Source organism: Leptosomus discolor, unplaced genomic scaffold (genome assembly GCF_034619465.1).
Source record: "Leptosomus discolor isolate bLepDis1 unplaced genomic scaffold, bLepDis1.hap2 HAP2_SCAFFOLD_35, whole genome shotgun sequence".
NCBI lineage: Eukaryota > Metazoa > Chordata > Aves > Leptosomiformes > Leptosomidae > Leptosomus > Leptosomus discolor.
In genome coordinates, this window is record NW_028237764.1 from 2,993,299 (window position 1) to 3,063,365 (window position 70,067).

At 51.9% G+C, this 70,067-nt stretch overlaps 3 protein-coding genes across 3 annotated transcripts; 2 read left to right on the forward strand and 1 right to left on the reverse strand.

The window, feature by feature from the left end:
• Positions 1-4,492: 4,492 nt before the first annotated feature.
• Positions 4,493-28,392, forward strand: LOC147413043 (olfactory receptor 6E1-like). The gene is made up of 5 exons (XM_086480914.1): positions 4,493-4,589; positions 19,402-19,588; positions 24,672-24,721; positions 25,236-25,356; positions 27,405-28,392. Exons 1-5 carry the CDS (start codon positions 4,493-4,495, stop codon positions 28,390-28,392), a joined length of 1,443 nt encoding a protein of 480 aa, XP_086337040.1.
• Positions 28,393-41,898: 13,506 nt separating this feature from the next.
• Positions 41,899-42,825, forward strand: LOC147413044 (olfactory receptor 14C36-like). Its single transcript, XM_086480915.1, has one exon. The coding sequence runs from the start codon at positions 41,899-41,901 to the stop codon at positions 42,823-42,825; it is 927 nt and encodes a 308-aa protein (XP_086337041.1).
• Positions 42,826-57,539: 14,714 nt separating this feature from the next.
• LOC147413045 (olfactory receptor 14J1-like) lies at positions 57,540-58,466 on the reverse strand. The gene has a single exon (XM_086480922.1). It carries the CDS (start codon positions 58,464-58,466, stop codon positions 57,540-57,542), a length of 927 nt encoding a protein of 308 aa, XP_086337048.1.
• Positions 58,467-70,067: the final 11,601 nt, after the last annotated feature.

Sequence of the window (70,067 nt, forward strand, 5' to 3'; positions counted from 1 at the left end):
CGACATCTGCTGTGTCTCAGATGCAGTTTGAGACACTGACCATGGGAGGCTGTGGGCAATGTAGAGTGCGGTACTTGTAAACGAGCTGAGTCTCTCTTCAGGAGATTCCGGTCACTGTCTTTCATGCACCTGAGTATCTCCCTGGGGTGAAGAGTTTGAAGTGCCCTTCCACCCTGCTGGGGGCACTTCAGCAGGGGAGGATGGGAACCTAGTGACAGCCCCATTCTCCCCCACAGGCACGCTGCTGGATTCATGTCTGGAGAGAGCCTGGAGATGGAAAATGGGGGTGAGAAAGGTTCTGTGTCGGCTGTGAGTGATTCCGATGCAGACTTTGCTGTTCAGGAGAGCAGAGTTGGAAGGGCTGGGTCCCTCCCTGGGCTCTTCCCTCTCAGACACAGCCGGTCTGGGTGCTGACTCCATCGCACTGCAAGAAATAGGGACAATTGTCACACGGTCACTGAGGCAAATACCTCTCACAGGACTGAAGGCTCCCATTGCCAGGAACACCTACCGAATGCACGGGCTGTTTGACACCACTGCAATAGCACAGGTCTGACTTCTCTGGAGCCCATGGGCAGAGCCCCTGCTCCTCAATCCTAAACTCAAAAGACGAACTGACTGAAGTCCCCCCTCAAAAAGAAAGCCATCTTTGGGGTTATCTAGGACAAATGGCGTAAGATTGATTCAGAGAATTCTGTCCTAGTTTGTCAAAGTCTTCTTTTTCAACAGTCCCCCGTTCCTGCAGTGAAACAATGCCCAATGCCAGCTCCATCACTGAATTCCTACTCTTGGCATTTGCAGACACACATGAGCTGCAGCTCTTGACCTTCGGGCTCTTCCTGAGCATCTACCTGGCTGCCCTCCTGGGCAACGGACTCATCATCACCACCATAGCCTGTGACCCCCAACTCCACACCCCCATGTACTTCTTCCTCTTCAACCTCTCTGTTCTAGACCTTAGCTCCCTCTCCACCACTCTTCCCAAAGCCATGGCCAATGCCCTCTGGAACACCAGGGCCATCTCCTACACGGGATGTGCTGCACAGGTGTTTCTATTTCTCTTTTTTATAGTAGCAGAGTATTGTCTTCTCACCGTCATGGCCTATGACCGCTACGTTGTCATCTGCAAACCCCTGCACTACGGGACCCTCCTGGGCAGCAGAGCTTGTGTCCATATGGCAGCAGCTGCCTGGGGCACTGCTTTTCCCTATGCTGTGCTGCACACGGCCAACACATTTTCACTGCCCCTCTGCCAAGGCAATGCTGTGGACCAGTTCTTCTGTGAAATCCCCCAGATCCTCAAGCTCTCCTGCTCAGACACCTACCTCAGGGAGGCTGGGCTACTTGTGGTTAGTAGTTGTTTATCCTTTGATTGTTTTGTGTTCATTGTGGTGTCCTACGTGCAGATCTTCAGGGCCGTGCTGAGGATCCCCTCGGAGCAGGGACGCCACAAAGCCTTTTCCACCTGCCTCCCTCACCTGGCCGTGGTCTCCCTGTTTGTCAGCACTGGCGTGTTTGCCTACCTGAAGCCCCCCTCCATCTTCTCCCCATCCCTGAACCTGCTGATGGCGGTTCTGTACTCAGTGATGCCTCCAGCAGTGAACCCCCTCATCTACAGCATGAGGAACCAGAATCTCAAGGATGCCCTGAGCAAACTGATGACTGGTTTTTGTTCAGAAGTAGCAATGAACTGCCCATCTTCTTCCGCATATCACTAGTAATGAAACTCATTAAAGGCTCAGCCTGTCTTTGGTGAGTGGTTTGCTTTGGTTTCTCTTGGGTTTAGCTCTTCTTGGTTGTATAAATGCTGTCCAAAAAAATGTTGTCATTCTTCATCCTATTTCCACGTCAGTCTCTGCCTGCCTTGTGTGCCCCACAGACTTTGTGTAAATAAGGAACTGTGCTCTCTCTGTGTTTAAACCAAATAAAGGACCCTGCACTGACTTGTTTGCCTGAGTTCCTTCTTCCCAGATCTTCTGTGGATTTGCAGGGGCAGCGTCTGTGTGCTGGGGTGGAGGGGACAGCAGCCACTCTGAGCTGGGTCTACCTCCCAACCTCACCAGCATGGCCCTGGCCACCACAACCCACTTGCTTTGCAGAGGAGCACCACCAGTTCAGGGTCTGTGGGGAGCCTGGGGAGGGGCTGCAGGAATGGCCATCCAGGTCAGCAGAGATGAGCTCTGTAAGGAAAAGTCTCTGTGGGGAGATGGGATGTCACAGGAGAAGAGCAGGGCACTGTGTGTGTGTGCAGGGGGGACATGGAAAGAGAAACCCTTTGGTGTGTGTGTCAGCTTGGGTCAGGCTGCCCTTTCCCTGGGGCAAAAAGACCTTCCTGAGGATCCCCTAGGCCAGTTGTCTCCTGCTGTCCTGGGGAGGAAGTTTAGCACGTGGGGCTGCAAGGTGCCTGAGGTGGGGATCTCCTCAGCATGCCGGCTGGATGAATGTTCTCAGTGGCCTGTTTCTTGCTCTGGGACATTAAAGACATGCAGAGGAGTGTCTGGTCTGAGCCTGTGCTCCCTGGAGACCCCAGGGGTGCTGCCCTAGGGCCATCCTCACAGAGTAGCCAGTAACAACCACCATTTCCAGCACTGGCCTCTCACCCCAGCACGCAGAGTTTGCTTGTCCTTTCTCAGAGGGCCAACAAAATGTTGCCAGAAGCTGGGTCCAGTGTCCAATGTGCAACAAGCCAACTGTACACACAGAGATGACATATTTATTTATAAATCTGGGCAGAAAATGCTGCTAGGTCAAAATTCCACAAAGCTAGCACACCTTGTTGCTTCACTTAGTAGTTTTTATGCAATTTAAAGCTACATAACTCAATTACTACGAAAGCTCAGAAAGTATTTTCTGTTATACTCTCTATGCCAAAATGAAATATATAAACTGAATTCATTTGCTTACAGATTTTCAAGGATATTTTTTCTCAAAAAAAGTGTTTTTTACTGATGGATTTTAGTTGCCTAGATCGCATAAATCAGTACAAACAAGCAAGACTATCTGGTGGGACTCTCCCTGGTAGGATGTTTCTCTTTTATCAGTCTGTCCCTGTTCCTCTCATTCAGCAGAACAGACATAAGTCAGTCACGCATTGCTCATAGACCACCTGGTCCAGCATACAAAACCACTGGCCCGGAGTCTTGTGAAAAACAGGACCGAGCTGGAAAAACAGGACCAAATTTGGGAAAAGAGCTCTTGCTGATAGACCACCTGGTCTATTGGAGTAAACAATAGGCCCCACGTCTTGTGAAAACAAGAGCAGAATCTTGCGAAAAAGGAGGCAGAAAAACAGGGCCAAAATTGGGAAAGAAAAGGAAGGTAAAATTCCATTGCTAAAAAGAGAGAAAAAGAAGGAAAAAAGACATTTTCAGTGCCGCTGTACAAGAAAAGGACTAGGTCAGCAGTCCATGTTTGCACTGTACAGATGAGAGGTAAGCATGCATCTGGTAGGCATGTGGGGAGGTGAACCCAAGCGAGCACAAGTGCCATCAGCTGCTCCTGGGGGTGCCATGAAGGCCTATGAGACAGACAGTGTCTGGAGGTCACTTCCCGTGGAGAGCAACATGCCCTGGGAAACCACCGGAATGCAGTCCTGGGATGCGCTTCCTTGAACCCCGGTCCCCGTGTCCGTTCCTCACGTCGTGGGGCTTTTCAGGCGAGTGCAGAGCAGGGCGATACCCCCCAGGGCCGAGGGGCCTCCCAGCCTCTGGGAGTGGCAGCAGAAGGTCGGAGAGACACTGACTGCTGCAGCGCACTGCCTCTGCGTGTGCAAGGGAAGGACTCGTGTCTCTGATCACCCACGGGTGTAGGAGGAATGCACGAGGCCAGAGGAGATGTGGGAACCTGGCAGAGCTCTGACATTTCTGTGTGTGACTCCAGAACAAGCCCCACCGTCCCAGTGATGTTCATCTCACCTGCCTTGGACAGGATCCTTGCAAGTGCTCTTGTCTGCTACGTCCCCCTTGCCTATGATTCTGGATTGTGCCCTCCCAAGTGCCAGAGCAGGCAGAAACATTCTGGGGTTCTTGGAAAAGGCAGACGTCCATCCACCTTCAAGAAGGGCAGGGATGAGGATTGCTAGAATTAAAGCCGGTCAGCCTACCTCAGTGCCTGGGAAGGGGATGGGGCCCGTGCTCCTGCAGCCATCTCCGGGCACCTGAAGGCGAAGAAAGGCACTGCTGAACCAGAACAGTTCGGGGAAACAAGGACACGGTGTGTGCCTGGCCTTTCACACGGCCTTTGACATCATCTCCCACAGTCTCCTTAGAGCCTACTGACGCTCTCAGGGCTGACAGAGCGGATGGTACAGCGAGGGTGGGAAGCTGGCTGGATGACCAGGTCCAAACATGACCAGTGATACAAAGCTCTCCTAGAAGCCAGTCGTAACCGGAATCCCTCAGTGTTCAGCATTCGGGCCAACACTATTGAAAGTCCTTCCTTTCCCCTGTACAGGGGAGCCCCATGCAGGGAGAGGGCCTGGGTATGGATTGTCATGTGCCTTCTGCCCGAGTACCTGATGGGACAGCAGCAGGCGTGTGGCTTGTTTGTGCCTCTCCAGGAAGCTGAAAGAGCAGGTTCAGAAGATCACGGTGAGGTTACTTCTTTCTGGTCAGGTGAAAGGCCGCAAGAAGGATGATGAGTTAGGCTGGCTGCTTGAAGGGGGCTTTCTGAGGTTTTTAATCTTTCCTTGGAAGCAGGAAAAAACAGGAGAGAGAAAAACTGCTCCAAAGTGCAGCTTGGAAAGTGGAGACTGGACATGAGGAAGAAGAAAACTCCAGAAGAGCTGAGAGAGTTGTCATCAGTGCTGCTGAGCCTAGTTGGAGGCCTGTAACTAGTGGTGTTCCCAGGAGTCAGTACTAGGTCGAATCTTATTCACTTTATTTATCAGCCACTGGATGAAGGGACAGAGTGCACCCTCAGCCAGTTTGGTTATGATACTAAACTGGGAGGAGTGGCTGACATCAGAAGGCTGTGCTACCATTCAGCGAGACACGGACAGGCTGGAGAGGTGGGCGGGGGGGAACATAATGAGGTTGAATAACGGCAAGTGTAGCGTCCTGCACTTGGGGAGGAATAACCCCATATACCTGTACAGGCTGGGGGTCGATCTGCTGGAGAGCAGCTCTGCGGAGCAGGACCTGGGAGCTGTAGTGGACAGCAAGTTAACCATGAGCCAGCCATGTGCCCTTGTGGCCAAAAAGGCCAGTGGTATCCTGGGGTGGGTGAAGAAGAGTGTAGCCAGCAGGTGGAGGGAGGTTGTCCCCCCGCCCCTACTCTGCTCTTGTAAGGCCACATCTGCAGTGCTGTATCCAGGTCTTGGCCAGCTAGTTCGAGAGAGACAGGGAACTACTGGAGAGAGTCCAGTGGAGGGCTACAAAGATGATGAGGGAACTAGAGCATCTCTCTTGTGAGGAAAGGCTGAGAGACCTGGGGCTCTTTAGCCTCGAGAAGACTGAGAGGAGATCTTATCAATGCTTATAAATATCTAAAGGGTGGAAGTTGAGAGGATGTGGCCAGGCTTTTTTTCGTTGTGTTCAGTGGCAGGACAAGGGGCAACAGGCATATACTGGAGCACAGGGAGTTCTGCCTCTACATAAGGAAAAGCTTTCACTGTGAGGGTGACAAAGCACTGGAACAGGCTGCCCAGGGAGGTTGTGCAGTCTCCTTCCCTGGAGATATTCAAAACCCACCCGGACACAGTCCTGTGAGACCTGCTCTAGGTGAACTTGCTTTAGCAGGGGGGTTGGACTAGATGATCTCCAGAGGGCCCTTCCAACCGCCACTATTCTCTGATTCTGTGATTCTGTGAAAGGCTGGCACCCATCCATTGCAGCACTCCAGGCTATGTGACTTGTCCCACCACGCCTTGGCTGTTACTCCATCCATCTCAAAAAGCACAGGCTCTCTCTCAACTTGTCTGCACCCCAGGTTGGGGGCAGTGGTGCACATGTGGGCTGTGGCACCTCTGGTGTGGCTGCAGGCCAAGCCCTGACTTGTCTTTGGGAAACCTGGTGCAGAGGGTCCAAGTCCCCATGTGTGCAAAGGCTTTGCTTCAGAGCACAGACACGGCCGAGTGGGCAGCAGATGGACAAAGAAAGCTGCAACAGGATGCCAAGGGAGGGAGCAAATCCCGCTGTCCCCAGGGACAGAGAGGAAGAGGGCTGGGAAGTGCAGCCCTGGCAAGAAATGGATTTGCTGTCAGTGGGGTCTCTGCTGCCCCTGAGGGCCTTTGTTGGAGGTGAAGGGGATCTGCAGGAAGGAGAAGGTGCTGCTGCCAGGCCCCCTGGGAAAAGTGTTTCTCTGTTCCTCGACTGTATCATCACGGGGGTGAGGAAAGGTTGGTGGAGCTTAAAAAGAGAAGTTTGAGAGTGTGGGGACACGAGTGGAGACCTGGGTGTGATTCGCCGTGTGTTCCTGGACTGCTCTGCATCTCCTGGCTAGAGAAGAGCCAGACCTTGCCACACTGCCAAACAACGTTTTACATTGGATTCTTATACAGTTCAGGCATTAAGGTAAAACATGTCTTGATTAATCACTAATTACACACACCACTGATTATTAATCCTATTAAAACTTCACAAGCAGCTCTATTTCTGCAGTGCCCCCATCCATCAGCATTCCCCTGCTTGCCTATGGATGCAGCGATTCCTGGAGTTGGTCTTCTGATAGTATTTAATTATGATGGCAGATGCTGGGAGGGGTTCAAAGATGCGTTAGAGCGGCTGGGATGCTAGCATTATCTGTGTTCTCCAGGAGTATACTTTATCCTTCATGGACAGCTCTAAGATTCCATGGCAGGGCTGTTCTTCTGGTGCTTATGATGGGCTGGTGTCCTTAATTTGTTTCAGCAAATCATTATACAATGTGAGATACAGATATCTTTATTAAGAAAGGTAATAAAACTTCATAATGTAAAGAGTAATTCATATAACAGTTTAGGAGGGAAATTTTCATAGCCTTGGACAAGGGGATGCCTGTGGGCAGGTGGATTCTTCAGAGGACTCTCTGATGGTCAAGGATCACCTCTTCATGACCCAGAACGGTCCAACCCAACATACAAGAAATCACGCCAAGGTGGGAGGAGGCTGGAGTGGATGAGAAAGGGGCTCCTGTCTTATATGGAGCACGAAGAAGAATCACACAGAAGGTGAAGGTTGGCTGTCTTCCAGCCTCAACACTTCTGTGATTCTGCGCTGGAGAGACATTTGCTTGTGTGTTTGGCAGTGCACGGGGGAACTGAGGGAATGAGGGACTCCTGGGACCAGCTCCTAAACAGACAGAGGGTCTAAGACCAGCAGCTGGAGGGATCCAATGTCCCTTCCAGGATGCATGAATGACGCACCATGGGTCTTCCCTTGATGACAACAGGGAGAGCTCTCAGTGCCCCATGACCACAGAAGGAAGCAGACACAGGTTTGGTGCACTCAGCTGTGGCTTTTTTGTCCCCCTCAGTCATTGACTCAAGGCTGCCAGGCAGGTAACCCCAAACAGGCCTCATCACATCCTGAGCTGAACCTTCGCGTTTCCTTTTCCCTCTTTCCCACTCCCAGGTTCTTCCCTTTCATCATCCTCCTACAGATTCCTCTACAAACAGCCCAGCTCTGCTCTTTCCCCACTGGCCATGGTTTGCTGACTTTGTGCCCTCACACAGTGTTCCTCAGATCATTGCCGTGCTGATTCTGACCTTGCCCAGCACAAACTAGTAGCTCCTGTTCTTGTCTGTAGTGCCCTGCAACTCCTCATGCTGTCACCTTGTGGTGATGGCTCTCCACAACCAGGGTGAGCCGCCTGCACACAAACACTAAGAGCTGACCAAATGGAGCTTCAGCGCAGGCAGACCTTGAGGAACTCTGGGATTCAGCCAACAGGAACCTCTGCAGTTTTACAAGGAGAAGTAGCATCGGGGGGAACAAATAAGCCCATAAGTCAGGGCCAGCTGGGACGTGACTGGCTGAGCAGGAGAATGGCCTGGGCACCACGAGGGACATCGTACAAGCCAGCGGAGAGCACTCACCATGAACAAGGCCAGCTGCACAGGGGGCTGCATGAGGAGGAGCGTGGCCACCCAGACATCTTGAGTTTTCATCCCCCTCCAGTGAGCTCTGTGGTGGTCACACCTGGTCTGGTGTGTCCCTCTGTGGGAATTCCTGCTGTAGACAGGTGGGGAGGAACTGAAGAGTGCCCAGAGGAGGTCTGCACATGCCCTGGACTCTCAGCCCCAAACCCCATCTTTGCAGCCCTCTTCCATCTCCACACATCCCCAGGAACATGCTGTCCCTGCAGAACTGCCCAGCTCTCCCAACAGCTCCATGTTCCCCTCCTAGAGAATGGGGGTATTTAGTGTCACCTGTGGAAAAGCCCTGGGTACATCCCTCAATATACTTATCAACGTACCCGATACCTGAAACCCTCTGGTGATTCTTAAATCCAGCCCTATGTCTCAAATAGGCTACAAAATTGAGCTTTTTACTCTTAAAAACATGGGGAAAGAGGAACTTAAGAGCTGAAGTTCCTCAGGTTTCCTTGGAGAAAGAGCTCAGCCTGAAAGCACTGCAGCAGGGAATCCCATTTCATTTCAGAGCGGCTGTGAAGGAAATTAACTCTGAGCCAGGGTCAAACACGCTTTTATAAGGGCAATAGGCATCCCAAATTTGGTCCATGCCTCAGGTAAGTGATGCAAATAAAAACATTTGTCTACTAACACAAGAACCATGAATGACAACACAGCAATTATAATAATATAAAAGATATTAAGAACAAAATAAAACATCTCCCCAAAAAAGTGAAGAAAAAAATCCAACCTCTAAAAACCATACGACATAAAAAAATGCCAAAGAAGTATGGAATCAGATAATCTGTGAATCATTTGTGCAGAGAGGAAATAACTTTTTCACTATTGAACAATGTGGAAGGAATGAGTTTCTTAACAGCATCCTTGAGCTCCTGGTTCCTCATGCTGTAGATGAGGGGGTTCACTGCTGGAGGCACCACCGAGTACAGAACTGCCAGTAGCAGGTCCAGAGACGGAGAGGAGGTGGAGGGGAGCTTCAGGTAGGCAAACATGGCAGTGCTGACTAACAGGGAGACCACGGCCAGGTGAGGGAGGCAGGTGGAAAAGGCTTTGTGGTGTCCCTGCTCCGAGGGGATCCTCAGCACGGCCCTGAAGATCTGCACGTAGGACACCACAATGAACACAAAACACCCAAAGCCTAAACAGACACTGACCACAAGTAGCCCAGCCTCCCTGAGGTAGGTGTCTGAGCAGGAGAGCTTGAGGATCTGGGGGATTTCACAGAAGAACTGGTCCACAGCATTGCCTTGGCAGAGGGGCAGTGAAAATGTATTGGCCGTGTGCAGCAGAGCATAGGGAAAAGCAGTGCCCCAGGCAGCTGCTGCCATGTGGACACAAGCTCTGCTGCCCAGGAGGGTCCCGTAGTGCAGGGGTTTGCAGATGGCCACGTAACGGTCGTAGGCCATGACGGTGAGAAGACAAAACTCTGCTGTGATCAAGAAGACAAAGAGAAAAACCTGGGCAACACATCCCGAATAAGAGATGGCCCTGGTGTTCCAGAGGGCATTGGCCATGGCTTTGGGGAGAGTGGTGGAGAGGAAGCCCAGGTCAAGCAGTGAGAGGTTGAGGAGGAAGAAGTACATGGGGGTGTGGAGGCAGTGGTCACAGGCTACAGTGGTGATGATGAGTCCGTTGCCCAGGAGGGCAGCCAGGTAGATGCCCAGGAAGAGCCAGAAGTGTAAGAGCTGCAGCTCCCGCCTCTCTGCAAATGCCAGGAGGAGGAACTCTGCGATGAAGCTGCCATTGGACATTATTTCGCTTCAGGAATAAGGGACTGTTGAAAGAGAAGAAGATATTGACAGTTTTGTCTGAGCCTGTTTTATGCCATTTCTCAGAGAAAACACACAAAATTACTTCTTTTTTCAGAGGAACTTCGGTCAGTTCCTTTTTGTAGGTGCAGGATTGACGAGCAGGGGCTCTGCCCATGGGCTCCAGAGAAGTCAGATCTGTGCTATTGCAGTGGTGTCAAACAGCCCCTGCATTCCGTAGGTGTTCCTGGCAGTGGGCGCCTTCAGTCGAGTGACACGCGTTTGCCTGAGTGACTGTGTGACAATTGTCCCTATTTATTACAGTGCGATGGAGTCAGCACCCAGACCTGCTGTGTCTGAGAGGGAAGAGCCCAGGGAGGGACCCAGCCCTTCCAACTCTGCTCTCCTGAACAGCAAAGTCTGGATTGCAATAACTCACGGCCAACACAGAACATTTCTCACCCCCATTTTCCTTCTCCAGGCTCTCTCCAGACATGATAACAGCAGCGTGCCTGTGGGGGAGAATGGGGCTGTCACTGAGTTCCCACCCTCCCCTGCTGAATTGCCCTGAGCACAGGGGAAGTACACTTCAAGCTCTTCACCTCAAGGAGGTTCTCATGTGCCTGAAAGACAGTGACCAGCACCTCCTGTAGGGAGGATCAACTTGTTTCCAAGTCCCACACACTGCATTGCCCACAGCCCCCCAGGATCAGTGACTCAAATGCATCTGAGATGCCTAACACTCCCCCCACAACCCAGACCTTCCAGAAGCAAGAAAAGGAGCAGCAGGAATTGGAGAAAAAACTGCAGAGCAATACCCTGATCCTTCTGCAAATGGGGAACAGGAGAGGAAGACAGCTGGCACTCGGGAAAGCCTTCTCCTTACACAGCACACACAGCACCTCCACTTTGGTGACATCCCAGGCCGGTTGCTCTCAGTCCCTTTTCTCTGCACAAGGAAGAGGTTTATATGTCAGAAGAGATCAATCTTTGCTGGGGATCTGTCCTTCCACTCACAGCTTCTCCCCACAGCTCCATGAGGAGCTCCCAGGGGCAGGATGAGTACTGATGTAGGCTGGTGACAGAGTCCATGCCCAAGGTCACAGAGCCCCATGGTGAAGATACCCTGCTTGGAAGGACAGCTCTGGGCTCCCCCAGGTGCACACCCACCTTCACACCCTCACGCCATCCCCACCAGAAGGCAGCCGTCATGCCCTGTCCCTCTCACATGGCACTAGGGAAGCCCTGCTCTGCAGTCCGGCTTCCTCTTCTGCATCACAGACAGATCCCAGAGGTTGGACACATTCAGGAGATCCTGCAAGGAGCCACCGACACATCACCCTGCACCCAGAGACTTACTGTGTCAGAGGCTGGGAAGAGTTCTCCTCCAGTGAGCTCTCAGCCATCCTCCCCCTCTCCCCTGCCTTCAACCTCTCTCTGCCCCGCTCCTTTCTCCTTGGTGCCCACAGGCAGCCCCCTCAGCCCTGCTGCGCTTGGCAGAGCAGCTGCTGCTGGGCAGAGCTGTCTCCCTGCAGCTCTGCCTGCTTGCTAGGAGCTCTCTCTGTCCCAGGAGCCAGGCCGAGCTCAGCAGCACAGCAACAGCCCAACAACTTTTTAATGATCTCTCTGGTGGTTTTGGTGCCACATCCGTGAAACCCAGGCACTGAGGGGAAGTTCAGGAAACCTCTTGAAGAGTCAAAGTCAGATGCAAACTCCAAAGTTTCTTGGAGCACTCATGGGTTCCACTGAGGGACGTTACTGACAAAGCCTCTCTGGGGGCTGGTTGAAGGAGAAACCTGGATTCAGTGATGACAGGTAGGCAAAGGCAAGGTGAAGGGGCCTCTGATGCTGAGTAAACCTTGGAGTGCTTTGTCCAGCTAAAAGACCAAGCCCTGACTCGCCAGCCCCTGCAAGGCAGACCCTGTCCCTCACCCATTCCTCAGGGTTCTTCCTGGGGAAGCGTGATGTGGGGATGTGCAGTGCCAAGGGCAGGGCCAAGGTCCTCTGCTTCTGGGTTTGTGCTGGGTGGGATGAGGAGGCACTGAGGTGCTAGTGACAGAAGTTGGAGGAGTCTTCTGGTAGGCCTTGGGGGTTGAGACAACAGCCCTAGCCAAGGGCAGAAAGACCTCAGCTCTCTTGGGGGCTTTTTGTCTTGCCAGAGCCCTTGAGTGTCTCCACCACAGGATGTCCTACAGTGTCCCACACCTGTGCTTGCCATTGCACCGTGCAGATCAGACTGTCCCCAGGAGACGCCTGAGCAACGCCTGTGGGACATGTTCTCCCTTCCCAGAGGCTGGAGGTCAGGACCTGTAGCCTTCATGGAACACCCCCAGGTCTCCTCAGCATCAGAGCGAACTTGCCCTTGCCTTTGCCTGCCTGGGATGAAGGGAGCTCCTGGCAAGAGGGCAGTGCTGCCAAGAGCTCTGCAGTGTCCCTCTCCTCGCACAATCACAGAACCAAGGAGGCTGGAAGGCAGCCAGTCCCCACCTTTTCTGGGCTTCCCCTTCATGCTTGGTTTTAGCCAGGAGTCCTTTCTCAGCCATGCTAGCCTCCTGCCACCTTTATGTGACTTCCAGCATGTCAAGGTGGAACATTCTGGGTCATGAAGAGGAGATCCTTGAGCATCAAACAGCTCTCTGCACCCGTCTTCTCTTCAGGGCTGTAGGCCGTGGGTTCTTCTAGGGATGTCCCTCAGCAGACCCTCCAGAAGCCCTGTTCTTTACTTTCTTCCCATTTTCTCAGGATCCTCAACTCTGCCTTCTCACCCCTGACATTGCCGTTCCTAGCCAGCTCTTCCTTGTTTTCTATATGTTGTGGATTAACAACCCCAAGAAATTAGGCACCACCCTGCGGCTTGCTCACATCCCTCATCAACCTCCGTGGGACAGGGGAAGACTAAAGGGTAGTAAAAGCAAGAATACTTGTGGGTTAAGGTGACCATTTGCAGTCAATGGCCTTCTTGTTTCTTCTCCCAACCTCTTGCACCGTCACCCCTTTATTCACTGGCGTGGCACAGTCAGAAGCAGAGCAGGCCTTGAGTCTTTTCAAACACTTTTCAGAAACAGCTTCTACATTCGTGTATTCTCAGCATGGTTTTAGTCACGAAACTGAGACATAGCACCACGGGAGCTTTCATGAAGAGAAGTAAGTCCAGCCCAGCCAGGCCCAGTCCAATCTCCATCCGTTATTCCATCCCATTTCTGTCATAATCAGGTCCCACACTATCCAGAAGACCTTCATATGCAAACACCCCCTTCCAATCGTACTGTTTACAGACAGCTATCACTGCTTTAACTGTGGGCCACCCCTCTCAAATGTCCATGAAATTGTCCGTGAAGTGTTGACTGAGTTCGTCAATAACTTCTTTTCCATTTGGTATGGTGGTTACACAGGACAGGAAAGGTGTGTTGTGTGGAGTTACTGATCACGACAAGTAGCTCAGGTTGGGTGAGGTTACCGGCTGGACGGTCAAGCACAGGGTGATGGTGAACAGAGTTCAATCCAGATGGTGACTGGTCACAAGCAGTGACCCCCAGGGCTCAGTTTTGGGGCTGGTCTTGTTTAACATCTTTATCGACGATCTGGATGAGGGGATTGAGTGCTCCCTCAGTGAGTTTGCTGATGACATTAAATTGGGTGGGAGTGTTGTTCTACTCGAGGGTAGAGAGGCTCCACAGAGGGACCTGGATTGGCTGGATCGATGGGCTGAGGACAATTGCATGAGGTTCAACAAGTCCAACAGCCGAGTCCTGTACTTGGGTCACAAAAACACCACACACTGCTAGAGGCTGGGGATGAGTGGCTGGAAAGCTGCCCGGCAGAAAAGAACCTGGGTGTGCTGCTCGACAGGCGGCTGAACGTGAGCCAGCAGTGTGCCCAGGTGGCCAAGAAGGCCAACAGCATCCTGGCCTGTATCAGCAATGGTGTGGCCAGCAGGAGCAGGGAGGTGATTGTGTTCCTGTACTTGGCACTGGTGAGGCCGCGCCTCAACTTCTGTGTGCAGTTTTGTGCCCCTCACTCCAAGAAAGACACTGAGGTGCTGGAGCGTGTCCAGAAAAGGGCAACAAAGGTGGTGAAGGGTCTGGAGAACAGGTCTTGTGAGGAGCAGCTGAGGGAACTGGGATTGTTTAGTCCGGAGAAGAGGAGGCTGAGGGGAGACCTCATCGCTCTCTACAACTACCTGAGAGGAGGTTGTAGTGAGGTGGGGGTCAGTCTCTTCTCCCAAGTAACAAGTCATAGGACAAGAGGAAATGGCCTCAGGTTGCACCAGGGGAAGATTAGAATGGACATTAGGAAATTTTTCTTTACTGAAAGAGCTCTCAAACACTGGAACAGGCTGCCCAGGGAAGTGGTGGAGTCACCATCCCTGGAGGTTCTCAAAAAACACGATTCCATGATTCTACGATTGTTGCACTTGCCTAGATTTTTGAAACTCGCATTTAGGTGCTACCTGCTGCAGTACTTGCTAAAATATACAACTAAAACATGCTGTTGGTACTAAACTGGGAGGAGTGGCTGACACACCCGAAGGCTGTGCTGATAGTCAGCAAGACCTGGACAGGCTGGAGAGCTGGGCAGGGAGGAACTTCATGAGGTTCAATAATGGCAAGAGTGGGGTCCTGCACATGGGGAGGAATAACCCCCTGCACCAGTAGAGGCTGGGGGTTGACCTTCTGGAGAGCAGCTCTGCAGAGAAGGACCCGGGAACTGTAGTAGACAGCAAGTTCACCATGAGCCAGACGTGCCCTTGTGTTAAAAAAGACCAGTGATATCCTGGGGTGTGTGAAGAAGAGTGCGGCCAGGGCCTCCAGAGGGCTCTTCCAACTCCCACCATTCTGTGATTCTATGACCTTGAGGAGAGGAGCCTGGGCATGATGAGGGATGCCGCATTAGCCAGTGGCATGTGCTGACCAGGAATAAGGCCTGCTGCACACAGGGCTGGATTAGGGGCATCATGGCCAGCCAGACAGGAATTATGATGGCCCTTGTCTGAGCACTGGTGTGGCCACATCTGGACTAGTGTGTCTCCATGTGGGACGCTCTATCTTGGAGGAATGGGCAGGAGCTGGAGAAGCTCTAGATAGGATCTTCCAGGATGGGGTTTGGGGCCTGTGTGGAGGGCTGAGGGATCTGGGCTTCTTTAGGCTGATGAAATGCACACCCAAGGCTCTATAATAACTGCTTGAATGGTGGTTCCAGAGATGATGGAGCTTTTCTGGGAAGTGGGAAGAGAAGGAAAGAAGGAAACCTCCACAAAGTGCCGCTTGGAAGGTTCAGACTGCATGTGAGGAAAAAGAAATCTCCCTCAAAGGGTAGCCTTGTGGTGCAAGAGGTCCCCCAGAGGGTGTCAGGATCTGCCCACGACTTTGTGTTTCAAGGAACAGGCAGTGAGGGTGGAGAGACATCAGTAAAGGTCTAGAAATGCTGAGGGCAGAGCTGTGTGGGAAAGCAAGATGGGTGTGTGCAGCCTGCAAGGGAAGAGGTGCAGGCGTGGCAGAGTGCAGGACAGCCTGCAGCAGAGATGGCCGAGGGCTCTGGCAAGGCTCAAAGGCCCAACAGGAGCAAGGCCTTGGGCCCTTGGCTATGGCAGTGGCCTCTGCCACCAAGGCCTCCCAGGCAGAACTTTCCGTTTCTCCTTCCCCGTTGCTTGGGGAAGCCGGGAGGGCTTGTCCAGTTTCCCTGCCTTTGGCACCGCTCCCCCTCACACCCCACTGCCCCCGGGAAGAGACCTGAGCCCCACACGAGGGGCAGGATCTGCCTGCCCAGGGCCTGAGGGTCAGGGTTTGGACTTTCTGCTGGGTGAAACCAAGCCAGGGTTTTCTCAGCACTCCAGCCCCCTGCACAGGGCCTTTGCCTACCTGCAAGCACAGCCTCCAGTTCTCTGCTCTAAGGAGTCCCTGGGGAGGCTTTGTCAGCAGTGGCCCTCAGTGGGGCCAATCAGTCCTTCAAGGAACTTTGGGGTTTGCTTCTGACTTTAACGACTTAGCAGTTTGTTCAGTTTCCTCTCAGTAGCTGAGATTCCTTTTCTTAAGGCCAAATACCCCATGGGGCTCATTAAAAGACAGAAAGCCCTAAGGAGATATTTGTCTGTCTTTAATTTTTTTCAAGTCTTTAAGATTTTTGTAGCTAATTGGAATCCTTTCAGAACGTACATACAGACGAAAATTGAAAAGTGCACCTAATTAAAATTAATTTTAATGAGTATTTTTATTTAATTTTCAGTTTAGGGAAGAGATGATAGAAGCATTCTGCAATTGACAGTGATGCAGAGTGTCTCCTCAGGAGGTCTGGACAGCTAGGAACAGCAGTCCCTTGAGGTCTGACACTGTACGGACAGCTTTGCTCCTCACCTCCTCTACCTCTCCATTGCTGTCTTTGCCAACGGGGATTTACCTCCTGTCTTGCCTCAGACTTCTCCACTCAAGTTTGCAGAAAAATGTTACATCTCCATTGCACCATCTCCCACCTGCTTTCCTTAGAGAACTGCCTGCACACAGGCACAGAAGGACTTCCCCCATGGGCAAGACAAGGAAAGTAAAGCGTGACCATGTCTCATCAACAATAAAACACACTCCTCAACTGTGTGCTAAGTACAAGGTGTCTCTAATGAGGTCACCTTTCGACAGGGCATAATCCTGTGAGAAATGTCTTAGATCGATACATACACAAAGGTAGGTATAAACCTAATGTAAGAGCTGGTGAGAGAAAACTAGACTACTGAAATCTTTTAGTCCCTGAATCTCAAAGCAGCTGCATAGGTGAGAGGTGTCTGAATGAACAAAGTGTAAAGGAAGGAAAAAAACTGGAGGATGATGGAAAAGGCCTTTGCCTGGGCGGTTGGCATCTGAAAAGATGACTTTAGAAATGGTCGTTTTATCAGGACAGGTGAAAATCCATGAAAAGGCAGAGAAATCAAATACAGCGTGTGACAGGCAGAGTAGTGGTAATGCAGGTACAGAGGAAGATCACCATGGCTTTGGCAAAGACCCAGCTGGCCCCTGGCCTCACACCTCCTCAGCCACCATGGCCATCCCAAGCCCCTGCACAACCCAGCTCCAAGCTCTTGCTCTCCCAACTCCCCAGGCACCTGGGACCTCAGCAGCAGCTGCAAACCCAGGGGCTGCCTCCTGGCCTCCCATTTCCTCATCCCCCTGGACATCACAGGCACCTCCACCTGCCAGGACCTTGCTTCTGCCCTATATCCTGCTCAGGCACAGGGGACATCACCAACACCAGCACAAGCCAACTGCCTGCTCCTGCTGGGACTGACACAAAGCCTCCAGTGACATCCCCAGCAGCGGCACAAGCCTGCTGCACACTCCTGCCCTAGCAGCTCCTGAGCCATCAGGGACAGCAGGAGGAGCTGCACAAGGCAGGGGCTGCTCTTCACCTGTCACCTGTGCAGCCACCTATGATGTCACCCAGCACGACCCATTTAGCTTAGTGTCCTGTTTTAATGTGAAGCAAGAACAGCAGGGGTAGCACTGACCCAAATATTCTTCATTTTCCTACCACAAAGGAACCTCAGAGCACTCCAGAGAGTCTGGCGGCTTTCAGCGACCCATGCAGTACTTTAGCCCTCCGGCAGCCTGTTCCAGGCAATAAAAGCCTTCATGTCTGAGCTGCGAGTGTAGTTTACTCACACGCACCTCACTCAAAAAACCAGAGGTGGGGAATGCTCCACTTGCACTTTTGACACTGACACTTCCTTACGGAGCCCGTTACCACGTCTGCCCCAGCCAACCGCAGCTTCTTCAGAGCAGTCATGGGGGTGAGTTTTCCCCCAGAGAAGTTCTTCAGGCAGCTCAAGGGATGTTTTACTTCATTGCTGTGTGTCACATGTCAGTGATTCACTCCAAAGGTTACGAGCTGACCACTGTTACACGCCCCACAAACGCAGACACTCCACAAGAAGCGGACAGCTGACTAGGATGAAAGATTCCACAGTGAGGAATGATTAAGGCCCTGCCTGTAACCTCCTCTATTACTCCTGAATTTGACACCTTCTGGATGCAAGAACTAAGGCTAAAAACGCGCTCTACTACCAGTCGGAACACGCACAGAGTTTCAATATTATAAAAAGCATTACAAAAGAAAGCTGACAAATCCTTCATGCAATTGGGATATGAGAAGCAAGCTGACACTGAACAAGGCAGAGCTTTCCTTCACGTTTTCTGATTCATGAGATCCATTTCTTCCCAACAAATGCGTGAAGAAAGTGTAAAAAAGTAGCCATCTCACTTTAATTGAAATACTAAATTAGCCTTAAAAAATCATAACCAAAAAAACCTGACACTCAAGGATTTCAGGAAAGACATACTGTCAGCAACAGCTCCAGTCCCTACAAAGAGGAATGCAGATACAGAAATCCACACTCTGGTTACACAGAAAATGACATGACATTTTCTCAAGAAGAAACTTAAACATATTATACATCAGTCTCTAAGATCAGCTGCTTCAAGTCGGGAGCAGCCAGCAGCAGATCTCAGTGTTCAGGAGCTTTCCTGAGGTTTTCCCGCTATAAGGAAAGAGAGGTCAACAAGGCTTGGTGGGGGAGAGCAACTAGAATGTATGGGGTTCTGGCCAGGAGTGGATGAGGAGATAGCTGAGTTTTTGGGTGAGACTCAAGGGGCAGGCTAGCATGGGAGATACTGTTGTGGGTGTCTGTTACAGGCCACCTGACCAGGATGAGGAAGTTGGTGAGGCCTTGTACAGGCAGCTGACAGCAGCCTCACAATCACAGGACCTGTTGCTCATGGGGGGATTTTAACTCCCCAGATACTTGCTGGAAGGCCTACACAGCCAGTCATTCACAGTCCAGGAGGTTCCTCCAGTGCATCGATGAGAACTTCTTGATGCAATTGGTGGATGAGCCAACAAGGAGGGGAGCACTGCTGGATCTCCTCCTCACTAACAAGCAGGGTCTGGTTGAAGCAGTAAAGGTTGAGGGCAGCCTTGGCTGCAGCGACCATGAGATGGTGGGGTTCAGGATCTGGTGTGGTAGGACCAGAATACCAAGCAAGATCACAACCCTGGACTTCAGCAGGGCCAACTTTGGCCTTTGCAAGCAATTGCTAGGGGAAATCCCATGGGACATGGTACTAGAAGGTAAAGGGGCCCAAAATAGTTGGTTTATGCTCAAGGACCAATTCTTCTAAGCTCAAGATCTGAGCATCCCAGTGGGTAATAAATCAAGAAAAGAAGCAGGAGACCCTCACAGTATAAAGAGGGAAGGAAAGGGCAAACTCAAGTGGAAGAAGAGAGTCTATAAATCTTGGAAGGAGGGAATGGCCACTTGGGAGGACTGTAAGAGTGTTGTCAGAAGATGCAGGGAGGCAACTTGGAAAGCTAAGGCCTCCTTGGAGTTAAGCCTTGCAAGGGAGGTCAAGGACAACAGAAAGGGCTTCTTCAAATACCTTGCAGACAAAACTAACACCAGAGGCAATGTAGGCCCACTGTTGAATGAGGCACGTGCCCCGGTGACAGAGGATACAAAGAAGGCAGAGCTACTGAATGCCTTCTTTGTCTCTGTCTGTACTGCTGGAGACTGTCCTCAGGAGCCCCAGACCCCTGAGGCTCCAGAGGAAGTCAGTAGAAAGGAGGAGTTTGCCTTGGCTGATGAGGAGTGGGTCAGGGAGCAGTTAAGCAACCTGGACATACACAAATCCGTGGGCCCTGATGAGACGCACCCACGGGTGCTGAGGGAGCTGGCAGAAGTCATTGCTAGATCAGTCTCCATCATCTTTCGTAAGTCTGTGGAACAGATGAGGTACCTGAGGAAAAGAAATGTCACTCCAGTCTTCAAAAGGGCAAGAAGGAGGACTCGAGTAATTACAGACCTGTTAGCCTCACCTCCAACCTTGGAAGTGTTCAAGACCACATTGGATATAGCCTTGAGCAACCTGGTCTAGTGGGAGGTGTCTCTGCCATGGCAGGAGGGTTTGAACTAGGTGATATTTGAGGTCCCTCTGAACCCAAGCCATTACATAATTCTATGATTCTCTGTTTCCATCACTGACTTCTGCAAAGTCATTTGGCATCAGCAACTCGTGTTACTCTTCAACGTGGATCCATCTGTTACTTTTGGGAGAACAGAGGTGTCCTTATCTTGATTGAACACTTGTTCTTCTCAGGAAGGGGAGGGGATAAGTCTTGGGTCTCAAGATAATCATGCAGCAATTATATGCTAAGAGTGTTCCTCTCTTCTAACGTGTGTGCAATCTGGTGTGGAATTGTGACATCAGGCGAGACAAGTCGTTGGTGAGGAGATCCTGAGACATGCCCTGAGGCAGCCAGTCCCTGGGTGTCCGGGTGTGTGGGCAGGTGCCTAGGGTGGTTATCACCTCCCAATGCCTGTTCTTTGAAGCCTGAGAGGGCAGGTAATCCCGCTCCATGGACACACTACCTAACAGAAGGGTGCCTTGCCTACCCCAGTGAAACCCAGCAGCTCCTGTGGCTGTACTGGGGCTTGGTCCGTGTCTATCTCTTCAGTGCTGTCAGAAAATTATGGCTGAGATACAGACCCAAGTCATCTCTGAGCATGCCATGATTGTGACATGGACAAAATATTGGAGAACACCATGGTTGGGAAGGGAACTCAAACTAAACCTGAGGCCACCAGGGATGAGATAGGAACCCAAGCCTCAAGTCACTAGAGGAATCACCCCAGCAGTAAAAAAACAGCCACACAAATGTGGATGGGTCTGTACCACCTATTAGTAGGGCAGGAGAACGAATTGAAGTATGAAGCTGTTCTTTTTCATGGAAATAGAAGAAAGAATTGAGAAAAATCAGCAAAATCAGACCAAAACTACCAGGTCACTGAACTTGAGAGACCATGGAAAAAAACAGAAATATAACAGGTGCCAGAGAGGGAAGGAGAGAGGTGCCTGGCTGCTCCACTGCTGGAACATTCGGGCACCAGTCAGGAGTTGGAGGATGAGGAAGCTCAACAGCTGGAGTCACTCACCAGGGACAAGGGAAGTGACAGAGAAATCCCTGAGGAACATCAGCACAACAAGAATATAGACCGTGTGCAACAATGGAAGTGGCTGAGGTGGACCAACACTGGGAACACAGGAGTTAACTAATCATAAGTTAGTGGAATCCTGTAGGGTCAGGACATCTAGGGAGAGCTTCAATGTCCAGATGGGCTTGAGATGGAGAGGTGGACTTGACCACTGAAGCCATTGCAGGTGTTATTCAGGAGTGTGACACACGCACCGGAGTCAAGTGAGCCAAGCGAGCAAAGCCTCTGTGGTGTGAAGGATGGTGGCTGCGATATCAATCCAGAGAGGCCTCACAGATGGGTTATATCACACTGTCATGAACCTGCCAAGGCAAGTGACGTGTCCTTACTGTGGTGGAAGTGACAACCAGATGGATGGCAACATGCCCCATGACCCAAACCACCCCCCAAAACACCATCCTGGGCCTTGAACAGCAAGTGCTGTGGCACCCCAGAAAGACCTGAGGCAGACAGCAGGATTCCTTTCTGAAACACCCTCAGAAGCCCCTGGGCCAGGGAACGTGGCAATGATTGGGTGTGCCACATCCCCTGTCACACACCAGCCTCTGGAATGATTGACTGAGAGAAGGGACTGTTAAGGACAATAGTGAGAGCAAAGGGGGCTGGGAAATACAAGCAGTGGGATGCAGCCTGGGCAGAAGACACCTGCCTGGTTAATACCAGAGGATGGACTGATCAACCTGGCCCTGCCCAAACAAAAACCTGCCTGTTGTAGAAGGAGATAATGTCCCTATAGTGCACGTAGGGAACTGTCCAGGAAAGACAGCACAGGTTGCTCCTTCCTTAGGAAAAGGCCAACCTGATTGTGGGATTTCTTTTCTCAAAGATGTGGATGCACTGGGTTTATTTCTGGAAAATCTGATGTGTACCTGCAGTAGATTTAACCTGGGTAGAAAAAAACTCACAATTTGAGTTGTACATTTTAGAAAGTTCTACAGCACATATCACCTAAATGAGCATTCTAAAAGCCTGAGCAAGTGAAGCAATGATCCAACCTGAGCTGGTTTCATGACCAGTAACTCCACACATCACACCTCTCTTGTCCTCAGTAACCGCCATCCCAAATGGAACCCAAGTCATGGACAACATTAAATCAGTGGACACTTTATGGATCGTTTCATGGACATGTGAGAGGGATGACCCATAGATAAGGCAATAATAGCTGTCAGTCACGTGATGGGAAGGGGTGGTGGCAGATGAGGTGCTTTTGCACAGTGTGGAGCTGAGTATGAGAGTAAGGGGATGGAGAAGGGGTGGAGATTGGACTGGGTCTGGCTGGGCTGGAGATACATTTGTTCATGGAGGCTCCCATGGTCTTGTGTTTGATTTGTGACCAAAACTATGCTGAGAACACACTAATGTTGTGGCTGTTGCTGAAGAGTGTTTGCACAGCGTCAAGGCCTGCTCTGTTTCTGACTGTGCTCCAGCAGTGAATAGACTGGGGGGGTGAGAGTACAAGAGGTTTGGAGGGGACACAATCAGGGCAATGACCCCAAGTGACCATCTTTACCCACAAGTTTTCTTGCTTTTACTCTTCTTTCCTTTTCCGCTGTTCCACAGAGGTTGGAGGAGGGAGGTGTGCAAGCTGCAGGGTTGTGCCTAAATTCTTCCTGGGTTTAACACACAACATTTACAAACAAGGAAGAGCTGGCTAGGAATGGAAAAGTCCAGGGGGAGAAGGTAGAGTTGAGGATACTGAGAAAGAGGGAAGAAAAGAAAGAACAGGGCTACTATAGGGCAGACTTCGGCTTGCTGATGGACCTTCTTAGAAGAACTGATGGGCTACAGCCAAGCAGAGAGGACAGGTCCAGAGAGCTGTTTGATACTCAAGGATCTCCTCTTCATGATCCAGAATAGTCCACCTTGACATGCCTGAGGTCACATCAAGGTGGCAGGAGGCTGGCTTGGCTGAGAAAGGAGCTGCTGGCTAAAACCATACATGAAGGGGAAGCCTAGAAAAGGTGGCGGCTGGCTGCCTTCCAGCCTCCTTGGTTCTGTGATTCTGGGAGGAGAGGGACACTCCAGAGCTCTTGGCAGCACTGTCGTCTTGCCAAATGTCCCGCATACGTTGCGGAGGCCTCTCCTGGGGACAGTCTGATCTGCACGGTGCAATGGCAAGCGCAGGTGTGGGACACTGTAGGACATCCTGTGGTGGAGACGCTCAAGGGCTCTGGCAAGACAAAAAGCCCCCAAGAGAGCCGAGGGCTTTCTCCCCTTGGCTGTGGCTGTTGTCTCAACCCGCAAGGCCTACCAGAAGACCCTTTATACCTTATGGCACCAGCACCTCAGTGCCTCCTCAGCCCACCCAGGACAAACTCAGAAGCGGAGCACCTTGGCCCTGCCCTTGGCACTGCACATCCCCACATCACCCTGCCCCAGGAAGAACCCTGAGGAATGGCTGAGGGACAGGGTCTGCCTTGCAGGGGCTGGGGCTCAGGGCCTGGTCTTTTGTCTTGATAAAGCACAGCAAGGTTTACTCAGCATCAGAGCCACCTTCACCTTGCCTTTGCCTACCTGTCCTCACTGCCTCCAGTTTTCTCCTTTAACAAGCCCCGAGGGAGGCGTTGTCAGTAACATCTCTCAGTGGAACCCATTATCACTCCAAGACATTTTGGAGTTTGCTTCTGACTTTGACTCCTCGAGAAGTTTCCTCAGCTTCACCTCAGTCTCTGAGTTTCATGAACTTCATATAAACCACCAGAGAGATCATCAAAAGTTCTTGGGCTGCTGCTCTGCTGCTGAGCTGATCTGGGCTGGTCTCCTGGGACAGAGAGAGCTCCTAGCAAGCAGGCAGAGCTGCAGGGAGACAGCTCTGCCCAGCAGCAGCTGCTCTGCCAAGCGCAGCAGGGCTGAGGGGGCTGCCTGTGGGCACCAAGGAGAAAGGAGCGGGGCAGAGAGAGGTTGAAGGCAGGGGAGAGGGGGAGGATGGCTGAGAGCTCACTGGAGGAGAACTCTTCCCAGCCTCTGACACAGTAAGTCTCTGGGTGCAGGGTGATGTGTCGGTGGTTCCTTGCAGGATCTCCTGAATGTGTCTAACCTCTGGGATCTGTCTGTGACGGAGAAGAGGAAGCCGGGCTGCAGAGCAGGGCTTCCCTCCTGCAGTGTGAGAGGGACAGGGCATGACGGCTGCCTTCTGGTGGGGATGGCTGTGGGGTGTGAAGGTGGGTGTGCAGCCAGGGGTGCCTAGGACTGTCCTTCCAAGCTGTGTCTCTTCACCTCAGGTGGCTGTTACCTGGGGCATGGACTCTGTCACCAGCTGGCATCAGCACTCATCCTGCCAGGGAGTGCCTCACGGATCTGTGGGGGAAGCTGTGGGTGGAAGGAGAAATCCCCAGCAAAGTTGCATCTCTCCTGACACATAAACCTCTTCCTTCTGCAGATAAAAGGGACTGAGAGCAACATGCCTGGGATGTCACCAACATGGAGGTGCTGTGCTCTGCTGTGTAAGGAGAAGGCTTTCCCGAGTGCCAGCTGCCTTCCTCTCCTGTTCCCCATTTGCAGAAGGATCAGGGTATTGCTTTGTGGTTTTTTCTCCAATTCCTGCTGCTCCTGTTCTTGCTTTTGAAAGCTCTGGGTTGTGGGCATTGGACGTCAGGGGATTGTCTCAGATGCGTTCTGAGACACTCAACGTTGGGGGCTTTGGATAATGTAGAGTGCAGTAACCTGAAACAAGGTGAGTCTCTCTTCAGGAGATGCTGGGCATTGTCTTTTGGGCACCTGAGCATCTCCCTGGGCTGAAGAGCTTGAAGTGCCCTTCCCCCATGCTGGGAGCACTTCAGCAGCAGGGATGGGAACCCAGTGACAGGCCCATTCTCCCCCACAGGCACGCTGCTGTTATCATGTCAGGAGAGAGCCTGAAGATGGAAAATGATGGTGAGAAATATTCTCTCTCAGCCTACAGTGATTCCTTCCTAGACTTTGCTGTTCAGGAGAGCAGATTTGGAAGGGCTGGGTCCCTCCCTGGGCTCTTCCCTCTCAGACACAGCAGGTCTGGGTGCTGACTCCATCACACTGCAATAAATAGGGACAATTGTCACACGGTCACCGAGGCAAATACCTCTCACTCAAGTGAAGCACCCACTGCCAGGAACAGCTATTGAATGCAGGGGCTGTTTGACACCACTGCAATAGCACAGGTCTGACTTGTCTGGAGCCCATGGGTAGAGTCCCTGCTCGTCAATCCTGACCTCACAAAAAGGGACTGTCTGAAGTTCCCTAAAAATGAAGCCATTGTGGGAGATATCTATGGGAAAACGATAAGACTGGTTCAGCGAAATCTGCCTTCACTTATCAATGACTTTTCCTCTTTCAGCAGTCCCTCATTCCTGCAATTAAATAATGTCCAATGCCAGCTCCATCAACCAATTCCTCCTGGTGGCATTTGCAGACAGACGGGAGTTGCAGCTCTTGACCTTCGGGCTCTTCCTGGCTATGTATCTGGCTGCCCTCCTGGGCAATGGCCTCATCATCACCGCTGTAGCCTGCGACCCCCACCTCCAAACCCCAATGTACTTCTTCCTCCTCAACCTCTCCCTCATCGACCTGGGCTGCCTCTCCACCACTCTCCCCAAAGCCATGGCCAATTCCCTCCGGAACACCAGGGCCATCTCCTACGCAGGATGTGCTGCCCAGGTATTTCTGTTTGCCTTCTTGCTCACAGCAGAGTATTATCTCCTCACTGTCATGGCCTATGACCGCTACGTTGCCATCTGCAAATCCCTGCACTACGGGACCCTCCTGGGCAGCAGAGCTTGTGTCCACATGGCAGCAGCTGCCTGGGGCACTGCTTTTCCCTCTGCTGTGCTGCTGAGCTCCTTCACATGGACTGCTGTGGTTTATGCCTCCATGATAGGCACCATCCTGAGGATAACCTCTGTGCAAAGCCACAATAAGGCCTTCTTCACCTGGATATCCTTCACCTGCACATCCTCTCTTTCTTCACTCTGTGTCTCTCACGCTGGCTGCGTGTTTGGCAATGCAGGGCCTGAACAGAGTCTGTGTGCAAATCTGTAGGTTCCCCTAAGGAGGTGCCTTCAGGAGAAGAATACTTTTAGATAATTTAGGTGTCACCCAACAGAGTAAGAAGACACCAGCCTTTGAGTGTGTGAACTGACCTAGAAAATGGAAACCGGGATGACAACCTCTGATTCACCGATTCACCACGCTCAAACTGCTGGGGGTCACTGAGCTTGAGATTTTGCTCAAATGCAGCCAGTGGTTTAACCTCAGAACCCAGTGCAGAGCTTCCCCTGTGCCAGACTAGAGGCAAGAACAATCCGGGCATTTGGGATGTAAGACTAGCCTGAGCCCCAAGCTGAAATGTCGTGCCAACGTGGAGCACCACCCTACAATGAACTTCCCATTTTGCTCCTTGTGTAATGCTACCCATTCTGCCCTGGGACAGAGCCTGAGGGGACAACACAGCCTGTGGAGAACTTCTGTTTCACTGCTTCAAACCCACCAGCTCCTCCCCTCGCTCTCCTCCCCTTGCGTTGTGAATCATCCTGTGTCTGGTCTCATCTGCTCTGCTCCTATCTATGTCTAAAAACAACGGTATAGATGAAGGGAAAAACATTGGTCGTTATTATGTATACTTTTCTTGTGCTTCCTTCTGTTAGATTCGTATTTTGATTTTAAAAAATAATAACTGGGTATATCCGAGACTTGAGACTTGGACAGTTAGTGTCACCGACTGTGCTGCAGGTGCCTGTGAGAACTTGTTTCCCAGAGGCTCCCTCTATACTCAATGGAGACAAGAGAAAACACTAGAGGCTGGGTCCTCCCAGCCTATAACTGGCACGCAAAAGAAAGCTTACAAATCTCTTCCAGACACCCTTGCTCTGCGTTTAGGTCAGGACATTTGAGGGTAATAGCAATGAGCAGCTGTTTGGAAACAACTGCATTTGAGTGCAGGCGGATATCAGATGAGACTGTGTGGAACCACAGAAAATTTCAGTCACTATTTAGAGTACTAAGGAAGACAAGTCAGACTTGGTCCTTGTTCCCCCTTCCCATCCCTGTCCTCTCCTGAAGAAGCAGAGAACAAGAAGCCATGGAAGAAAGTGGGGGATTACAGAAGAGATACTTGATATTACTTATTTTAAAATCAACAGATTCTCGGGGATTCCTAGCCCAAAAAGGCAAGTATGGAAAATTAGAAAGAACAGCTTTCAACATACAGATTTGGTTTGATTTCATTTGTTTTGATTGTTTAGTATTTGTGCAATAGGAGAGGAGAGTTTGGCACATAGGTGTGACAGAGGTTTGGTGGATTTGGGATTACCCAGGAATGGAGTGAAATAGCTAACGGCCTCTTTAAAATGTGTTCTGGAGAAAGAAATCCTTTGTGAGTGTTTGGAAAGGGCAGAAAAGAGACAACAAATTCTATGAGGACTCCCACTGAAATGCGAAACAGAAAAATTCAGGTGGGAGAAATGCTTGAAGGACTGTCTCTGTCTGTGTCATATAGCAAGACTGCAAGAAAGGAAAGCAGCAGAGAAGGAAGGGCAGAACCTTTCACTCACAGGGTGAAATTATCACAGTTGGTTTTTGCCAGGTTCCTGTCTCCTCAGGATGAACTGAAATTGAGCATGGGACCAGAAAATGAAAGTGCAGTTACTGAGTTCGTCCTAGAGGGTTTCTCAGGGCTTGATCAAAGACTACAGCTATTTCTCTCTCTGGTCCTTCTGCTCGTCTACCTGACAACAGTGGTGGCGAACATGACCATAATTTTCCTGGTGTGTATGGATCACCGCCTGCAAACCCCCATGTACTCTTTCATCAGCAACCTGTCCTTCCTGGAGATCTGGTTTACATCCTCCACAAGCGTCAAACTCGTTGTGATCCTGGCTTCTGGGAGGAGAAGAATCTCCCTAAGCAGCTGCTTTGCCCAATCCTATTTCTATTTTGTCCTGGGCTGCACAGAGTTGGCTCTTCTGGTTGTCATGTCCTTTGACCGCTATGTTGCCATCTGCCAGCCTTTGTGTTACGCTGCCATCATGAAGCCTCAGCTCTGCATCCGCCTGGTTGTTGCTGCTTGGGTCACAGGCATCACACTCATGAGTTACCGTCTGGTCCTCCTCTACGCGCTGACTTTCTGTGGCTCCAACAAGATCCACCATTTTTTTTGTGACAACTCCCCCTTGTTCAAATTGTCCTGCTCTGACACCAGCCTGCTTTGGAAACTAGACTCTTTTTTATTGCCATTTGTCGTACTGGGTTCCTTATGTTTAACTCTGGCATTTTACATGGGCATCCTTCTCTGTATTCTACACCTTCCAGCAGCCTCTGGGAGGAAAAAAGCTTTTACTACATGTTCTTCCCATCTCACCACCTTGGCCATTGCATATGGGAGCTGCATTGCTCTCTACGTGTGTCCTTCAGAAGATGTTTCCTTGGAGACAAACAGAATCGTAGCTTTGCTGAACACTGTCCTGTACCCATTCTTGAATCCATTCGTCTACAGTCTTAGAAACAAGGCTGTGATGCTGGCTCTGAACAAAGCCATTGCCCGTGGAACAGTACAGCTTTTCCCCTCATCATGATGCCTTTCTGGACAGTGATTCCAATGACCTGCTGTCACCTCTTAAATGATACCAGTGCATATGTATGTGACCTCCAAACACAGATGCCTCAGGAGGCTGATGTTCTTGTGGGATTGTGTCAGGCTAAGTGATACAAAGCTCATCTGTACAGTCGAAGAAAGCACTACCAATGGCAGAAGGAGTAGCTCAGCTAATACCCTGCCTCAGCTCTCCCATACCCACCCCAGGAGAGCCACCAGCTCATCAAAAGCCCTTCTCTGCAAACTAAGAAGAGTACAGAGGCACAGTGGCAGGTGGGAACCCAGATTAAAGGCTCCTGAGGCATGAACAAGTTGTCCCAGCTCCTTCCAGGGCTGCCCTGGGAAAGCCATCAGCCCCATTTCCAGGTGTGATACCCATCAAGAGAAGTCACTGAGAGCAGCTTTCTGGATCACCACTTGGGCTAAGGGGACTGTTGCCTGGAGGTGGAGGACACCTTTTGGGATGCAGGGCAGGAGCATTTTTGGATTGCACAGGACTTATTATGGGAAGTTTAGGGGAGGCCCTCGACCAGTGTAACCTGTTCTGTCTTCTCATGAAACTTTATTTCCAACTCTTTCCTGGGTGAGTCAATCTCTCCTTTGCGTGAACCTGTGAGCACAGGGGTGTGAGTGCAGCAACTTAAGCAGGACCAGGGGGTCAGACAGCCCTTGTGTCATTTGTGCCAGCAACTGAGAGACCGGAGTAACTGGACGTCAGAGTTTGTGTGTGTGTGTGAGACTGAGATGGTCTGTACCAGCATCTGGAATGGGACTGTAGCCTCAGGGGCTCATACTGAGGAGACTGAGTGTCAGAGCCCAGGTGCTGGAGGGATCCACCCTGTACAGGTACCTCTGTAGAACAGAATGGTTCAGTAGGGAGGGTGCTACAATGATCATCTAGTCCAACTGCCTGACCACTTCACCTCTCACCAAAAGATAAATCATATTCATAAGGGCGTTGTCCAAATGCCTCTTAAACACTGACAGGCTTGGGGTGTCAACCACCTCTCTAGGAAGCCCGTTGCAGGGTTTGACCACCCTCTTGGTAAAGAAATGCTTCCTGATGTCCAGTCTAAACCTGTCGTGGTGCAGCTTGGAACCATTCCCACATGCCCTGTCACAGGCTATCAGGGAGGAGAGCTCAGCCCCTCCCTCTCCACGTCCCCATCTCAGGAAGCTGTCGAGAGCAATGAGGTCACTCCTTAGCCTCTTTATTTCCAAGTTACACAAACCCACTCTCCTTAGCCGTTCCTCATTGGACATGCCTTCCAGCCCTGCCACCATCTTTGTTAGCCTCCTCTGATCACCTTAAGTATCTCAACATCCTTGAAAATTTTGGGGCCTGGAAGTGCACACAGTGCTCAAGGTGAGGCCACACCAACGCTGAACAGAGTGGGATAATCCCCTCTATGGGCTGGCTGGTTCTACTTTGTTTGATGCACCCCAGCTTCCAGTTTGCCCTCTTGGCTGATGGGGAACCTTGGTGACTCCTGTTGAGCCTGCTGTCAACCAGCACCCCCAGATCCCATTCTACAGGGCTGCTCTCCAACCACTCCTCTCCCAGTCTACACTTGTGACTGGTGTTCTTTCATCCCAGGAGTCGAATCTGACATTTGTTCTTGTTAAACACGGTGACTCCTCTGGGTCATGGATACAGGTATTAAATTGAACAGGACCCAGAAAAGGTCTGTGTGTTCCCCACGTACGTCCCAGTATGTATCCTTGCTAAGTCCACACTGCCTGCATTTGGACACATTCTTCTCTTTTAGGGGCCCAGGAACATCACCCAGGAGGACTCTAATTGATGGCACACTCCTCACCAAAATGAGCTTTTAGAATCATGAATCATGGATAGATTTGTTTGGAAGGGACATTCAATGGTCATCTAAAGACACTGAAATCATTTAGTCCAAACCCCAGCTGAGGCAGGGCCAGCTGGAGCAGGTTGCTGAGGACCTGGTCGAGGTCGGTTGATGGAGACTCCACCAATCCACTGGGGCACTCTGTTCCAGTTGTTGACCACCCTTCCAGTCAAATAGCATTTACCTGTTTCAGACAGAATTTTGTGTCTATATATCTGTGTCCATCACCCCCTTGTCACTGGGAACTACCAAGAAAAGTTTGGCTCCCTGGTCTTCATGTCCTCCCATCAGGTATTCCTATACATTAATAAAATCCCTCCACGCTTCCTTCTCCAGACTGAACAGTCCCACAACTCTCAGCCTTAACACCTATGAAAGCTGCTCCAGTCCCTTAAACCAGCTCTGTGGCCCTTTGCTGGACTTTCTTTAGTAGATCAGCAACTTCCTCGCCCTGGGCAGCCCAGCACTGGACACAGCACTCCAGGTGTGGCACCACCAGTGCTGAGTGGAGGGGAAGGGTCACCTCCCTCCACCTGCCAGCAACGCTTTTCCTAATGCAGTTTTAACCTAATGTTTCTCTACCCGTCCCGACTGGAATGGCCTGACTTGGGTAGAAGAATATTGAGGGAGACCACGGCAAGGGTTGGGCTGAAGCTGAGGCAAATGGCAGCCACTTTTTATCTGCTCGTGCACAAGTGCAGCTGTCAGGTTGGTGAGGCACGAGTGACCCTTGGAGAGCCCATGTTGACAGTCACTCTCTCTCAGGTGCTCAGAACTGTCACCCATGAGGACTCTCAGTGATGTCACACTCCTCCCCAGCGTGAGCTTGTACAGTCTGGGGTTCCCTGGGATGCACTTTCGGCCTCTTTCAAAGATGGATGTTTGTCCTCTCTCAGAAGAGACCTCTGCCATTCCCATGACCTTTCCAAAGGGATATTCCAAAGAAATATCTATCTTCCCCTGTGAGTTCACTAACACTGTTCTTCCTGTTCTATGGTGGATTTAATTTCTTTAATCTTTCAGATATTTGCACCTGTTCAGGATACAATGACCATTTCTGAAGTCATCTTTTCAGATGCAGACTGACAAAGATCATTACTCTCATGTTTCCTCCTCCCCTTAATCTTTGTTCATTCAGATGCCTCTCACCTATGCTGCTGTTTTGAGCTTCAGGCAGTAAAATCTTACCTGTCTTTCAACAGTCTGATTGTGTCCTTAGCCAACTTTTTCGTTGTCTTTATTTCTAATTATCTTGTATCCACCTACTGTAGATATTTCTCCTCAGATTATCGCTTGTAGGAAGTTCAAGCTCATTAGAGACAGCTCGGACAGAGCATGTGCTTGCAGAGTGTGTTTTATTGTTCATGAAACTTCATCATGCCTCACTGTTCTCTACACATCAGGAAAGTTCTTCTGTGCCCGCGTGCAGCCGGGTCTGTCAGGAGATCAGGCGGGAGATGATGCAATGGAGCTGTAACATCCAGCTGCAGAATGCAGGGGAGAAGGCTGATGTCACAAAAAGTGATGCAAGTTAAAGGGGACAATGAGGAAAACTATGGGGTTGGGGAGGTGAGGAGTAAGGTTGTCCATACAGTGTCAGACCTCAAAAAAATGCCTTTCTGATCAGTCCAGAACTCCTGAGGAGACCCTCGGGATCGTTAGCACTTAGAGAACGCTGCTCTAACCCCTTCTCTGAAAGAAAAGGCAGAAGGTGTAACCCTTAAAAAAAAAAAAAAAATCTTAGATGCACTTTGAAAACTTCCTCCTGAACTACACTATGAAATAGCTCCAGTTATCTGTGCAAGTTTTGAAGACTTGAAGAAAATGACAAGGTAAACAGCTCATTAGGGCATTTGGGGCTCATTCCATGACCCTCAGGTACTGAGAGAAGTCTGAAGAAACCTCTTCAGAAGTCAAAGTCAGAAGCAAAGCCCAGAAGTCCCTTGAAGCCCTGACTGGCCCCCCTGAGGGCCCTTACTGACAAAGCCTCCCCAGGGCCTCGTTAGAGCAGATCACTGGAGGCCATGCTTGCAGGCAGGCCAAGGCCCTGTGCAGGGGGCTGGAATGCTGAGAAAACCCTTTGCTTTGCTTTAGGAAGCAGAAAGGCCAAGCCCTGACCCTCAGGCCCTGCCAAGGCCCATCCTGACACCCTCCATGTTCCATCTCACCAGCCTCGCTGGCAGAGGCAACTGCTCTAGCCAAGAGGACCAAGACCTCAGGCCTCTTGGACCTTTCAGCCTTGCTACAGCCCTTGGCCATCTCTCCTGCAGGCTGTCCTACCCTACCCCAAACTTGCCCCTCTTTCCCTTCAGGCTGTTGACACCCTGTTTGCTTTCCCACCCAGCTCTCACCCCACCATTTCTCCACCTTCCCTCATGTCTCTCAACTCCCGCTGGCCATTCCTTGAAACACAAAACCATAGGCTGATCCAGACCCCCTCTTGGTGACCTCTTGCACCACAAGGCTACCCTTGGAGTGGCATTTCTTTTGTTCTCCCCTCCAGTCTGAACCTTCCAAGCTGCACTTTGTGGAGGTTTCCTTCTCTTCCCACTACCAAGAAAATCTTCGTCAGCTCTGAAACCACCCTTCAAGCAGGTGCACGCTGCTCTTGTGCCCTGAGCCTTCACTTCAGCAGGCTAAAGAAACCCAGATCCTTCATCCTCCCTGCACAGGCTCCAAACTCCAGCCTCGCAGATCTCCTCGGCAGGCTTTCCTTTTCCTCCCCATTCCTCCAGACAACGGAGCTCCAAAGCCAGACTCTGGTCATCCACATGTGGCCACAGCAGTGCCGAGCCAAGGGGGATTACAGGTCCCTTGTCTGGGTGGCCACGCACCCCCTAACGTAGCCCCGTCTCTGCAGCCCCATCTGCAGCTGGACTTACACATGGTGAGCGTGTGCCACCGGCTCCTATGGCATCCCTCATAGTGCCCAGGCCCTTCTCTTCAGGGTCTTGGCTGTGCTGCCCAGCTGTATTTTCTGGTTTTGTGGGGCAGCATTGAGTGCCTTCTCCTTGTTGCCGTGGCCCACGACCGCTGCACAGCCCTCTGTGACCCCCTGCACTATGCCTTCATCATGAGCAGGGGTCTCTGCATCTGGCTGGTGGTGGGGTCGTGGCTGACTGTCTTACCAGTGCAAGTAGGACAGACCCACCAGGAGTTCACTTTGCCCTTCTGTGCATCTCGTCACCTTCACCACTTTTTCTGTGACCTCCCCCCTCTGCTGGCACTGGCCTGTGCAGACACTTTCTGGAACCAAGGGATGCTGTACACCATCATCCTGGCATTCGCAGTCCTTCCCTTCTCCTTCATAGTTGTGTCTTATGTTAAAATTACCAGGGAAACTCTGAAAATACCTTTGGATCTGGGCAGACACAAAGCCTTTTCCACCTGCTCTTCCCATCTCTGGGTGGTGACGCTCTGCTACGGCTTGGCCACAGTCGTCTACTTAAAGCAACGGTCAAGGGATTCCATAGGCACCAACAAATACCTTGCCCTGCTTTACACAGTTGGGACCCCCATGTTTAACCCTGTCATCTATAGCCTGAGGAATAAGGAAGTGAGAATTGCCTTGAAGAGACTCCTCTGGACAAAGTGATACTACAGAGTACGCAAAAGAGTCCCAGATAGTACCAGAACTCTCCCTGGGGTACGTGGTGGCCTGAATAAAGCACCCCATACTTGCTCCAACAAAACCCTGTGTCCAGCCTGGCTTTCATCTTCCTCAAGAAGGGGAAAGGTCTCCTGAGGCCCTCCCGTTATGCCATGCCCCACCATGACATCTTTGTCCTCCAGAGCATCTTCAGTGTCCCTCTATAGCTTAATGCCAGTAGCTACTTCAAGCTGTGCCTGACCAACCACACGTTAAAGGGAAATCCTCAAAGGATGGTCAGTAGTCAATGGGGCACAGAGGGTGAAACAATCGATGAAGAGATGACTGCCCTCAGGGCTGAGAAATCGCTTGATGGACCCCACAGACTACCTACGGTGTCCCTGCATGGAATCAGCTGTAAAAAGTTAAAAGACATGAAAGTCATGTTCCCCTGCTATGATCTCGTCCACGTAGTTGTCTAATGCTTTCTAACTTGACATAAAGAATAAAAAACTCCAATCACCAGGGGAAGAGTCCAGCACTGGAATAGACCTCTGGAGTTTGTGTTGGTTGTGCTTTAACTCCAGCCGGCAAGGTTTCCCAGGGGGAAAGCTCCGACATCCACCACAGCCACACACGCCCTTGGGGCAGTTGACCTTCTGGCACTCATGAGGGGAGGCAGCTCAGGAACACGTGTGTCTGCTAGAACCGAGGCTCCAAATTCTTCTTTGCAGTCGGGGGCTAAGGCTGGATCGAGCTGCACCGACACTCCTCTTGGAGAGGAAGTTTAGAAAGTGAGGGGGGCCTGTCTGGACCTCACGATTCAGCGGTGGGTCTTCCTGGACTCTTCTAAAACACAGGGAGGGATCTCCTTCACCTGGCCTGAGGGAAGGGATTCAGCTGTCTCAAGGGAGGCATCTCATCCTGGGTCTGTAGTCCCCAGGGCTAAAAGAGGAGTTAGCTCCACCCCATGCCCACCACAAACCCGCAGGAGGGGGGATCCCTCTTGCCTCCGTTCAGACGTGCACAAGATAGGCTCCTGCACGTGAGCTCCTTGTCTCAGCTCCCTTGCTCGTTACTGGAAATGGAGGGCAGGAGGAAGGTGCTCAGGCACAGACACTTGGTGACAGATTTGGTGCCAGAGGTGACCAAGATGCATGCTGGTAACTGCAAGCTCTGATGGAGCAGTTCCTAGGCACAGGGCAGCATCTGGGGGCATCTCCTTAGAGGCTGGTGGGAAATTCCGTTGGCCAACTTAAAAGACAGAAGGTGCCCATGGGTAGTACCACTGAACCTGTAACTATTCCCTATGTCCAGGGCATCCTCTAGAGGTATTCAGCTGATCAAATGGAGCCATGTGGCACAGGCAGAGCCAAGTCTCTCTCTTTCTCTTCTCCACCAGCTCTATTTTCTCTATGGCCCTCGAGTCTAACGGCAGTTGTCTCCTGTGCATCCCTTCATTGCCTGCCCTAATTCGGGGCAGCTGAACCTCAATTTAATATCCAAATACAGGCCCATAGTCTTATGGGAGGCACCAGGGCTCCCCAGCACAACTGCAGGCACCTGACACGGACAGCACAGGTCCAGCCCAGGAACCCCGCCCCCATTCAGACTAGCTGAGTGACAGGCACCACCCAGGGCACCTCAGAGTCAATGCCTTTGGGCCAGTGACTGAATCCCACCCCTGAAGTCACCTAACGGGTGTCCTGTCTCTATCAGGTAAATGTCGGGCAGAGTGTGAGTACAAAGCTCATCGCAGCAGGGTCTTCGCTCATGGACATTCCTTCTCCAGCTCTGCTGGTTCTTCTCTCCTCCGGTGTGTAACCGTCCCCTCGATGATACAATCACGGATCAGGCGAATGTTTTTCACAGTGTGCCTGAGTCACAGCATGTCCACATCAAGGACATTTTCGACTTCATGTCTTCCTTCCTGAGGTCAGCTTCCCCTCCACCACAGGCCCTTGGGGCTGCAGAGACACAACAGCAAACAAACCCCTCTCCTGTTCAGACTGCACAGCCCTGCTCTGTTTCTCTCTGGCCTTGAGGAGAGCAGGTTTTGCTCTCTTTGTGGGCACCTCCTTTCCTCTCCACACTGCCATCTACCATCCACTCCAGAACATTATGGTGTGAGGCAGAGAACTCATTTAAGTCCCCTTGTGGACTTGAATTACCTGGCATTCACTGGAAGGGGACCACAACAACATGCAAACAGTCTTGGAGGTCTCTGGAGGGGCTTGGGACACAGGTGTTTATAGCACAGCTGCCAGCTTGGTCAGCAAGGGTGACGCTCATCTGCATCTGCTGCTTTCAAAGGAGGAAGAGCTGGGCATGGGTGTGAAAACCTTTCCTGTCATGACCACGGAAGCATGGCGTCTCCAAACCTAAGCAGAAGGAGAATAGAAGAGTGCAGATGCTAGACCTCAGAGGAGCAGACTTTGACCAAGCCTTGTGAATTTTAGGGAAGGAGCCCATGTATGTGAGCAGCACAGAAGGGCAGCAATGCTCAGTCTAGCTGGTGTTCAAGGACAGTGTCTTTCAAGCACGAGAGAGTGCGCACCAAGAGTCAGGACAACAAGCAGAGCTGTCAGGAGAGAAGCTTGGGGGAACAGGAGACTCACAGGGAAGCTACACAGAAAAAAAGGAAGCCTACAAGAGGTGGATGCAAGGATTGAAAAAAGGAGGAATTCAGAACTCCCTTTAGTTTTAGAAAAGCCAGAGCTGCTGTGAGGCTGACACTTGCAAGGCAATTCAAGGGCACAATGATGAGCTGTTACTGCTTCAGGAAGAGTTAAAGAAGAAATGCAGACAACGTGTGGCTGCTGCTGAATTTCCTCAGAGTAGGTGTAGAGAGGTCTGAGGCACTTTTGGCCTTTGTCTTCACCAGCAAGGTCTTCCGGTTCTGTGTGTCTAAGAGGCAGAAGCCCAGAAACAATCCAACACTGATGGAGATCAAGTCAAGGGTTACTTAGGTAAGGTCAGCCCAACCCTTAGGAGCCCATTGGAGCAGACAGGACGAGTCCAAGGCTGTTGACAGACGAGGCCAGTGCCACAGCAGGGTTACTCTGGTCCAGTTGGAAGGTCTCCATGACTGGAGAAAGCAAGAAGTGAATCTCACACACGCCTTCTGAAGAGACCCAAGGGCTGAGCAGGGCAACTACAGGCTGCAGGGAGAGAGGCCAGGAGCCATGTGGCTGGGCAGCAGCTCTGTGGAAATGGCCCTGGTGGTCCTTGATTATCATCAGGCAAAACACGAACCAGCAGCAAAGGCGGGCAACAGCCTCCTGGGCTGTAGGAGCAGCAGCGCAGCTACAAGAAGGGATTGTGCTCCTCTGCCCAGCACCTTTGACACCACACCCTGCACCACGACGGGGAGACAACGGCAAACAGGAACCAGTTCACTGAAGGGCCACCAAAGTGGCAATCCTCCAATTCTCCTCCAAGTGCTTGTGTGATTTCACTATCTCCAACAACAACAGCATTTGTCTGCCTAAACACCAATCTCTGCAGCAGAGCCATCTGCACCAGGGTAGCCCCTCTAGGCAGTGCCAATGCAATCAGCATTTGCCATCCACAGCGTGATACCCAATCCACAAGTCCCTCTCTGAAGCGGTTCAGATGAAGGGTGGCCTTGCAAAAGCCACCCTTTGTGTCACCAGGTGGCATGGACACTGCTGTTTCCCTCTCAGAGCGTGGCTGAGGCTGGATCCCCTTCTCAGGACAGACTCCTTGCCAGGAAGCCACAGCCATGAGGGCAACTCACCTGGCTCCTACTGACACTTCACTCGGTATCAGTTGTGATTGATTTGGTACTTTTCTGGGACTGCTCCTGCACAGACGATCACAAACAGACAATCACTTCATAAGACACGGTCAAAAAGGCCCTGCTGTGTCTAAGAAAGCTCACCATGAGCTCTAGAGGCACCAAGGAAGATTCTAAAAAGCACCAGGAAGATCTAAAAAGCTCAAGGCCTCTTCTGAAAAGGAAATGGCCCTGAGCAGTAGTCGTTGGTCATGTGTAGGTGTGGGAGAGAGGGTTGGCGGATGTCAGTGAGAAATAAAGAGATTGCTGATGGCTTTATCGAATCCTTAAAAGGCTGTCCAGCAATAGAAAATAGGTAGTGGAGGAGGAGGAGGGTTTTACTGGAAACATAGCAGGAAGGAAGGCCCCTCCTGTGCATATCAGGGATGATACAGATGTTTCCAACTTGCGTGTAGGCCATGGAGATGGGGAATGCCCACTGCTGGAGGTGGCTGGATTTAGTCATCCTCCTGAGCTGACCAGCACCCTTGGATGCAACACGTCCAGTCCCATGGACTAGAAAGGGTGTGGTTTGCTAAGGGACCCCTGGCTTGATCCCCACCCGCCACTGGTTGTTCTCCTCCGGAGTCCTGCCTCACAGCTCAAACGCCTGGGAGACCTTGCTGGTGGTAACTGCGGCAAAGAGGACAGACTATCCCAGATCTATCTACATGTATTCTTACCTAATTTAGGAGTAGTCCTGTAGGATCTCTGTTTTGATATGGGCCATTGCTGTGCCTGGGGGATGCTGTCTTTGAAGGCAAGATGTCTCCAGGCACACTGTTAAAATGCTTGGGCTCTTCCTTGGTTGAATGGTCAGGGGGTGAGTAAAGACCCCGCTGTGATGCGCTCTATGTTCACCCATCTTTATGTTAGGTAGAAGAAGGGACAGACCTTGCCTCTTTGGTGGCATCTCTGATTGATGCCTCTGACTGATGGCAACCATCAATGGCACAAAACACCAAATTACACTCTCTGAGGTGCCATCAGGGGTGTCTCTCACATACCTTCCCTGAATGAAAATTGCTTTTCCTGTAGGACCTCTGACTCCTGTGCCAGCCCTGGCATCTCAGGTAGCTCTGTGGGCCTGGACTGGAACTTTGACTTGAGTAGCTGCTCTGAATCGTGTCACACAACGTGGGGCTGACCATGAGACAACTGCCAATGCAGTCAGTGAAGATCTAGTAAGTCCACCAGATGGAGAGGAGGAAGAGAGACACTGAGCTCTCCCTGTGGCACATGACTCCATCCCATCAGACGAACACCTCTACAGGCCACCCTGAACATCACAACAGGGACAGGTTCAGATGCCCTTTATTGGGGCATCAGCTGCCATTGCAGTTGGCCAAAGGAAAGTGCCAAGAGCCTGCAAGAAGAGGCCCCCAGATGCTGTCCTGTCCCTGTATCAGCCTGCACATATCTTCCATCTGTCTCTATTACCTGCCCATACCTTTGACCACCTCTGTCACCTCAAGTGTCACCAGAAATCTGCATCTGAACACCACCCTCCTGGCCTCCATCGCCATTCATTACCATGGGAGCTGAGACCAGGAGCTCCCATGCAGGTGCCTCTTTCATGCAGACCTGAAGAGAGGCCAGGGGAAACCACCTCCTGCAGGTTTGTGGTGTGCGTGGGAGGGAGCTGAGTCCCCTTCCAGCCCCAGGGATGCTCTCCCGGGATGAGATGCCTCAACCCATTCAGCTGAATCCCTTCCCTCAGCAGGGACACCCTGTGACTGTCTGCGTGTCCTGCCTAAGGATGGGGCAGGAAACAGCTGCCCAGGGAAGTGCTTGCTTCACTATCCTTGGAGGTACTTAAAAGGCATGGTTTGCTGGTGGACTTGCTAGTGCTATGTTAACGGTTGGACTTGATGATGTGAAGGTTCTTTTCCTACCTAAATGATGCTATGTTTCCATGAAAAGTTGATATTTAGACCTAAGTCTGTCTCTCAGCAGGGCAATGACACCAGCAGAAAGAAGTATTTCTGCCCAGCTGAGGGAGGGAACCTCAGTGCTGACTTCAGCCTGTTTGAGAGCAGGTTCCCCTGGAGCCCCAGGGACAGCTGGAGGGAGCCCAGAGGGGGCAGAGAAAGGGCTGCCTTGGGCTGCTCCCCTGCTGCTGAGCTGGGCTGGGCTCCTGGGATGGAGGGAGCTGCTGGCAAGCGAGCAGCGCTGCAGAGAGACAGCTCTGCCCAGGAGCAGGGCTGGGGGTGCTGCCTGCAGGCAACAAGAGGAGACCTGCAAGGCTGGGAGAGCTTAAAGGCAGTTGGGATTGGGAGGATGCTGAGAGCTGACGGGGGGAGGAACCTTCCCAGCCCTCTGTGTGGTAAGTCTCTGGGTGCAGGGCGATGCAGCTGCAGTTCCTGGAGGGCTCTGCTAAACCTGGTACATCTGACAGTTCCTGGGATCTGTCAGGAGGACTCTCTTAGTTTCTGTGCTCTAGAGGAGGAGGAGGTGCTGCAGAGCAGGGCTTCCCTGCTGCGCCATGAGAGGGACAGGGCCTGAGGCTGCCTTCTGCTGCGGATGGTGGTGGAGGTGTGCGTGTGGGTGTTTAGCCAGCGGTGCCCAGGGCTGTCCTTCCGAGCAGGGTCCCTGCCCCTCAGGGGCTGTGTGCTGGGGCAGGGACTCTGCCACCTGCCAGGGTCAGCGCTCAGCCTACCCGGGGAGCTCCCAGGGTGCTGCAGGGGAAGCTGGGGGTGGAAGGAGCCACCCCTTGCAGGGCAGAGTTCTGCTGTCAGGAGGGAGCTGTGTGGGTCAGGGCTGCTGACAGCTGCAGAGCAGTGCAAGACATTCCCAGGAGACTTTTCCAGAAGCACTGAAAGGCAGGGGCTACCTGAAAGGGAAGGACCCTGTTAGTCTTCTGCTCTGGGTGGGCGATGGGACTGAGAAATTTGTGCCTCAGTTGAGGAGGAGGCACTGAAATGCCACATCTGTTCCTCTTAGAGGTGCAGAAACCAGGCAGTATGAGAAACCAGCCCAGCGTGGCTGACAGACAGCACCAGCATGGCTCTGGCAGCCTCCTCAGGGCTGCTCGGAGGTTCCCATCAGAGCCTGCACCCAGGGAGCTGCCCCTGGGCAGGGCCCTGCTGCCAGGAGGGGTGTGCAGGGCAGAGCTGAGCCCCCAGCGGGTGGGATGGGCTGTGGGAGCAGGGGCAGGCAGGAGGGGTGGGGGCAGAGAAGCAGCTGCTGGCAGGATCAGCTCCAGGCAGCAGAGGCAGGGGCAGGGGCTGGGGGAAAGTGCAAAGAAGCCCTGGGGGAGGGCACGTGCGGGCAGCTCTCCCTTGGTCCTTCCCTGGAGGTGTCCTGTGGGTGCTGTCTGCTGGGCAAGGAGCTGCCCCTCTCCTTGGAGCATCTCCTCTGTGGGAGCCCCGACTGCCTGCTGTGCCTGTCCTGCTGGGCTTGCGAGCTGCCCCCAGAAAGGCCCAGCTCTCCCGTAGGATCCTGGGCAGTGCTGAGCCTTTCCGTGGGGGTCAGCGCTCCCCTCTCACAGTCCTTTGCTTCTCTCTGGGGGAGGTCGTGTCCTGCTCTCTCCATCACAGCTCCATCTCTGGGCTGGGGCACACAGGAGTTCACAGAGCTACCCTTTCCCACAGGGCTCCCCTGCTCCCGTACCAGTGCAGTCGTGTGGGGCTTTTTCAAGGGGAGTTGGCGCGTGAAGTCATCTTCAGGGCAGCACGAGCGAAAGCGCAGGGCAGGTGGGAAAGAGGCTGACGGACCCTGTGGCTCTCCTGCCTCTGCCCTAAGGCACAGAGAGCTCAGCCCTTTGGCCTCTCCCGTCTCAAGACTCTTCACATTATCAGCCATACAAATGAGGATTTCCACTGTGAAAAAACCCACTCCCCAGCTGTGATGGTGGAAAATGAAAATCAGACACAATTGTTATAAGGCCATGCTCAGCCTCTGCTCTGCAGCCCAGGCTCTGGAGAGTCATGAGTGCAGGGCCTGAAGTTTTCCATGACAGGTGGATTACATCTGACAGCCCTTGTGAACGTCGGAGCTGTCACAAACCAGCTCCATGTCTCCGGTGCAGAAGAGCAAAGCTGACTGCTCAGCAGCACACGGGCAGAGGTGCTGCTCCTCACCCCACGCTCAGCCAACACAAAGCAGAGGAAGGAAATGCATCTCAGTTGGGGGTGTTGTTGTGAAAAGTGGAGTGGCTTCGCTCAGAGGACTCTGTCCTAAATTTAATCTTTCCTTTCCTTTTTTGAGCAGTGATGCCACGCCAAGACACCGCAAATGTCCAACGGCAGCTCCATCACGCAGTTCCTCCTCCTGCCATTTGCAGACACGTGGGAGCTGCAGCTCTTGACCTTCTGGGTCTTCCTGGGCATCTACCTGGCTGCCCTCCTGGCCAACGGAATCATCATCACCACCATAGCCTGTGACCACCGCCTGCACACCCCCATGTACTTCTTCCTCCTCAACCTCGCTGTTCTTGACCTGTGCTCCCTCTCCACCACTCTCTCCAAAGCCATGGCCAATTCCCTGTGGGACACCAGGGCCATCTCCTACTCGGGATGTGCTGCTCAGGTCTTTCTGTTAGTCTTGGTGATCTCATCAGAGTTTTCTGTTCTCACCGTCATGGCCTACGACCGCTACGTTGCCATCTGCAAACCCCTGCACTACGGGACCCTCCTGGGCAGCAGAGCTTGTGTCCACATGGCAGCAGCTGCCTGGGGCAGTGGGTTTCTCAATGCTCTGCTGCACACGGCCAATACATTTTCACTGCCCCTCTGCCAAGGCAATGCTGTGGACCAGTTCTTCTGTGAAATCCCCCAGATCCTCAAGCTCTCCTGCTCACACTCCTACTTCAGGGAAGCTGGATTTCTTGTCGTCAGTGTCTGTTTAGTGTTGGGATGTTTTGTGTTCATTGTGGTGTCCTACGTGCAGATCTTCAGGGCCGTGCTGAGGATCCCCTCGGAGCAGGGACGCCACAAAGCCTTTTCCACCTGCCTCCCTCACCTGGCTGTGGTCTCCCTGTTTGTCAGCACTGGTGTGTTTGCTCACCTGAAGCCCCCCTCTATTTGCTTTCCATCCCTGGATCTGGTGATGGCAGTTCTGTACTCGGTGGTGCCTCCAGCAGTCAACCCCCTCATCTACAGCATGAGGAACAATGAAATCAAAGATGCCCTATTGAAACTGATGACTGGATGCTTTTTCTGAAGCAATAAACTGCCCATCTGTTCCTGCATAGCATTTATACTGTAGCACATTGCCTGCCCAGCCTGTCTTTTGCACTTTTTATTGTTGGTGGTGTTTTAGTTGTCTGTGATGATGTTGTCATCCTTTTTCTCATTTACTGGCTGGTTTTCTTTTCTGACTGAGGTGCTGTGTGAATGAAGACCAGAGTTCTCTGTGTTCTTAAATGAAATAAAGGGCCCTTCAGTGACGTTTTTCACCTGAAATCCTTCCCCGAAGGTCTTTTTGGAGTTGCAGGGACAGTTCCAGTGTGGAGAGGTTGAAGAGAAAAGAGTCCTGGCATGGCAGGACTGCCAGGGAGCGAGCACCAGCACTTGGTCTTTCCAGAGCTACTCTCTTTTCGCTTCCACGTTCTCCTCCTGAGCCCCTGTGGTGGTGTAAGGCCTGAGTGCTCTGGCAGCTTGGTCACAGTGCTGCCATGTGGCTCTCTGGGCAGCTCACAGCTTTCCTGAGCGTTTCTCAGAGCCCCACTTAACACTAAACTTTGTGATCACGGTGAAGGCATTGAGCAGGGATGTGAGGATGGTGTAGAAAGTGGGGTTTGTGCGACTATCCCAGGAGGGCTGTTGTGAGCATCACATGGACCAGGATCAGAGCGCTGTAGAAAACAGTGACAGTAGTGAGGGGAGACAAAGAGTTGGAGAGGCCTTCTGCCTGCCTGCGCTGGGCAGTAGAGTTGCCCAAGGGTGGCAGCTCTGACACACACCCAGTATGCCAGCACGGGCAGGACGGGGAGAGCTGGACCTAAAAAGCGGGTTATGGAAGCAAAGAGCCGGAGTGTCACAGTGTAACTGCAGGAGCCCTCCAGCAACGGGGTGAAATCACAGCAGCGGCCCGGTACCCCCAGGGCCACCAAACTGTATCAGGGACAAGAATGAAACGATTCCTGCAGATGACAGCAATGCCCCTCGCCAAGGTGCAGCTGCCTGCTGGAGACACACCTTCCAGCCCATGGGTCTTGCAGAGAGCAGTGGGTGGCACACAACCCAGTGCTGCTGGCAGGGTTTGGCTCCCAGCAAGGACCACGCAGCACATGCAAAAGGGGCAGGAAATGCTCAGAAACCTGAGCAGCAGCCAGGACAGGGTGGGAGATCTGTAGCTGGTCTCCAGAGAGGACACATTCCCCAGGAAGAAGTCCACAGAGTGTTACGGCTACTGGTTGGCCACCACTCGCACAATGATGCTGGTCTTCCCAACCACAACCGAGGGCAAGTCATGAGAGAGGCAGAGGGACTGACGTGTAGCAGATCTCCAGGGTGGAGAAGTTCCTCAGGAAGAAATATGTGGAGCAGTGGAGGTTTGAGTCCACAATTGTGATGAGTGCAATCCCACTATTCCCGGTGAGGACCACAAGGTAGATAACAAGGAATACTGGGAAGCGCAGACCCTGCAGGCTGGAGTGCTCAGAACATCCCAGAAGAATGAAGCCAAATCTAACAGTGTGATTCTCCAAGCCTTTTCTTTGGGGCATTTTCCCTAGAAACAGCAATCCAAACCACCAGCTCTCAGAGGATGCTGATGGCCTGTCCACCATCACACACACTTCACGCCTAGGGAAAGACTACAAACCCCAGCATCCACGGGATTGCAGGGTTAGGCAAGCTTGGCCAAGAGCTGCAGGAACGTTTGGAAATCTAACAGGGGTTGCTTGCTGCAGCACGGGTTCTAAAGAGAGGAAAGAACAGAATCCTTGAGCCTGAAAGACTGGGGTTTGTCACGCGGAGAAAAGAAACTTGACTTTCTTTTTCAGAGGTGATTGTATTAAATGGACTACCTGGTGATTGATAGGTGAGAAAAAAGGAAGAAAATGGATAAATCTGAGGGCCTTAAAGAACAGTCTTGCTTACTTCCCTGTCCAGATCTTGCCAAAGCTGCATTTAATGAAAGAACATGAAGAAGGAACAGGGTGGAAAGGAGGAAAGGGATGCAAAGGGAGAAGACAAAGCAAGGCAAGGCTAGGTAATCAAAACAAAACAAGGCAAGGCACGACTTGCTTCTTAGAGCTCAGTGAGAGAGGTTAATCCCAGCTCTCCTCACATGTAAGAGCGCATCCCCTGACTCTGTGTCCACACACAAAGGTCTGGGAGACTATCCTAGATGGGAACTGTTCATTTTTACGTGGCGAAGGACGAATCCCATCAGGAGTAAAACAGGCTTCTGTCTGCAAGTGAATCCACCGACACTCATGCACCCATGGGACATTTTAACATGACCAATAAGCAGCAGTTTGTGCAGAAATCACAAGTTTTCAGGGTGCTAAAAGGCATTTTTATGCAAGCAGTCAAGCTGCTTCATGCTGTTTTCAGTCCTGCAGAGAAGGGAGTGATTAAAATTGGATGATCTCCCTACGATACCCCATTTTCTTGAACAGGTCAGGCTTGTAGAACTGCCGAGTGAGCCCTGAATAATTCAGCATTCCTAAACTTGCTGCTCTGTCACTTGGATTTCTGACAGCTTACAAATCTAGCTCTCATCCCAGCCCTGCAATGCTCCCAGTCCCCTGCAAGCCCTCACAGGAGCAGAGCAATGCTCTTGCTGCCTGGGGCAACCGAGCCTTCCCTTTGCAGTTCCCACCTTCCCAGAGCATAGAGACTTCTGGCCGGGCACACCTGAGGGATGGGAGCCACAAGCGAGTAGCACGGCAAGAGCAGGCTGTTTCTTGTGAAGGAGAGACTCAGATGAAAGGTGTTTCAGAATCTCACTTTGACATGAGGAAGGAATATCCTCTTTGAGACAGAGGACTGAGGATGCTGACGGTGCCTCTCCAGCTATGGCCACCTCCCTTTGAGAAGCCTTCTTAAACTCTGGTGTATTAACAATGAGAACAGCAGCTCAGAAAACGTGATAAAAGCATTCAGGTTGGCCAAGTGAAAAGCACAGGGTGGTTTTTCTCAAGAGAAGAATCTGAGTTCACAACAACATGTGGTCCTAATAGTTTGATTCCTTTTCTGAGGTATTCCTGCCTCTTTCCTGTGAGTTTTGTCTGTCTCATAGAGGTGCCATGCAAAGTCTCCAAGATAAAACTAGGGTTTGTGTGAGGGAGAAGTCACCACGATTGGTTTCTAATGTACCTGCTCATTCACATAACTGTGCAGAAAAATAAAATAGTTTTATTTTCAGACAAACTGTGAGATACCCACGTTGGTTTTTTTTAAATTATGGTTTCAACTCAAAGCAACCATTTACCTGCAGATTCTCCACGATTTCCTGCTGGTTTGGAAATGCCCTCAAGCATACAGCCTATTCTTTTTAACTCTCCAGTGTCTCAGTGCTTCACAAGCTCACAGGTGGAGCACGGTTCAGGCCAGCCTTGCTCACGGAAAACTGCCAGAGTGACTTTCTCACAGGCAGAACTTTTCAGAGCTGAAGGAAACCCGTGCCAGGGAGCCCAGCCAAGCTGGACAGATGCCTGCACCTGCTTCTGCTGGAGTCTGTGCTGCAGCACTATCTCAGCATTTCAGGGCACAGCAAAGGGGATTTACCGTTGCCTGTTGTTATATATTTTCTCCCCTGTCCAGCCGAGGGGGTAAGAGTGATAGAGTGGCTTTGCTGGGCACTGGCATCTGGTCAGGCTCAAATCACCACACCCACGCAGAAGTCTGCCGATTCATAACTGCTACAGCTATGGCACACTCGATCAAAACTGCTGTTTTCTGGGGCCCCACAAGGGGATCCAAAAAGCCCTGTGGTGGGTTGACCTCGGCTGGTTGCCGGGTGCCCACCAAGCTGCTCTCTGACTCTCCCTCCTCAGGAGGACACAGTGAGAAAACAAAATGAAAACCCACCTGGTCTGAGATAAAGGCATTTTAATAGAAAGAAAACCATGAATGTAAAGGCCACGTACTTAAGCAAAACAACAAAAAAAGAGAATATTTATCCTCTACTTCCCCTCCACAGGGGATGTGCAGCCACTTCCTGGGAAGCACGGCCTCAGTGCACGTAGCAGTTGCTTTGGAAGACAAATGCCTTAAGAACGAATTCCTCCTCCTCCTTTACCCCCTTTCTCTTTGCCTTTATTGCTGAGCATGACCTCAGACGGTAGGAAACATCCCCTTGGTCACTTTGGGCCACTGCCCCAGCTGTGCCCCCTCCCAGCCTCTTGCCCACCCCCAGCTTACTGGCCCTTGGTGGGGGTTGGAGACCCAGCCTTGATGCTGTGCCAGCACCGCTCAGCCGCAGCCATCACATCTGTGCCTTGTCACCACCGTCCCCTCTGCACAACACTCGTGGGCTGTGACGAGGACAGTTAATGTCATCCCAGTGAGATCCAGTCCAAAAGCCTTTCCTGAGCTGAGGAGCAAAACCTGGACACTTTATTCTGCGTCTGCTCTAATGAGTGGTGAGCAGGGGAAACAATCGCTTCCCTCAAACTTTTGGCAAGGCTTCTCTTCGTAATTCCCAAAACACCTCCTCACCAGCAGGGCACACTGCTGGAAGAGCTTTGGCCTTCCATTCCCCAGGACCACCAGGGTCTTTAGCACAGGACTGTACCCTGACCAGACGGTCCCCACAACACTGCTGGCTATCCCAGGTGCCAGACCTCATGCCAGTTTTTGTGCATTTCATCAGCTTTCTGAGAAGACAGTCCTCCCACCTGCCAAGGTTTCTCCAAATGGATTCCCTAAGCACCCCAAGCTGGTGTCCCTGACAAACACGATGAAGGTTGCATCCTCCAGGTCACCTTGTAAAGGAGCACCATAGAAACTGCACTGGGCCCAGGAGAGATCCCCATGCTGCCCCACCTCCACTGCCCTCCAGGTAGGGTGTGATCCCTTTGCTACTAAATCTCAGTTCAGTCAGCCAACTGCTGTTTCACCCACCTATTTGTCTACCTATGCAGACTGTGATGTCCTAACTTGGATACAAGGATACTGCAGCATAACGCATCTAAAGTCTTGCCAAAGTTGAGATAAATGGCATCCACTTTTCTCCTCTTATTCACAAACACAGGTAACTTATCCTGAAGGCAGTCAGCCTGGTGAGGCATGATTGACCCTTGATTACATTACGTGCTGATCATTCTCAGTCACCACCTTCTTCCTTAGGTAGGCAGAAATGTCACCCCACGAGGATTCTTTCAGGAACACTTTTCTCATCAAAGCGTGTGGGTCCCTGGCTTGGACTTGTGGCCTTTTTTAGAGATGGGTGCAACGTTCCCTTTCCTACACTTACCAGGGATGTCTCCGTCACCATGACTTTCCCAAGGGGACTGGGAACGACTTGGCTCTGAGAGCAAGGTGCATCTGAGTGCAGGGAAATCTCCACACCAGCACAGTCCCTGTGACAGCCCTCCCTGCCTCCTCCCCCACTAAGCTCCTCCATTTGGCATCCCACCATCGGTGCCCGGCCCTGCACAGCCTCAGTTGTGTCCCATGCATGTGTTGGCAGAGAGTTGTGCTGTGGGGTCTGGAAGGTGTGGGCCAGAAGAGATACTGCACAGGGCTGGCCATGCCCTAATACAGGCACGGAGACCACCAGGAGGAAGGAGATGGCCACGCAGCACAGGTCCCTCCCCACGGCTGGATTTATGGCCAGAGATTGAAATGGCTGATGCACGGGGCTGCTTTGTGCCCATTGCATTGGCGAAGCTTTCCTGGGGTGTCCAAGGAAAATGGCACAGGCCAGCTCCCCTCTCTTGCACCTTTGATGCCTTGCTTCCTTCTCCACGAGACCTGGCTCTGCACCACAAGCCCACTAGAGCGTGTCCTCCCTCTGTATGGTCACCCAGCTCAGCTGACATTGGTGCTTTCCTCTCCTCAGCACTTCGCAGCCCAGCCCAGCCCCTCCTCAGCTCTCCACCCCACCCCTGCCCTCTCCCCAGCCCAGCAGAGCAGCCCAGTCTGGGCTGGCCCCACAGCAGTGCCCACCGCAGGGCGCTGCAGAGCTTTGGGCACTTGCCCCACAGCTGCAGCCTCTCTGAAGGGGCTCAAGATCCCCAGCAGCCCCAGGGCTGAAGACGGCGCCATTGGCATGAGGAAGCAGGCGCCAGTCTCTCTCTGGCTCTCCTGCATCCATCCTGTAGGTGATCTCCCACCCTGACTGCCTTTGCCCCACTTTGCCTCCTTGCCAGCCCCGCTCCTGAGGGCAGCACCAAAACCTGAGCCCTGGAGCTCCTCATCAGCTCACGCGTCTCTCCGGTCTTCTGTCCCTGTACCTGCTGCATCTCCACTGGCTCCCACAACATTGAAGAGCCCTTGTTTCTGGATACCTGCATTTAGTGGTTTACTCTGGTGGGACTTAGAGGGTGTTTCACTGTCTGAGTCCTCATTCTCTGCTCCCCCCCCCCGGCATGTGGCAAGTCCCCATCCTCCCCTGGTCTCTCCAGATTCCTTTCCAGAGGGACGGACATCTGCCATTGCCACTTTCATAGCTGTGGTACCTTCAAGAAGGTGACTGGGAGCTCATCTACGATCTCCACTGCTCCTGGACACCATGAAGAGATTTTTTCACTCAAGTTTTTGTGTTTAAAAGATCCCTGTGTTACTGTGAGGTTCTGCCCATGAGCACAGGGAGAAGAGAAGGAGAAAATATGCTTTTACCATCCAAATCTTGGGTTGCTCTTGGCGGCAGCTGTAGAAGGAGAGCTCAGGCTTCAAGCACTGAACTGATGCTTCAAGCATTCTTGGCTGATGGGGAACATTAGTGACTCCTGTTGAGCCTGCTGTCAACCAGCACCCCCAGATCCCGTTCTGCAGGGCTGTTCTCCAGCCACTGGTCTCCCAGTCTACACTTGTGACTGGTGTTCTTTCATCCCAGGAGTCGAATCTGACATTTGTTCTTGTTAAACACGGTGACTCCTCTGGGTCATGGATACAGGTATTAAATTGAACAGGACCCAGAAAAGGTCTGTGTGTTCCCCACGTACGTCCCAGTATGTATCCTTGCTAAGTCCATACTGCCTGCATTTGGACACATTCTTCTCTTTTAGGGGCCCAGGAACATCACCCAAGAGGACTCTAATTGATGGCACACTCCTCACCAAAATGAGCTTTTAGAATCATAGAATCATGAATAGATTTGGTTGGAAGGGACATTCAATGGTCATCTAAAGACACTGAAATCATTTAGTCCAAACCCCAGCTGAGGCAGGGCCAGCTGGAGCAGGTTGCTGAAGACCTGGTCGAGGTCGGTTGATGGAGACTCCACCAATCCACTGGGGCACTCTGTTCCAGTTGTTGACCACCCTTCCAGTCAAAAAGCATTTACCTGTTTCAGACAGAATTTTGTGTCTATATATCTGTGTCCATCACCCCCTTGTCACTGGGAACTACCAAGAAAAGTTTGGCTCCCTGGTCTTCATGCCCTCCCATCAGGTATTCCTATACATTAATAAAATCCCTCCATGCTTCCTTCTCCAGACTGAACAGTCCCACAACTCTCAGCCTTAACACCTATGAAAGCTGCTCCAGTCCCTTAAACCAGCTCTGTGGCCCTTTGCTGGACTTGCTTTAGTAGATCAGCAACTTCCTCGCCCTGGGCAGCCCAGCACTGGACACAGCACTCCAGGTGTGTCCTCACCAGTGCTGAGTGGAGGGGAAGGGTCACCTCCCTCCACCTGCCAGCAACGCTTTTCCTAATGCAGTTTTAACCTAATGTTTCTCTACCCGTCCCGACTGGAATGGCCTGACTTGGGTAGAAGAATATTGAGGGAGACCACGGCAAGGGTTGGGCTGAAGCTGAGGCAAATGGCAGCCACTTTTTATCTGCTCATGCACAAGTGCAGGCTGTCAGGTTGGTGAGGCACGAGTGACCCTTGGAGAGTCCATGTTGACAGTCACTCTCCCGCAGGTGCTCAGAACTGTCACCCATGAGGACTCTCAGTGATGTCACACTCCTCCCCAGCGTGAGCTTGTACAGTCTGGGGTTCCCTGGGATGCACTTTCGGCCTCTTTCAAAGATGGATGTTTGTCCTCTCTCAGAAGAGACCTCTGCTATTCCCATGACCTTTCCAAAGGGATATTCCAAAGAAATATCCATCTTCCCCTGTGAGGTCACTAACACTGCTCTTCCTGTTCTATGGTGGATCTAATTTCTTTAATCTTTCAGATATTTGCACCTGTTCAGGATACAATGACCATTTCTGAAGTCATCTTTTTAGATGCAGACTGGCCAGATCATTACTCTCTGGTTTCCTCCTCCCCTTAATCTTTGTTCATTCAGCTGGTTCCTGTTTTGAGCTTCAGGTAGTAAAATCTTACCTGTCTTTCAACAGTCTAATTGTGTCCTTAGCCAACTCTTTCATTGTTTTTATTTCTAATTATCTTGTATCCACCTACTGTAGATATTTCTCCTCAGATTATCGCTAGGAAGTTCAAGCTCATTAGAGACAGCTCGGACAGAGCATATGCTTGCAGAGTGTGTTTTATTGTTCATGAAACTTTATCATGCCTCACTGTTCTCTACACATCAGGAAAGTTCTTCTGTGCCCGCGTGCAGCCAGGTCTGTCAGGAGAGCAGGCGGGAGATGATGCAATGGAACTGTATCATCCAGCTGCAGACTGCAGGGGAGAAGGCTGATATGACAAAAAGTGATGCAAGTTAAAGGGGACAATGAGGAAAACGGTGGGGTTGGGGAGGTGAGGAGTAAGGTTGTCCATACAGTGTCAGACCTCAAAAAAATGCCTTTCTGATCAGTCCAGAACTCCTGAGGAGACCCTCGGGATCGTTAGCACTTGGAGAATGCTGCTCTAACCCCTTCTCTGAAAGAAAAGGCAGAAGGTGTAACCCTTAAAAAAAAAAATTTTCTTAGATGCACTTTGAAATCTTCCTCCGGAACTACACTATGAAATAGCTCCAGTTATCTCTGCAAGTTTTGAAGACTTGAAGAAAATGACAAGGTAAACAGCTCATTAGGGCATTTGGGGCTCATTCCATGACCCTCAGGTACTGAGAGAAGTCTGAAGAAACCTCTCCAGAAGTCAAAGTCAGAAGCAAAGCCCAGAAGTCCCTTGAAGCCCTGACTGGCCCCCCTGAGGGCCCTTACTGACAAAGCCTCCCCAGGGCCTCCTTAGAGCAGATCACTGGAGGCCATGCTTGCAGGCAGGCCAAGGCCCTGTGCAGGGGGCTGGAATGCTGAGAAAACCCTTTGCTTTGCTTTAGGAAGCAGAAAGGCCAAGCCCTGACCCTCAGGCCCTGCCAAGGCCCATCCTGACACCCTCCAAGTTCCATCTCACCAGCCTCGCTGGCAGAGGCAACTGCTCTAGCCAAGAGGATCAAGACCTCAGGCCTCTTGGACCTTTCAGCTTGCTACAGCCCTTGGCCATCTCTCCTGCAGCCTGTCCTTCCCTGCCCCAAGCCTGCACCTCTTTCCCTTCAGGCTGTTGACACCCTGTTTGCTTTCCCACCCAGCTCTCACCCCACCGTTTCTCCACCTTCCCTCATGTCTCTCCACTCTCGCTGGCCATTCCTTGAAACACAAAGCCATAGGCTGATATAGACGCCCTCTGGGGGACCTCTTGCACTGCAAGACTACCCTCTGTGAGACATTTCTTTTGTTCTCCCCTCCAGTGTGAACCTTCCAAGCTGCACTTTGTGGAGGTTTCCTTCTCTTCCCACTACCAAGAAAATCTCCATCAGCTCTGAAACCACCCTTCAAGCAGGTGCACACTGCTCTTGTGCCCTGAGCCTCCACTTCAGCAGGCTAAAGAAGCCCAGAACCTTCATCCTCCCCATACAGGCTCCAAACTCCAGCCTGGCAGATCTCCTCGGCAGGCTTTCCTTTTCCTCCCCATTCCCCCAGACAACGGAGCTCCAAAGCCAGACTCTGGTCATCCACATGTGTCCACACCAGTGCCGAGTTGAGGGGGATGAGAGGTCCCTTGTCTGGGTGGCCACGCACACCCTAATGCAGCCCCGTCTCTGCAGCCCCATCTGCAGCTGGCCTTCCACACGGTGAGCGTGTACCACCGGCTCCTCTGGCATCCCTCGTAGTGCCCAGGCCCTTCTCCTCAGGGTCACTCCTCAGCTGCTCAGCTCCCAGCCTGCCCTCAGCTATGGTTTCACTCTGCCCCCGTAAAGGACTCACCACTTCTCCTCACAAAGCTTCCTGGGGTTTCTAGTGCCAAATCCCAGAGTTTCCAAGGTCCCCCAGCAGGGAAGCACCATTGGACCAGCTCTTCATCTGCACCCTCAGATGGCTCACCCTGACCTGTGGTGCCTCTGACAAGACAACAGCATGAGGAATTGCAGGGCACTACAGATCATAACAGAAGGCACTTGTTCAGTGATAGTGCTGACCAAGGGACACATTCCCATGGTGTTCAGCTCTGAAACACCAAAGGAAGCTCCAAAACAAGGCAGAGTAGGACTAGGGAGGGAAGGGTGAACAGAGATGGGCTGTTTGCATGGGAGGGTACAAGGATGGTCAAAGGGAAGAAATTGTGACCAGGAAGTGAGGGAAAAAGAAAAGAAAAGGTGATGTCGTGGAGCTGATGAGGGCTGTTTGGGGGTACCTGCCAGGCAGCCCTGCATCTCTGCAACAATGCCTGGAGTGGGACAAGAAAGCCACAGGTCATCTGACCAAACTTTCTCTTTGACGTCAATGGTCAGCAGGCACCTGCATGATTTCCCTCCATCAGGAAGGCAAGATCTGTGTTGGATGGAAATACAGAATCATTCCTGCTGGAAGGGACTTCAGGAGGTCTCTAGGCCAACCTGCTGCTCACAGCAGGGTCAGCTATGGAGTCAGAGCAGGTTCCTCAGGGTTTCATTCATTTGGGGCTTGAAAATCTCCAAGTACAGAGACAACACCAGTTCTCTGGGAGATCTGCTGCGGTGCTTGAGTGTCTTGGTGAGCAGAGTATTTCCTCCCTTCTTTCAGGTGATGCCCGTTGGCCCTCATCCTCCCATCATGCACAACAGAGTAGAGCCTCACTGCATTTTCTTGCTGATACCCAAGAAGATCTGGGAAGGCTGTGAGGGCTCCCCAAAGCCTTGTCCTCTCCTGGCTTTGCACCTTTGCAGCAAAGGTGGCCAAGAGCATCCTGGGCAGCAGTAGGAAGAGCACTGCCAGAGGGTTGGTGGAAGTGATCCTTCCTCTCAGCACTGCTACACTTTCTCTTGCTCACCTCCCTCATGGTTTTTGTACCCTACTACCTTCACCCACACTTCAACCAAAGCTGCCCTCCACAGCAGAAGAGCTGTGACAACCCCTATCCATGCCCTCTTCCTGAAGGGCTCTACCAGGTTCTTAGGGAAGGGGATTCTCACCATCAATGTGCTTTTGCTGGCCTGTTAGAGACACTGGCAGAGGTGAGCCTAAAATCACGTATCCCAGCCAGGAGTCAAGGGCTGACCTATCAGCTACTGCAGAAAGAATCACAGAATCAGAGAACAGTGGGGGTTGGAAGGGATCATGTACTCCAACCCCCCCGTTAAAGCTGATTTGCCGAAAGCAGGTCGTGGAGGATCATGTCCAGGGAGGTTTGAATATCTCCAGGGAAGGAGATTCCCTGTTCCAATGGTCTGTCACTTTTACTGTAGAGAAGTTTTTCCTCATGGTGAGGTGGAACTTCCTGTGCTCCAGTTTGTGCCCGTTGCCCCTTGTCCTGTCACTGAGCACCTCTGAAAAGAGCCTGGCACCGTCCCCTTGACACCCACCCTTTAGACATTCATAAGTGATGGTAAGGTCCGTTCTCAGTCTTCTCCAGGCTAAAGAGCCCCAGGTCTCTCAGCCTTTCCATATAGGGGAAATGCTCCGGCCCCCTCATCATCTTAGTAACATCCATTGGACTTTCTCCCACAGTTCCCTGTCCCTCTTGAACTGGAGGGTCCAGAACTGGACACAGCACTCCAGATGGGGCTTCACCAGGGCAGTGTAGAGCAGGAGAATAACCTTCCTCGAACTACTTGCCACACTATACGTGATACACCCCACGATACCTCTGGCCTTCTTGGCCACAAGCACACATCACTGGCTCATGGTCCACTTGTTGTCTACCAGAGCTCCCAGGTCCTTCTCCGCAGAGCTGCTCTCCAGTGGGTCTACCCCCAGCCTGGACTGGTGCAGGGGGATATTCCTCCCCAGGTGCAGGACCCTACACTTGCCCTTGTTGAACCTCATGAGGTTCCCCCCCTTCCCAGCTCTCCAGCCTGTCCAGGTCTTGCTGGATGGCAGCACAGTCTTCTGGCATGTCAGCCCCTCCTCCCAGTTTAGTATCATCACCAAACTGGCTGAGGGTGTGCTCTGTCCCTTCATCCAGGTTACTTATGAATATGATACACAGGATGGGACCCAGTACTGACCCCTGGGGAACACCACCAGTCACAGGCCTCCAGCTGGACTCAGCACCACTGAGCACACCCCTCTGAGCTCTCTCCTTCAGCCAGTTGTCCATCCACCTCACTCTCCACTCGTCTAGCCCACACTTCCTAAGCTTCCCTGTGAGGATGTGGTGGGAGACAGTGACAACAGCCTTGCTGAAGTCAAGGTCACCAACATCCTCTGCTTTCCCCTCATCCACCCAGCCAGTCATGCTGTCGCAGAAGGCTCTCAGGTGGGTCAGGCATGATTTCCCCTTGGTGAATCCATGCTGACTACTCCTGACAATCCTCTTTTCCTCCCCCTGTTTAGAGGTGACACCCAGAATCAACTGTTCCATCACCTTTCCAAGGATGGAGGGGAGGCTGACTGCTCTGTAGTTCCCCACATCCTCCTTCTTGCCCTTTTTGAAGACTGCAGTGACATTGGCTTTCCTCCAGTCCTCAGGCTCCTCTCCTGTTTGCCGTGACCTGCCGAAGATGATGGAGAGTAGCTTAGTAGTAGCATCTGCCAGCTCCCTCAGCACATCTGAGCTGGTCTCGTGCACTCATCTTACCCGCAGGGCTGCTCAGAGACACGAGTCCTTCCCTCGCACACACACAGGCAGTGCAGGGCAGGAGTTGTCGTGCCTCTCTGGCCTCCTGCTGCCATTCCCAGAGGCTGGCAGGCACCTCAACCCTGCAGTGTGTCACGTTGCCCTGCACTCATCTGAGATGTCCCACGGCAAGAGAAATGGATGCAGGGACGTTTGGGTTCAAGGAAGCCCACCCCAGTGCTGCATTCCGGTGGTTTCTCAGGGGACGTTACCGTCAATGCGAAGTGACCCTGAGACACTGTCTGTCCCACAGGCCTTCATGGCATCCCCAGGAACAGCTGATGGCGTTTGTGCTCCTTCAGGCTCATCTCTCCTCGTGGATGTGATGTGCATTCTTACATCTCATCTGAACAATGAGAACATGGACGTCTGACCTGGTCATTCAGTGTCCTTCTGTACCGGGACAAGAACCTCTCTGAGCTGGGGTGAGAGGGCAGTGCTGGAAATGGTGGTTGTGATGGGGCTCCTCCATGACGATAGCGCCAGGGCACGAGGTTTAACCCAGGCCGGCAACTAAGCACCACACAGCTGCTCCCTCCCTCGCTACCCCTGCAGCGGGATGGGGGAGGGAATCGGAAGGGTAAAAGTAAGAAAACTCGTGGGTTGAGATAAAGGTGGTTTAATAGGTAAAGCAAAAGCAGCGCACCCAAGCCAAGCAAAAGAAGGAATTCAGGCCCTGCTTCCCACCAGCAGGCAGGTGCTCAGCCATCCCCAGGAAAGCAGGGCTCCATCGTGCATGACGGTTACTTGGGAAGACAAACGGCATCACTCCGAATGTCCCCCTCTTCCTTCTTCTTCCCCCGGGTTTTATTGCTGAGCATGACATCCCATGGTATGGAATATCCCTTTGGTCAGGTGGGGTCAGCTGTCCCGGCTGTTTCCCCTCCCAACCCCTTGTGCACCCCCAGCCTACTCGCTGGTGGGGTGGGGTAAGGAGCAGAAAAAGTCTTGACTCTGTGCAAGCACTGCTCAGCAATAAAGAGATCATCCCTGTATTATCAACACTGTTTCCAGCACAAATCCAAAACACAGCTCCCTACCAGCTATGATGAGGACAATTAACCCTATCCCAGCCCAAACCAGCACAGGCAGCTTCCCCAGGGTGTCCAGTGAGCCCAGGCACAGACAAGACCCTGCTCTGCTGGTCCTTCAGGTCTCTCCCAGGAGGCCCGGCTGTGTGAGGACACTGCTGTTTTCCCCACACCCCACACCCTGCACACTCACACTCTTCCTCTGTTCATCGGCGTTGTCATCTGTGGGACAGTTTCTTGGGCATGTTCTTGAGAGAAACTTTAGAGGAAGACCTAAGCTTTCAGGCAGTGCCCTGAGGAGATCCCCTTTCCTGATGGAACTGCTCTTACGGAGGGCAGCTCTGTCAGAGAAGTGCCCATTGCCTGTCCCTGCCTGCGGTCACAGGACTACCACGCAGGAGGACTGTGACCAAGCTGCCAGAGCAATCGGGCCTTACAGCAACCCAAGGGCTCAGAGGGAGAGAGTGGAAGTGGAAAGAGAAGAGCTCTGGAAGACCAAGTGCTCCTGGCAGCGCTGCCATGCTGGGAACTCTCTTCCCCTCCACCTCTGCACACAGGAATTCCCCCAGCAGCTCCAAAACTGTGTTTTGTTTAAACACACAAGGAGCACAGCTCCTCCTCTACACATCCTCTCCGTCTGGAAAGAAAATCAGGCAGTGAATTAGAAGGGGGATACAACATCATGGCTGGTAAAACGCCACCATCAACACCAGAAAATACAGATGAGAGGTTGGGCCTCTACAGAGGTACATGACAACTGCTATGCAGAGGAAGATGGGCAGTTTCCTGCTTCCTAATAAAAGCCAGTCATGATTTTCGACACAGCATCCCTGAGCTCCTGGTTCCTCATGCTGTAGATGAGAGGGTTCACTGCTGGAGGAACCACCGAGTACAGAACTGTTATCAGCAGGTCCAGAGACGGAGAGGAGGTTGAGGGGAGCTTCAGGTAGGCAAACATGGCAGTGCTGATAAAGAGGGAGACCACAGCCAGGTGAGGGAGGCAGGTGGAAAAGGCTTTGTGGCGTCCCTGCTCCGAGGGGATCCTCAGCACGGCCCTGAAGATCTGCACGTAGGACACCACAATGAACACAAAACAACCAAAGGCTAAACAGGCAGTGACCACAAGAAACCCAGCCTCCCTGAGGAAGCCTGAGTGTGAGCAGGAGAGCTTGAGGATCTGGGGAACTTCACAGAAGAACTGGTCTAGGGCATTGCCCTGGCAGAGGGGCAGTGAAAATGTACTGGCCGTGTGCAGGAGAGCATTGAGAAAGCCACTGCCCCAGGCAGCTGCTGCCATGTGGACACAAGCTCTGCTGCCCAGGAGGGTCCCGTAGTGCAGGGGTTTGCAGATGGCAACGTAGCGGTCGTAGGCCATGACGGTGAGAAGAAAATACTCTGCTGCAATAAAAAAGAGATTGAGAAAGACCTGGGCAGCACATCCTGAGTAGGAGATGGCCCTGGTGTTCCAGAGGGAATTGGCCATGGCTTTGGGGAGAGTGTTGGAGAGGGAGCCCAGATCAAGGAGGGACAGGTTGAGGAGGAAGAAGTACATGGGGGTGTGGAGGTGGGGGTCACAGGCTATGGCGGTGATGATGAGTCCATTGCCCAGGAGGGCAGCCAGGTAGATGCCCAGGAAGAGCCCGAAGGTCGAGAGCTGCAGCTCCCGTTTGTCTGCGAACACCATGAGGAGGAACTGAGTGATGGAACTGGCATTGGACATTGTTTCACTGCAGGAATGGGGAACTGTTGAAAGAGGAGAAGACATTGACAGGTCAGGTCAGATTTCTCTGAGCCAGTCTTATGCCATTTCTCACACATAACTGCCTCAAAGGCTTTTTTTGTGGGGGGACATCGGTCAGTTCTTTTTTGTGAGTTTAGGACTAATGGGGAGGGGCTCTGCCCATGGGCTCCAGAGAAGTCAGACCTGTGCTATTGCAGTGGTGTCAAACAGCCCGTGCATTCAATAGCTGTTCCTGGCAATGGGTGCTTCACTTGAGTGAGAGGTATTTGCCTCAGTGACCGTGTGAAATTTGTCCCTATTTATTACAGTGCGATGGAGTCAGCACCCAGACCTGCTGTGTCTGAGAGGGAAGAGCCCAGGGAGGGACCCAGCCCTTCCAACTCTGCTCTCCTGAACAGCAAAGTCTGGGTCAGAATCACTCTCCAGTAGCACAGAACTTTTCTCCCCCCCCATTTTCCATCTCCAGGCTCTCTCCAGACATGATAAGAGCAGTGTGCCTGTGGGGGAGAATGGGGCTGTCAGTAGGTTCCCATCCTCCCCGGTGAAGTGCCCCCACAATGGGGGAAGGGCACTTCAACCTCTTTACCCCAGGGAAATGCCCAGGTGCCTGAAAAACTCTGCCCAGTGTCTCCTGAAGGGAGAGTCAGCTTGTTTGTAAATTCCACACACTGCATTGCATACAGCCTCCCAGGGCCCGTGTCTCAAAGTGGATCGGAGATACCCCCACAACCCAGAGCTTCCATAAGGAAGAAAAAAGCAGCAGGAAGAAGAAAAGAAAAACACGAAGCAATACCCTGATCCTTCTGCAAATAGGGAAAAGGAAAGAAAGACAGCTGGCACTTGGGAAAACTTCCTCCTTACACAGCAGAGCACAGCACCTCCACGCTGGTGATATCCCAGGCCGGTTGCTCTCAGTCCCTTTTCTCTGCAGAAGGAAGAAGTTTATGTGTCAGGAGAGATGCACCTTTGCTCTACTGCAGCTGCGCCTGCAGAGGAAGCAGCACCTGCCCTGGACCCCCTCGCCTTGAGGGCAGAGGGTCTGCTGAGGGGGAGAGGTGACCAGGGAGGCTTGCTCAGAAGAAGCTCTCTGTGTTGGGTCAGGACCTTTCTGAATTCCCGCTGCCATGACATTTCTAATTTTCCCTGCCCATGTCTCTGCTGCCTGGAGCTGTCCCTGTCAGGAGCTGTTTCTCTGTCTCCACATCTCCTCCCTGGCAGCACTCACACACACCGTCCCACGCGCTGTGTACTCAGCTCAGCCTTGCAGACCCCTCCTGGCAGCAGAGCACTGCCCAGGGCCATCTCCGTAGCTGCAGGCTCTGATGGGAACATGAGTTCATTGCTGATGAGGCTGCAGAGGTGATGCTGAGGAGCTCAGTAAGCCAAAGGTGGTTAGTTTTTGATTTAGATTTAGATTTTGATTTAGAAACCTCCAAGTGAAACACATCTGGACTTCAGTGCCTCCTCCCAAATTGAGAGAATAATGTCCATGTCCAACACTCCCTCCACCCCAGAGGCCACTCAGAGTAGAAGACTGAAAGCACAGGCTCCTTCCCATTCAGGTAAACCCTGCCTTGATGTACTTCTTGAGAAGCTTCCTCTACCAGTGTCCGGGGGGGGCGGATCTGGAGTTGTGAGAAGTCCTGAGCAGCACAACACCCTTTGAACAGCAGAAGATCCCTGCCCTGCCCTGCTGGGGAACTGTCCTTCCACCCACAGCTTCTAACCACAGCACCATGAGGAGCTCCCCAGGCAGGCCGAGTCCTGACTCTGGCTGGTGACAGAGTCCCTGCCCCAGGACACAGGCTCCTATGGTGAAGGGACCACGCTTAGAAGGACAGGCCTGGACATTGCTGGCTGCACACCCACCTTCACACCCCACAGCCATCCCCACCAGAAGGCAGCCATCATGCCCTGTCCCTCTCACACTGCACTAGGGAAGCCCTGCTCTGCAGCCCGGCTTCCTCTTCTCCATCCCAGACAGATCCCAGAGGTTGGACACATTCAGGAGATCCTGCAAGGAGCCACCGACACATCACCCTGCACCCAGAGACTTACTGTGTCAGAGGCTGGGAAGAGTTCTCCTCCAGTGAGCTCTCAGCCATCCTCCCCCTCTCCCCTGCCTTCAACCTCTCTCTGCCCCGCTCCTTTCTCCTTGGTGCCCACAGGCAGCCCCCTCAGCCCTGCTGCGCTTGGCAGAGCAGCTGCTGCTGGGCAGAGCTGTCTCCCTGCAGCTCTGCCTGCTTGCTAGGAGCTCTCTCTGTCCCAGGAGCCCAGCCCAGATCAGCAGCAGAGCAACAGCCCAACAACTTTTTAATCATCTCTCTGGTGGTTTGGTGTGAAGTTCATAAATCACAGAGACTGTGAGGAAGTTGAGGAAACCTCTCAAGGAGTCAAAGTCAGAAGCAAACTCCAAAGTTTCTTGGAGCACTGATGGGTTCCACTGAGGGATGTTACTGACAAAGCCTCCCTGGGGGCTGGTTAGAAATGAAAACTGGAGACAGTGAGGACAGGTAGGCAAAGGTAAGGTGAAGGTGGCTCTGATGCTGAGTAACCCTTGCTGTGCTTTATCAAGACAAAAGAAAGCCCTGACTCCCCAGCCCCTGCAAGGCAGACCCTGTCCCTCAGCCATTCCTCAGGGTTCTTCCTGGGGCAGGGTGATGTGGGGATGTGCAGTGCCAAGGGCAGGGCCAAGGTCCTCTGCTTCTGGGTTTTTCCTGGGTGGGCTGAGGAGGCAATGAGGTGCTGGTGCTGTAAGGTGAAGGTGTCTTCCAGTAGGCCTTGGGGGTGGAGACAACAGCCCTTGCCAAGGGGAGAAAGACCTCGGCTCTCTTGGGGGCTTTTTGTCTTGCCAGAGCCCTTGAGCGTCTCCACCACAGGATGTCCTACAGTGTCCCACACCTGCGCTTGCCATTGCACCGTGCAGATCAGACTGTCCCCAGGAGAGGCCTGAGCAATGCCGAGGGACATGTTCTCCCTTCCCAGAGGCTGGAGGTCAGGACCTGTAGCCTTCATGGAACACCCCCAGCTTTCCTCAGCATCAGAGTGACCTTGCCCTTGCCTTTGCCTGCTTGGGATGAAGGGAGCTCCTGGCAAGAGGGCAGTGCTGCCAAGAGCTCTGGAGTGTCCCTCTCCTCCCACAATCCCAGAACCAAGGAGGCTGGAAGGCAGCCAGCTGCCGCCTTTTCTGGGCTTCCCCTTCATCCTTGGTTTCAACCAGTAGCTCCTTTCTCAGCCATGCCAGCCTCCTGCCACCTTGATGTGACTTCCAGCATGTCAAGGTGGAACATTCTGGATCATGAAGAGGAGATCCTTGAGCATCAAACACCTCTCTGCACCTGTCTTCTCTGGTGCCTGCAGCCTAAGGCATTTTTCCAAGGAAGTCCCTCAGAAGGTCAAATTCTGCTCTCCTGAAACCCTGTTTTTGCCTTCTTCAATTTTCTCCACATCCTCCAAACTACCTTTTTACCCTGAACTTTTCCATTTGTAACCAGCCTTTCCTTGTTCATACATGTTGTGGTTTAAACCCTACAAGATATGAGGCACCACCCTACAGCTTGCTCACCTCCCTCCCCCAACTCAGTGGGACAAGGGAAGAGGAAACGTAGAGTAAAAGCAAGAAAATTTAAGATGGTGATTTGAGGTCACTGGCCTGCTTGTGTCTCCCCCCAGCCTCTTGCACCCTCACCCCTCTATTCACTGGTGTGGCACAGTCAAAACAGAGCAGGCCTTGAAGCTTTTCAAACACCATTCAGAAACAGCTAGAACATTCGTGTGTTCTCAGCACTATTTTAGTCACAAAACTGAGACATAGCACCATGGGAGCTTTCATGAAGAGAAGTAACTCCAGCCCAGCCAGGCCCAGTCCAATCTCCACCTATTATTCCATCCCATTTCTCTCATATTCAGGTCCCACACTCTCCAAACGTCCTTCTTCTACAACCACTCCCTTCCAATCATGGTATTTACAGACAGCAGTCCTTGCTTCAACTATGGGCCACCCCTCTCAAATGTCCATGAAATTGTCCATCAAGTGCCATCTGCTTTCATGTTGTCCATGATTTGGCTTCCATTTTGTATGGTGGTTACGCAGGACAGGAAAGGGGTGTTGTGTGGAGTTACTGGTCATGACAACTAGCTCAGGTTGGGTGAGGTTACTGGCTGGACGGTCAAGCACAGGGTGATGGTGAACAGAGTTCAATCCAGATGGTGACTGGTCACAAGTAGTAAATCCTAGGGCTCAGTATTTGGGCCGGTCTTGTTTAACTTCTTTATTGATGATCTGGATGAGGGGATCGACTACTCCCTCAGTGAGTTTGCTGTTGGCACTAAATTGGGTGTGTTGAACTGCTCAGGGCTAGAGAGGTTCCGCAGAGGGACCTAGACAGGCTGGATTAATGGGGTGAGGGCAATTGTAGGAGGTTCAACAAAGCCAAGTGCCCGAGTCCTGCTCGGGGTCACAACAACCCCATGCAGCACTACATGTTAGGGGATAAGTGGCTGGAAAACTGCCCGGCAGAAAAGGGCCTGGGGGTGCTGGTCGACAGCCAGCTGAACATGAGCCAGCAGTGTGCCCAGGTGGCCAAGAAGGCCAACAGCATCCTGGCCTGTATCAGCAATGGTGTGGCCAGCAGGAGCAGGGAGGTGATCGTGCCCTTTTGCTCAGTACTGGTGAGGACGCACTTCAAATGCTGTGTGCAGTTTTGTGCCCCTCACTCCAAGAAAGACACTGAGGTGCTGGAGCGTGTCCAGAAAAGGGCAACAAAGGTGATGAAGGGTCTGGAGAACAGGTCTTGTGAGGAGCAGCTGAGGGAACAGGGGTTGCTCATTACGGAGAAAATGAGGCTGAGGGGAGACCTCATCGCTCTTTAAAACTACCTGAGAAGAAGTTGTAGTGAGGTGGGAATCAGTCTCTTCTCCCTAGTAAGAAGTCATAGGACAGGAGGAAATGGCATCAAGTTGCACCAGGGGAAGTTTAGGTTGGACATGAGGTAATATTTCTTTTCTGAAAGAGTGGTCAAACACTGGAACAGGCTGCCCAGGGAAGTGATGGAGTCACCATCCCCGGAGGTGTTCAAAAAACACGATTCCATGATTCTATGATTGTTGCACTCGCCCAGATTTTTCAAACTCTCATTTAGGTGATACCTGCTGCAGTACTTGCTAAAATATACAACTAAAACTTGCTGTTGGTACTAAACTGGGAGAAGTGGCTGACACACCAGAAGGCTGTGCTGATATTCAGCGAGACCTGGACAGGCTGGAGAGCTGGGCAGGGAGGAACTTCATGAGGTTCAATAACGGCAAGAGTAGGGTCCTGCACATGGGGAGGAATAACCCCCTGCACCAGTAGAGGCTGGGGGTTGACCTGCTGGAGAGCAGCTCTGCATAGAAAGACCTGGGAATTGTAATAGACAGCAAGTTAACCATGAGCCAGACGTGCCCTTGTGGCAAAAAAGACCAGTGGTATCCTGGGGTGTGTGAAGAAGAGTGTGACCAGGGCCTCCAGAGGGCTCTTCCAACCCTCACCATTCTGTGATTCTGTGAGGAAAAAGAACTCTCCCTCAAAGGGCAGCCTTGTGGTGCAAGAGTTCCCCCAGAGGGTGTCAGGATCTGCCCACGGCTTTGTGTTTCAAGGAACAGGCAGTGAGGGTGGAGAGACATCAGTAAAGGTCTAGAAATGCTGAGGGCAGAGCTGTGTGGGAAAGCAAGATGGGTGTGTGCAGCCGGCAAGGGAAGAGGTGCAGGCGTGGCAGAGTGCAGGACAGCCTGCAGCAGAGATGGCCGAGGGCTCTGGCAAGGCTCAAAGGCCCAACAGGAGCAAGGCCTTGGGCCCCTTGGCTATGGCAGTGGCCTCTGCCACCAAGGCCTCCCAGGCAGAACTTTCCGTTTCTCCTTCCCTGTTGCTTGGGGAAGCCGGGAGGGCTTGTCCAGTTTCCCTGCCTTTGGCACTGCTCCCCCTCACACCCCACTGCCCCTGGGAAGAGCCCTGAGCCCCCCATGAGGGGCAGGATCTGCCTGCCCAGGGCCTGAGGGTCAGGGTTTGGACTTTCTGCTGGGTGAAACCAAGCCAGGGTTTTCTCAGCACTCCAGCCCCCTGCACAGGGCCTTTGCCTACCTGCAAGCACAGCCTCCAGTTCTCTGCTGTAACGAGTCCCTGGGGAGGCTTTGTCAGCAGTGGCCCTCAGTGGGCCCAATCAGTCCTTCAAGGGACTTTGGGGTTTGCTTCTGACTTTGACAACTTGAGCAGTTTGTTCAGTTTCCTCTCAGTAGCTGAGATTCCTTTACTTAAGGCCAAATACCCCATGGGGCTCATTAAAAGACAGAAAGCCCTAAGGAGCTATATGTCTTTTTTTCATTTTTTTCAAGTCTTCGAGATTTCTACAGCTAATTGGAACCCTTTCAGAGTGTAGTTACAGATGAAAATTCAAAAGTGCACCTAATTAAAATTAATTTTAAAGGGTGTTTTTATTCAATTTTCAGTTTAGAGGAGACGTGATGGAAGCATTCTGCAATTGATATTGATGCAGAGTGTCTCCTCAGCAGCTGTGGACAGCTAGGAACAGCAGTCCCTTGAGGTCTGACACTGTATGGACAGCTTTGCTCCTCACCTCCTCTACCTCCCCATTGCTGTCTTTGGCCAAAGGGGATTTACATCCTCTCTTACCTGAGACTTCTCCACTCAAGTCTGCAGACACATGTCACAGCTCCATTGCACCATCTCCCACCTGCTTTCCTTAGAGAACTGCCTGCACACAGGCACAGAAGGACTTCTCCCATGTGCAAGGAAAGGAAAGTAAAGCAGGACCAAGTCTCATCAACAATAAAACACACTCCTCTACCGTGTGCTAAGTACAAGGTGTCTCTAATGATGTCGCCTTTCGACAAGGGATAATCCTGTGAGAAATGTGTTAGATCAATACATACACAAAGGTAGGTATAAACCTAACGAAAGAGCTGACGAGAGAAAACTAGACTACTGAAATCTTTTAGTCCCTGAATCTCAAAGCAGTTGCACTGGTGAGAGGTGTCTGAATGGACAGAAAGGAGAAACATGGAGAATGATGGAAAAGGCCTTTGCCTGGGCAGTTGGCATCTGAAAAGATGACTTTATAAATGGTCAATTTATCAGGACAGGTGAAAATCCATGAAAAGGCAGAGAAATCAAATACAGCATGTGACAGGCAGAGTAGTGGTAATGCAGGTACAGAGGAAGATCACCATGGCTTTGGCAAAGACCCAGCTGGCCCCTGGCCTCACACCTCCTCAGCCACCATGGCCATCCCAAGCCCCTGCACAACCCAGCTCCAAGCTCTTGCTCTCCCAACTCCCCAGACACCTGGAACCTCAGCAGCAGCTGCAAACCCAGGGGCTGCCTCCTGGCCTCCCCTTTCCTCATCCCCCTGTGCCATCACAGGCACCTCCACCTGCCAGGACCTTGCTTCTGCCCTATCTCCTGCTCAGGCACAGGGGACATCCCCAGCAGCTGCCCATGCCGTGGTCCTGCTCCGCACCTCCTGGCTCCTCAGCCAAGAGGGGCTAGCCAGAAACGGGAAGAGATCAAGGACATGCTTCTGTCCTGTCCCCTCCTCAGCCATCACTGACATCCCCAGCAGCGGCACAAGCCTGCTGCACACTCCTGCCCTAGCAGCTCCTGAGCCATCAGGGACAGCAGGAGGAGCTGCACAAGACAGGGGCTGCTCTTGACCTGTCACCTGTGCAGCCACCTATGGCGTCACCCAGCACGACCCATTTAGCTTAGTGTCCTGTTTTAATGTGAAGCAAGAACAGCAGGGGTAGCACTGACCCAAATATTCTTCATTTTCCTACCACAAAGGAACCTCAGAGCACTCCAGAGAGTCTGGCGGCTCTCAGCGACCCATGCAGTACTTTAGCCCTCCGGCAGCCTGTTCTGGGCAATAAAAGCCTTCATGTCTGAGCTGCGAGTGTAGTTTACTCACACGCACCTCACTCAAAAAACCAGAGGTGGGGAATGCTCCACTTGCACTTTTGACTCTGACACTTCCTTACGGAGCCGGTTACCTCGTCTGCCCCAGCCAACCGCAGCTTCTTCAGAGCAAACATGTGGGTGAGTTTTCCCCCAGAGGAGTTCTTCAGGCAGCTCAAGGGATGTTTTACTTCATTGCTGTGCGTCACATGTCAGTGATTCACTCCAAAGGTTACCAGCTGACCACTGTTACACGCCCCACAAACACAGACACTCCACAAGGAGTGGACACCTGACTAGGACAAAAGATTCCACAGTGAGGAATGATTAAGGTCCTGCCTATAACCTCCTCTATTACTCCTGAATTTGACACCTTCTGGATGGAAGAACTAAGGCTAAAAACGGGCTCTACTACCAGTCGGAACACGCACAGAGTTTCAATATTATAAAAAGCATTACAAAAGAAAGCTGACAAATCCTTCATGCAATTGGGATTTGAGAAGCAAGCTGACACTGAACAAGGCAGAGCTTTCCTCCACGTTTTCTGATTCCTGGGATCTATTTCTTCCTTACAAATGCATGAAGAAACTGCAAAGAAGTAGCCACCTCTGTTTAGAGTAGTCTTAAAAAATCACAACCATTAAAACCTCACACTCGAGGATTTCAGGAAACATATACTGTCAGCAACAGCTCCAGTCCCTACAAAGAGAAATGCAGATACAGAAATCCACACTCTGGTTACACAGAAAATGACATGACATTTTCCAAGAAGAAACTTGAACATATTAAACATCAGTCACTGAGATCAGATGCTTCGAGTCGGGACTGGCCAGCAGCGGATCTCAGTGTTCAGGAGCTTTCCTGAGGTTTTCCCGCTATAAGGAAAGACAGGCAAACAAGGCAGGGTGGTGGAGTCGCTCTTTACGTGAGAGAGCAACTAGAATGTACGGAGTTGTGGCCAGGGGCGGATGAGGAGAGAGCTGAGTTTTTGGGTGAAAATGAAGGGGCAGGCTAGCATGGGAGATACTGTTGTGGGTGTCTGTTACAGGCCACCTGACCAGGATGAGGAAGTTGACAAGGCCTTCTACAGGCAGCTGACAGCAGCCTCACAATCACAGGCCCTGCTTCTCATGGGGGATTTTAACTCCCCAGATATTTGCTGGAAGGCCTACACAACCAGCCATTCACAGTCCAGGAGGTTCCTCCAGTGCATCGATGAGAACTTCTTGATGCAATGTTGGTGGATGAGCCAACAAGGAGGGGAGCACTGCTGGATCTCCTCCTCACTAACAAGCAGGGTCTGGTTGAAGCAGTAAAGGTCGAGGGCAGCCTTGGCTGCAGCAACCATGAGATGGTGGAGTTCAGGATCTGGTGTGGTAGGACCAGAATACCAAGCAAGATCACAACCTTGGACTTCAGCAGGGCCAACTTTGGCCTTTTCAAGCAATTTCTAGGTGAAATCCAATGGGATAGGGTACTAGATGATATAGGGGCCCAGGAAAGTTAGTTTGTATTCAAGGACAAGTTCTTCTAAGCTCAAGGTCTGAGCATCCCAGTGGGTAGGAAATCAAGAAAGAGAACCCCAGGAGACCCACATGGTTAAACAGGGAACTAATGGGCAAACTGAAGTGGAAGACTACAGATCTTTGAATGAGGGGATGGCCACTTGGGAGGACTGTAAGAGTGTTGTCAGAAGATGCAGGGAGGCAACTTGGAAAGCTAAGGCCTCCTTGGAGTTAAGCCTTGCAAGGGAGGTCAAGGACAAGAGAAAGGGCTTCTTCAAATACACTGCAGACAAAACTAACACCAGAGGCAATGCAGGCCCACTGTTGAATGAGGGGGATGCCCTGGTGACAGAGGATACAAAGAAGGTGGAGGTATTGAAAGCCTTCTTTGCTTCTGGCTATGCTGCTGGAGACTGTCCTCAGGAGCCCCAGACCCCTGAGGACCCAGAGGAAGTCAGGAGAAAGGAGGAGTTTGCCTTGGTTGATGGGGAGTGGATTAGGGATCAGTTAAGCAAGCTGGACATAAACAAATCCATGGGCCCTGATGGGATGCACCCACGAGTGCTGAGGGAGCTGGCAGAAGTCATTGCTACACCACTCTCCATCATCTTTGGTAAGTCTGGAGAACAGAAGAGGTACCTGAGGAAAACAAATGTCACTCCAGTCTTCAAAAGGGCAAGAAGGAGGACTCGAGTAATTACAGACCTGTCAGCCTCACCTCCATCCCTGCAAGTGTTCAAGACCAGGTTGGATGGAGCCTTGAGCAACCTTATCTAGTGGGAGGTGTCTCTGCCAAGGCAGGAGAGTTGGAACTAGGTGATATTTGAATTCCCTTGGAACCCAAACCATTACATGAGTCTATGATTCTATGTTTCCATCATTGACTTCTGCAAAGTCATTGGGCATCAGCAACTGGTGTTTCTCTTTAACGTGGATCCATCTGTTACTTTTGGGAGAACAGAGGTGTCCTTATCTTGATTGAACACTTGTTCTTCTCAGGAAGGGGAGATGATAAGCCTTGGGTCTCGAGACAATGATGCAGCAATTACGCGGTAACAGTGTTCCTGTTTCCTAACACCTGTGCAATCTGGTGTGGTATTGTGGCATTAGAGGAGACAAGTTGTTGGTGAGGAGATCCTGAGAGATGCCCTGAGGCAGCCAGTCCCTGGGTGTCAGGGTGTGTGGGCAGGTGCCTAGGGTGCTTATCACCTCCCAAACCCTGTTCTTTGAAGCCTGAAAAGGCAGGTAATCCCGCTCCATGGACACACTACCTAACAGAAGGGTGCCTTGCCTACCCCAGTGAAACCCAGCAGCTCCAAGGGCTGTTCTGGGGCTTGGCCTGTGTCTATCTCTTCAGTGCTGTCAGAAGGACATGGTTGAGATACAGACCCAAGTCATCTCTGAGGATACCATGGTTGTGACATGGACATGACACTGGATGACACCATGGTTGGAATGGGAACCCAAACCACACCTGAGGGCACCAGGGATGAGATAGGAACCCAAGACCCAACTCACTAGAAGAATCACCCCAGCAGTAAAAAAGAAGCCACACAAATACGGATGGGTCTGTACCATCTATTAGTAAGACAGGAGAACAATTTGAAGTATGAAGCTGTTCCTTGACATGGAAATAGAAGGAAGAATTGAGAAAAATCAGCAAAACCAGACCAAAACTACCAGGTCACTGAACTTGAGAGACCTTAGAAAAAAGCAGAAATATGACCAGTGCCAGACAGGCAAGCAGAGCAGTGCCTGGCTGCTGCGCTGCTGGAATGGTGAAGCACCAGTCAGGAGTTAGAGGATGAGGAAGCTCAACAGCTGGAGTCACTCACCAGGGACAAGGGACTTGACAGAGAAATCCCTGAGGAACTTCAACACAACAAGAATATAGACCGGGTGCAACAATGGAAGTGGCTGAGGTGGACCTAGACTGGGAACACAAGAGTTAACTAGTCATAACTTGGTGGAATCCTGTAGGGTCAGGACATCTAGGGAGAGCTTCAAGGAGTCCAGATGGGCTTGAGATGGAGGGGTGGACTTGACCACTGAAGCCATTGCAGGTGTTATTCAGGAGTGTGACACATGCATCATAGTCAAGTGAGCCAAGCGAGCAAAGCCTCTGTG

Excerpts from the sequence above, each read along its gene's own strand:
- LOC147413043 (XM_086480914.1), top strand. The coding sequence starts at position 4,493 with ATGTGCCTTCTGCCCGAGTACCTGATGGGACAGCAGCAGGCGTGTGGC. Across the intron at positions 4,590-19,401 it reads AGCAGGTTCAGAAGATCACG|AGGAAGTCAGTAGAAAGGAG; the intron begins GTGAGGTTACTT and ends CTGAGGCTCCAG. Across the intron at positions 25,357-27,404 it reads CCCCACCTCCAAACCCCAAT|GTTCCTGTCTCCTCAGGATG; the intron begins GTACTTCTTCCT and ends GGTTTTTGCCAG.
- LOC147413044 (XM_086480915.1), top strand. The coding sequence starts at position 41,899 with ATGTCCAACGGCAGCTCCATCACGCAGTTCCTCCTCCTGCCATTTGCA.
- LOC147413045 (XM_086480922.1), bottom strand. The coding sequence starts at position 58,466 with ATGTCCAATGCCAGTTCCATCACTCAGTTCCTCCTCATGGTGTTCGCA.